The sequence below is a fragment of the Protomyctophum parallelum genome (genome assembly GCF_964188405.1).
Source record: "Protomyctophum parallelum genome assembly, chromosome: 13".
Taxonomy (NCBI): Eukaryota; Metazoa; Chordata; class Actinopteri; order Myctophiformes; family Myctophidae; genus Protomyctophum; species Protomyctophum parallelum.
In genome coordinates, this window is record NC_139708.1 from 25,997,079 (window position 1) to 26,069,167 (window position 72,089).

Genomic DNA, 72,089 nt, shown 5'->3' on the forward strand with positions numbered 1-72,089 from the left:
TTGGTCTACAGATTATCATGTACCATGTTAGCTATACAGGAGTGTGATTGCATCAACTATGTGTAATGTTTTCATGTTTTCTTTTGAGTGTTTTTCTAAAACCCATGTCTTTGTTTGTTTATGTTTTACAGTCTTACAAATATCCAAGGTTGTCAAGTCTGCTTAATATTGATTATTTCTGTTCACTGGAACCGATAAGAACTGTCTTATCCTCATTTAGCTTGAGAAAGTTCTCATTCATCCAACATTTGATGCTAGACAGACAGGTAACCAGCGGGTCTAAAGCACAGGGATCATCTGGAGCCACAGAAAGATATAGTTGGGTATCATCAGCATAGAAATTAAAATAGACTCCGTGATTGGCAATGAGTTCGCCCAATGGCAGTATGTACAAGGAGAAAAGCAGAGGGCCAAGAATCGAGCCCTGTGGAATACCAGAACTGATGTCGTGTTTGTCTGAGTCAAACTCGGCTAGATTGACAAAGTAACTTCTATTTGATAGGTAGGAGGAAAACCAGGACAGGGCCGTACCAGACAGGCCTATCCAGTGCTCCAGACGCTGTATTAAAATTGAATGATCAATCGTGTCAAATGCAGCCGTTAGATCTAGAAGTAAGAGAACGGATACATGTTTCTTGTCAGCAGACACCCTAAGATCATTCATTACTTTTACAAGTGCTGTTTCTGTACTGTGACCTTTCCTAAAGCCAGATTGGAATTTGTTGTGCACATTATTGTTCTGTAGAAACACATCCAATTGATGAAAGATGCATTTTTCTAAAACCTTGCCCAGAAAGGGTAGATTTGAAATGGGTCGATAGTTACCCAAAACAGAGGGATCAAGATTGTGTTTCTTGAGAAGGGGCTTAACTACAGCAGTCTTCAGTGAGTCTGGGAAGACGCCTGATTGTAGCGAGCTGTTTACAATTTTTAGGATATCTCCAATCACACTGTCTAAGACCTCTTTGAGAAAGGTGGTGGGAATTGTATCCAATGAACAGGAGGATGATGTCATTTGTGATATGGTTTTGCGGAGTTCGTCTTCATCAATTGCGCAGAACGATAATAGGCTCCCCCTGGAGAGATCTACCCTGGGACGATTAGCTGCTGTTTGAAGGTTTGCGCTAGCAGCAGCACCATTCATAATATCAGCTCTAATGTTAAAAATGTTGTTGTCAAAAAAGCATGCAAACTCATTACACTTAGCTTTAGAGGCCGGGAATGACTGCTTGTAGGACTGGGGGGGGGTTAAAAGTCGTTCAATGGTAGAGAATAGGACTCTGGCATTTTTCTTGTTCTCATTAATAATGCCAGAGAAATATGCCTGCCTTGCTAGACGCAAGGCTTTGTTATAGGCTGTTGACTTTTTAAGAATCTCTAGGTGGATGGTGAGTTTGTTTTTTCTCCAAGCTCGCTCAGCTCTACGACATTCTTGCTTCAGTGAGCGTGAATGCTCATTTATCCAGGGTGTTACTCTGGTGTTATGTTTCTTTTTCGTTTTCAAAGGAGCCACTATATCAAGAGCTGACTCTAGTTTAAGATTACAAATTTGAACCATATCATTCACTGGGGGGGTATCGGGCAGGGGGGGGGGGGGGGGGGGGGGGGGCAGGTGACGAGAGAACTCGTCGGCTGCAGAAGAGCTAAAAAAACGCTTTTTTATGGTATATTCAGTGATGTTTTTCTCTAGATCAGAGACAGTCATATTAAAACACAGCAGATAGTGGTCTGATAGCTCAGGCCTTTCAATAGTCCTTTCCACAGTGATGTTCAGCCCTCTAGAAATCACCAGGTCCAGAGTGTGCCCATGTTTATGTGTAGGCCCAACAACATGTTGGATAAATTCAAAGGAGTGCAATAACTCTAAGAAACCCATAGCCATAGCATCTGTAGCATCATCCAGGTGAAGATTAAGATCACCTGAGATAAGAGTTCTGTCATAGTTAGTGGAGCAGATAGATAAAAGTTCTGATATTTCTGTTAGAAATATTGCTTTACTGCATTTTGGCGGGCGATAAATGCTAATCATTGGCATAGAGGCTTGACCATGTAGTATAGTGGCCTGCGGGACAGGCTGGCGCTAGGAGAACAGCTCCATCTGAGCCAAGCCATGTCTCTGTTAGAAAGATTATATCTAGCTTCTCTTTACAGATTATATCATTTACAGAGGAGGACTTATCTGTTAGTGACCTGATGTTAAACAAGGCAAAGTTAAGCTTGTTATCACATTTTTGGGGGCTGTGATGCCTGTGAGGTACAGTAACCAAACAGCATTCTCTCTCCAGACCACTCCTTGTGTTGGACACTCTATTTGAAATAACAGTAGAAATGTTGTGGACCTCAACCTGTGCAGTGATTGAAACACCAGGGTTTCTAGTTTGTTGCTGCGCATAATGGACCCTGTTCATATCAGTTATCAAATGTATTTTCTAGGCTATCTGGAGCTGGGCTTAACATATGGGACGCCGTCAGTTGGTGACATCGTCTGGTAAGGGGGGTCGACTTTCTTCCAATGTTTATCAGGTCCAACATGTAGTCAAACATGTAGTTTACCACGTATGATGTTTAGTTAGACAGCCGCGCCTGAATTGACAGGGTGTGCCAGCGCGGGATAGCCGAGCCAAGGGTAAGGGGGCTTATTAGCGGAAACTTTGTTGTACATAAAATGAGCTGACAGTTCTCAGCAATGGCTATTGACCAAGCTCACGAGCAGGCCAACGCTGTCATCAAGGCAGACGGGGGTGCGATTGGCGTGACTGAAGACCCATCAGCACTGAGAAGATGGATGATAGCTGGTCCTGAAGTCAGCCACTTGGTTTCACAGTATGAGGTAACATGTGGGGCCAAAGAGGGTACTAAACACACCAGCCATCATGAGGAGACAGAACGAGTACAAAGAGGGTTCCTTGAGAAAGTAGAAAAGCTCTCACAAGCCATGAAAGATATGGGCAATCCTTTCCAGGAGGACCTGCTTTCACTTGATACAAAGGATATTGCTCACCCCACTGCCGCCGAGCTGATTGGCACACACCTTGAGAAAGGCAAGGTCCGTTTGCAGAAGTTTATGAAGGGACTGGAGGGGAAAGAAGAATCCACCTTCTATGAAACAATCAAGAGGAATAGGGTCGACTTCTTCCGACAGGTACCAGCCACTGTTAACTCTTCAAAGCTAAAAGTCCTGAAGGAAGACTGTCAACTGTTATCCAAGCTGTTCATATCATGCCAGAGCAGAGAGTGTGACTTGAAGGAGTTCTTCCGTCATGAGAACCAGTCACATTCTGCTGCCCTCAGTGATGGTGGAAAACATCATTGATGGTGCAGCGTTGGTGAACAGTCTGCCCCCAAGGAGTTCAAAGACGTTTGAAGAGTAGGCAATGCTTGATGTCCTTCCTACAATAAAAGCATACTCGTCCAAGTACAAGAGAACAGACATTGTGTTTGAAAGTTTACCGGCCATCTAGTCTGAAAGCTGAAACTAGATTGAAGCGTGGACGTGGAGTGAGACGCAGGGCGACAGGTTTGGGCAAATTTCCCTCAAAATGGCAAAACTTTATGAGATAAAATGACAACAAAGCTGAGCTATTCAACTTTCTGGCTGCTAAGATAGCATGTGTGGCCTCACCAAATGTAGCCATTGTGACCAAGGAAGAAGAGGCTATCAGCAACAGCACTATCAATCTGGCTGGGATCATGCAGTCACGAAGAAGCGGACACACAGATCTTTGTGCATGCCAGGCATACCACAGAAGCAGGCAGCAAGGTCATCATGGTCAAAGCCAACGACACAGATGTTGACTTCAGGAGCTCGGTCTGCAGCAGTTGTGGGTTGCCTTTGGCCAAAGACAGAACTTAAAGTGGATTCCTGTTCATGACCTGTGTTGCAATCTTGCAGAAAAGAGCAAAGGGATGCTCTTCTTCCATGCCTTCACTGGCTGCGATGTTGTTTCAGCATTCCGCGAAAAAGGGAAGAAGTCTGCTTGTCAGACCTGGAATGTTTGTGATGAGGCTTCCGGCTTCTTCAACAAACTCAGCCATTACCCACCTGTAGTGGATGATGAAGACCATTGGAGAAGTTCGTGGTCATGATGTACAAACGATCCAGCACAGCTGAAGGTGTCAATGATGAGAGGTTGGACTTTTTTTGCTCAGAAGCAGAGGCCGTACGAAGCCATTCTTCCAACCTGATCAGCACTGAAGCAACATATGAAGTGTGCTTCCTACCAAGCGGCCTTCATCTGGAGTCAGTCAAGAGTATGTCAACCAGAAATGCAGACTACCGCCAACTGGGGCTGGACCAAGAAAGGAGATCTGTGGCAGATTGATTGGACTGAGCTCCCACCCATTGCAGAGAGTTGCCAGCAGCTAACCAAGTGTGGATGCAAGTCGGAATGCTGCCGTCGATGGAAATGCTACTCCTTTGGTCTGACCTGCATGGCACTGTGCAACTGCAGTTGCGAGGTTTAGAAGTAATGTAGTATAGGCCTACTATACTATTGTACTATAAATAACAAGTATAGGCCTACTGCCTACATGTAAAACAACTTAAAAAAAAGAAAATAGAAAAGAAAAGAAAAAAGAAAAAGAAAAAGAAAAAGACAAAAAAAGACTCACTCCTGCTTCGACGGGTGGGGCAGTTTGAGTTTCTCCATGACCCCCAGAGCTATGTCGGCAGGAGTCTTGTACTCCTGGCAGGGTTACCCAAGTCGAAAAGGTAAAAGGGTAGAGACTAGACAAAGAGTGATCCCACGGCGCTATTATGTACCATGCATTTTAGCCGCGTCAGCCACTGTGCATTGACATCCACTCTGTTGAGTTACTACATTACATACCCCCCCCCCCCCCACACACACACACACACACACACACACAAACTATAAACCTCTAACAATACTAAGATATACACTACCATCCATTTTACCCGAGTCAGACATAACACAAACCTCTAATTTAGCAGAATATTAAGATTCCGGGACTGATATATGGAAGCCAGTGAGTAAGTCCATGAGTCCAAATTTGGATTCTACATAGTGAAAAATTTATGATTTGACACCGAGATCATTCAAATAGGACATGTCTATGGGGTTTTATTGTGAAATGCAAGATTACTGTATGGTCAATAAGGAGTAGACGGAGCCGGTGTGTGTTGGGCTTATGTTTGCCAATTTTGGTGCTTGTATCCGCAAGTGAACGGTTATTACTGCTATCTGCCCTGCTACCAAGCAAGTATTTTCCCACAGCTGATAGAAGTTGCGTCGCACATAATGATAATGTTTCAGTTTTGTAAAGAGTAAGAAAGTGCAGACGCTAAGCTTGCAAAGTTGAAAGTTGTTAACGACTTAAAGGCGCAGTGAAACGGAAATGGTGAACAACATGAAAATGGTGTTTCAACAAGAAACACCGGTCTGAAGTTTCTGAACCAATCAGAGCGTCGCATCCCTTCAGGCGATGGGACGGTAGCTAGGGACGGTGGCTATGCTATACGCAACACGCATGGTGTATGTTTGTTTACAAATGAGATAGTCGGCCAGCTAATCCAGTTTACTGTTATGTGGCTTATTTCTACCCTATAATGTTTTCGGATACATATTTTAGCGTGATGATTAAGTTGAAACCGAGTAATACACTGTCTGGATGTTATTTTGAATGGGAATAAAAACGGAGGATTTCTGCAATCAGTATCAGCTGTGATGGACGGAGGCGCAAATATGGGGAATTAAACGGGTGAGCTTCATTTTTATTGGCTTTTATCGATGTGTATCTCTACACGTCATCACGCAGCACGTTTTCGTTTTAATAAATAAATAATACAATCGTTGTTCACCATTTCCGTTTCACTGCGCCTTTAAACACTTAAGGACCTGCACGCCTGCAACAGTGGAACTTGAGGAATATACGTTCAATTTGAATATATGAATATATGAATATTTCATTTTTATTGAAATAAATCCCTTTTCCTACACCAAAGTTCTGGTTGTGTAATTGTAGCCATTGATGTGCGTGCTTCATGGCCTGCCGGGCCTGGTTAATGCAGTACTGATTCTCCTAGACCTATCAGCAGCATTTGACACAGTGAACCACCAGCTGCTCCTAGACACCCTAGCGGAGCTAGGCATCAGTGGAACGGCACTAAAGTGGTTCTCCTCCTACCTCACCGACCGGACCTACCAGGTTTCCTGGAAAGGTCTGTTATCATCCCCCCGAACCCTCCAAACTGGGGTCCCACAGGGATCTGTACTTGGTCCCCTCCTTTTCTCACTGTACACTAAATCCCTTGGCACTATCATCTCTGCCCACAATATATCCTATCACTGCTACGCCGATGACACACAACTGTTCCTATCCTTCCCCCCCTCTACCACTCAGGTGGAAGAGCGCATCACTGCATGCCTGGCTGACATCTCACAGTGGATGTCCTCCAACCATCTCAAGCTGAACCCAGACAAGACTGAGCTTCTCTTCTTCCCAGCTAAGTCCTGCCCTATGCGGGAGCTAACTATTTCCGTAGACAACGCCCTGGTAACGTCTGTCCCAACAGCCAGGAATCTTGGTGTTGTCCTGGACAGTCAGCTCTCGTTCAAACCTCACATCACAGCTGTCACTCGATCCTGTAGGTTCACACTCTATAACATACGACGAATTAGACCGTTCCTCACCCAGGAATCAGCCCAGCTCCTAATCCAGACAACAGTCTTATCAAAACTCGACTACTGTAACTCCCTCCTTACTGGCCTACCAGCATGTGCACTTAAGCCTCTCCAGCTGATCCAAAATGCAGCAGCTCGCTTGGTCTTCAACCAGCCAAAATTCTCACATGTCTCCCCCCTGCTCCGCTCCCTCCACTGGCTCCCGGTCGCTGCCCGCACAGAATACAAAACTCTGATGCTGGCATTCAAAGCAACCAAAGGTATGGCTCCCCCATATCTTACAAGTATGATTGAACCCTACAAACCCTCCCGCGCACTCAGATCAGCCAACGCAGGGAAGCTGGAAGTACCCTCACTAAAAACGCCGGGACAACGCTCCACACGTCCCAAACTCTTCTCCCTTCTGGCTCCAAAACTGTGGAATGCACTTCCCATTGCAGTCAGAACTGCAGCATCACTCCCAATCTTCCGCCGTAGCCTGAAAACCCACCTTTTCAGACTCCATCATGGCCCTTAGCACTTACCCTAAACCCTTAGATAGCATTTCTGTTGGATTATATAGCATTTGATACAGACTTATAGCATGTTATGTAGACAGCACTGTAATTGTATTGTATGTAGTCATAGCACGCCATAGTACACATATATAGCATAGTAGTAAAGATGTATAGTTTATATGTATAGTGTATGTATAGTTTCACTATATAAATATTCCACTGTTACTTTCTTAGCTTACGCATGTTTCATGATAAATGCTTTTTATGTGATGTATTCCCATGCTTTGTTCTTGCTTAAATGTAAGTCGCTCTGGATTAAGAGCGTCTGCTAAATGCCTAAATTGTAAATTGTAAATTGTAATGCTTGTCTGCAGCTCATAGTTTTACATTGCCGTTGTTTTAAGACTGTTTGTTTTTGAGCACAGACCCGGAACAGATTTCGGGGGGCGCACGGCCAAAATCAGGTCCGAAATCGCTCCCCTTCCTTCTAATGACTTCTCGCACGCCTGCACATAATGGTAATGTTTCAGTCTTTGAAAGAGTAAGAAAGTGCAGATGCTAAGCTTGCAAAGTTGAAAGTTGTTAACCACTTAAACACTCTACTTTGACACTCACCAAGTCAAACTGAATTTGCACTATTTATACTACTAGTTACAATACGTTCTAGTTTGCCATTGTTATTGTACAGTGAAATGAAGACATTGTGGCAGCCCTACAGAACAAAAAAAGAAAGGAAGAGCACATGCAACTTACCGAGGTGTGGGTGGTCTTCAGCTTCCTGTTTAATAGAAACGTCTTCAGCTTCCTTTTTAATAGAAACGTCTCCAGCTTCCTGTTTAATAGAAACGTCTTCAGCTTCCTGTTTAATAGAAATGTCTTCAGCTTCCTGTTTAATAGAAACGTCCCTGGCTGCAGAGTCTGCAGAGTTCATCTTCACCCGGGAGTGATGCATCATGAGTATTGTAGTTCTTATGAGTCTGGAGAGTTTGTCTTCATCTGCAGTCTGGACTCTGGTCTGAAATCAAGTGAATAAGGAAGGAATTTAATAACTGGAGACCTGTAGTCCGGCAGCTGGGGAGTAGGAAATTTTATCCCACGATTTTGTAACCCATTTTTCAACCCTGTGTGAATTATCTAATTTGATCCTGGGCTCTATACACACCCTCCGCCTAACTGGGGAGAGCAACGGACTTGAACGCATGCTTCCTTCATGACCGAGTGTCCAAGTTGCTCCTTTACACCTGACAGGGGAGAGATTCCCCAGCCGGACGTAGCGCGTGGAAGGAACACATTATTCCAACCAGTTCCTTTCCCCTCCGTCAGGCACCCCGGCTGGCCAGGGGGAGGTATAGTTTAGAGACGAGGATTACTGCATGTTTTTTGTGAGGGTACCTATACCTAGGGCCTAGGGGACAACAAACTAATGCTGTGTTAAGATTTGTTACAATAGGTGTTTGTTAGGGTTACATTCCAATGGTGTGTGCAGGTGCACAACACAATAGGGCAAAACCACTCTAAAGAGCACCTTCAATTTGAAACTGGCCTGTTGAAATCTCTCTCTCTCTCTCTCTCTCTCTCTCTCTCTCTCTCTCTCTCTCTCTCTCTCTCTCTCCCTCAGCAGAGCAGGCAGGCAACAAAACCACGTAGCCAAGGGAGCTACTAGCTCCCTTGGCTACGTGGTTACTGCTAGTATTACTGCTGTTAGTATTAACTACTGCTTGTTTAGAATCATTTATAACTAACAAGCAGATATGAGAGAAATACTCGTCATGTTGTTCCATGCAGTGGCGGAAGGTTCCTATAACGGCAGTGGGTGCAGCCACGCATATTTGCGCTGCGGCTGGCTGCTATTAGCTCTTAAAAGAGCCGTTGTGTTGTGTTATTATTTTGCCAGTGGGTTCCTCTGCTCCTGTGCACCCCCGGAGTTGTTAAAAGATGAGTCAAGATAAATGTAGTAAGAACAAGCTGTGAATCAGTTCATATCTTACCTGCTGTGTTTCAGTGTTGAGATGCTGTTTTCAAACGTTTTACTTTTATTATTGAAGTGTTTTCAAACGAGTGCAAACAGCTAGCGGTGCGCCTAGCTGATAGCTGTGTGTGTGTGTGTGTGTGTGTGTGTGTGTGTGTGTGTGTGTGTGTGTGTGTGTGCGCGCGCGCGCGCATAAGGGTTGTGCGCATGCGCACTAGCCCTGCTGGAGCGTGCACTGTGCACGTACCATAGACGGTCACTAGGGGGAGCCATGATACATTGTAATACAGTGGGGAGCAGCTATGGAACTGAAAACTCTCCCGTAGAGATTTACTGAAATATTTATTTATATAAATTAGCCTTGAATCAATCCATGCAGGATCCTGGTGAGTCATGACCATAACACCTCTGATTCTGTGAGAAAACAAACATATATTGAATTATTATGATAAATAAATGCTCTTTGTTTAGCGTTTTTCATTTTCATTTATTCACAGAATAAAATGATTTATGGTAATTCCAGGATCCTGGAAGGCTTGATTCTAGGCTTAAAATAATTGGTAACACTTGAAATAATGATTAACTAATGATTAACTAAAGCATTAGTTAGGGTTAGTCTATAGTAGTATACTCTATATAGTCTACTACATAGACTATAGTCTAAAAACTATAGTCTATAGACTATATAGTTGATAGTCTATAGATTATAGTCTACTCTATAGACTATAGTCTACTCTATACTATGACTATAGACTATTAGGGTTAGCGCCCCAGCCTGTGTCCTCCGTGAGGAGGAAGCCCAACAACCCTCAGTGAGGCCTTTGGGAGGGCCATGCAAGCAGCAAGCGGAACCGCAGCACCATTGCCCACCACTCGTGAAAGAACTGTCTGGTGCTGGGACTCTGTTGCAACGCACAGGTCCTCGCTCTACTCCTGGTGAGAGCAGGAGTGGACCTGGTGAGACATAGGAGGGGCCCGGACAGGAGACAACCCAGAGTCTAGTCCCTCTATGTCTATGTGCCAGAAGTGTACCTCCGAGTCCCAGCCCTGGCAGAGTAGTTCTGGAGTAGTTCCAACGGATTGTGTGCCCCTGGTTTTTCCCTAGTGGGACTGATTGAGGGTAGCTACTGGGACGTAAGTCGGGACTTTATCCCTCCCGGCTGGGTCGCCTGAGTGAGGGGTATGATGTTGAGAGACCCGAAACCCCGTTGACCTCAGGATACATCACTGAGGATACGTCCCAGGTGCATCCATGCAATGTTTTTATTTAGTTATAGACTAGACTATAGTCTACTCTATAGACTATATTCTACTCTATTATAGTCTATAGACTAGTCTACTCTATAGACTATAGTCTACTTTATAATGCTATAGTCTATAGACTATAGTCTATAGAGTAGACTATAGTCTATAGAGTCTACTCTGGCGTCTAGAACAATAGAGTGAGTGTTGTTACAGCGGATAGCGTTCCAGTTTCACCGTTACCCTTTCGTCCTCAAATAAGCAGTTTTTGTATTATTGACCTGTGCATTCGTTTGAACCCATTCTACATACTGAGAATACAATGTTCAACAGTTGAAATCTCTCTCTCTCTCTCTTCCAACTCAGCAGAGCAGGCAGGCGACAAAGCCACATAGCCAAGAGAGCTAGCTCCCTTTGGACGAGCGAGTTACAATAATATTACTGCTGTTAGTATTAACTACTGCTTGTTTAGAATAATTTATAACTAACAAGCAGATATGAGAGAAATACTCGTCATGTTGTTCCATGTTAAAAGATGAGTCAAGATAGTCTATATATAGGGTTCAAACGAATGCACTTATGTGAGGACGAAAGGGTAATGGTGAAACTGGAACGCTATCCGCTGTAACAACACTCACTCTATTGTTCTAGACGCCAGAGTAGACTCTATAGACTAGTATATAGAGTAGACTATAGTCTATACACTATAGTATACTATATAGAGTAGACTATAGTATATACTATAGTCTATAGACTATAGTATATATAGTAGACTATAGTCTATAGAGTAGACTATTGTCAAGTCAAACGCTCTTTCCACTCCAAAGGACATTAAAGGAATCAACTCCAAGATTTCCAACTCAATCAACTTTTATTTTCCAAACTTTTTCATGATGTGCAGTTGGCTTCATTTGTTGATTTGGTTGGTTTTTTATGAGTTAGGTTGAAAACCTTTGAAAACAGAGAGACAAAGAATTAACAACAATGTCAAACAACAAATGATAACCATTTTTAAACACTTTTCCAATCAATAAGTTATTTTTAACCAGTTATTTTTAAGCAATAAAGTAATTTAAACAAGCAAAATGTATTTTAAGCAATGCAATGCCTCATTTAAAGGACTTTTAAACTAATTTAGCAAAGTAAATTTAAGAAAACCATTTTAATTAAATATTTCAAATTAAATGGTTAATTTGAAATGGTTAAACACTTGGAATAAAGAAATTAGATAAATAGCTGATCCCAGAGCTTGTAGATCAGCTCTATTCTAAACAGGCATTTTAAACCTTCATCATATGAACCATGAACCGTTCACATTTTAGTTGGTATTTTAAATTCTTAAAGTAAATAATTTCTAACTTTGTCTTATTTTGTAAAGTTATACTTTTGAAAGACAAATGAAAGCTTCCAATCATAACATTAAATACTGCAATCCTTCTCCAATCCAAATTGTAGCAGTTACTAAATACATTTAGCCCATTAAAGCCAGATTTTAAACACATTAAGCAGTATTTACAAATAAGTAAAACAAATAAGACAAAATATTATCACCGATCATTGGCGTCTTTGGACTTGGAACATCCCGAGTAGATCTTGCTTCTTGTTTCTGGTGTATAGTTTGTTTGAATGCTCACTCCACCTTTTCAGGTGTTCCAGCTCGGCCAAACGAGCAGCCATCTTGCTGGTGCACTCTGGGAGATGTAGTTACCAGAGTGTGATGTTGGAAGATGCCTAGCAAACTCTCCATCTATGAGTTTTAACTCAACAACTATAGTATATAGTGTTGAAGACGAACACTTCAATGGGATCTCTTATCTGGTTTCTGTCTCCTCCAAAGCAGTAGATCTTGTGTCCGACCACCACAACAGCAGCCTGGTTCTTCCTATGTTCTACTTCCAGATGTATCGTCCAATGAAACATTTCACACAGCAGCTCCACCGTCAATGAGTGTTGACAACTAGTTTACAGAAGAACTTGTATAGGATGAAGGCAGCTTGGTTTCCTCGTTGCAAGTCACTAACTGATATATATCATTGCATGATTACGTCATATTGTAGAATATCTATAAAAAGGTATCCATGGAGCTGGCTTGTTCTGACATCACAACACTCCATATTTGGGCATGCCTGACACAGAACTCCATATATAGGAATAAAGGACACAACGAGATATACAGAAATGTCCATATATGGGCATAAAAGGGACACAGACAGATGGGTGGAACGGGTACTCTGACACACGGGTACAACGGGTATTGCATAGCCGGGTGGGACATGGATCTCCAACTTCCATCATTACCGACTTGGTGCTCTACAGCCGGGCACCGCTCTATAGCTAATTATAATTCAAAAGATCATACCCGTGTGAAGTGAGGGGCGCTCTTATCATCATACTATAATTCACCGAATGTCTGTGTGTCTGTCTGTCTGTCAGAAACAAACACTTATCTCCTCAATGCCTGCACCAATCGCTTTTCACACAGGCATTGACCATATGAATATGGAGGGCGTAACGGAGCCCTTTTTTCGATTTGACACATTAATGATTATTAATTAATTTATTAGTGAATTGGGCGTACTGAACAACTCATCTCCCCGCAAATCACGTGTCACCAGTGAAATGCATGTTGGGAGGACACAGATTAATACTGGGACAGAGTTTTGAGGAAAACAACTCGGACCCAACAGTAGCCTACGCATCGACACAATTACTACATACAACATGCCACGAAGAACAGCCTCAAGGACCCTAGCGCATTATTCCATGCACCTACCCTTTTGCACACCGCCCCCAGCCAACACGGAGGTTGTGTGTGTGTGTGTGCGTGCGTGCGTGTGTGTGTGCAGACTACTTTCGCTGTGAACGTGTGTGTGTGTGTGAACTACTTAAGCTGTGTGTGCGCACGTGCGTATGTGTGCGCGTGCGTCATCGCGTGGCCGTTTTCAGTTCGCTATAAACACAACACGAGATACAACTGCAGTCTTGAACATAAGCCACACACACACACACACAGCGTGAAGTGGCTACAGCGCATGCTCCGGTGAAAACAGCTAATCTACAAGCTCGCAACATCACAGGTTGCAAAAGCCATGAGTTCTCTCAAGCCAAAGCTCACAATTGAGACCGTTTTGGACACAAATCCACCTGCAAATTGGATCTGTGCGACTGTCCATATATATAGGTGCATGTCAAACTGGGGGTCCTTGATACTTTTCAAATGGGGCTCTGTGGGCTAATAAGTGTAAATGTTGCGGTCCTTGCTCTTGCCATGAAAACGTTTCCCTACCATGCATTTGGAAGAATACTTTAATGTTATACTGCTGTTTTTATTCATAAAAACACACACACACACACACACACACACACACACACACACACACACACACACTCACAAATATATTATACAAGTTGAAATATATCAGAACGGGTAAGGACTAGTCAGTATAAATCATCATACATCATCTCATGAACAACTGAATTTATGTGATTAGTTGGTTAAATTTATCATATTAGGCGGACATTTGACCTAATTTCTCCTTTCATTGTCAATGGCAAATATTGAGACGTGTTGGGAGTCAAATCATCATAAATGTCATTCCGGCCAATCATTTTTGGCACCTCCCCTATACTGCCCTCACTTTTATCTTATTTTTTTAAATACATATTTTATCCCACGATTTTGTAACCCATTTTTCACCCCTGTGTCAATCATCTAATGTGATCCTGGGCTCTACACACCCTCCTCCAACCTAGTCCCCATATATGGGGGACATGGGGTGATTGGGAGAGCAACGGACTTGAACTCATGATGACTCAACCTTCATGCCTGAGTGTCCAAGTTGCTCCTTTACACCTGACAGAGGGGAGTTTCCCTGGTTGGACGTAGCGCGTGGAAGGAACACGTTATTCCAACCAGTTCCTTTCCCCTCCATCAGGCGCCCCGGCTGGCCAGGGGGAGGCAGTTTAGAGACCAGGATTACTGCATGTCTTTTGTGAGGGTACCTACCCTAGGGGACACGGGGAGAACATGCAAACTCCACACAGAAAGGCCCTGCTACACTACAGCCTCACTGTCTGTCCTGCAGGACAGACAGTGAGGGCTGTAGTGTAGCATGCCACTAGGACACAGGACAGACAGTGGGGGCTGTAGTGTAGCATGCCACTAGGACACAGGACAGACAGTGGGGGCTGTAGTGTAGCATGCCACTAGGACACAGGACAGACAGTGGGGGCTGTAGTGTAGCATGCCACTAGGACACAGGGGAGAGACAGTGAGGGCTGTAGTGTAGCATATACCACTGACTAGGACACAGGACAGACAGTGGGGGCTGTAGTGCATGCCACTTGGACACAGGACAGGCAGTGAGGGCTGTAGTGTAGCATGCCACTAGGACACAGGACAGAGAGTGAGGGCTGTAGTACAGTAGTGTAGCATGACACTAGGACACAGGACAGAGACAGTGAGGGCTGTAGTGTAGCATGCTACAAGTAAGACGCGCAAACGCGGGAAGCGAACGCAGCTCGTAAATTGCAATAACAACAATTAGAATAAATTACGTACTTTTCTTTTCTTTTTAGTTAGTAAATTTAAAGTTTTCTACTGTGTGTGTGTGTGTGTGTGTGTGTGTGCTACAGCTGCGCCCTCTGGTGGCGGGCGGGTGGTGTCACAGCGGGACAGACAGACAGACACACAGACAGACACACAGACATGATCTGCAGGGTCTCATAGTTAGTGCTCACTGCGTTCGCAACTAGGACACAGGACAGACAGTGAGGGCTGTAGTGTAGCATGCTACTAGGACACAGGACAGAGACAGTCTCTGTCCTGTGTCCCAGTGGCATGCTACACTACAGCGGCTGTAGTGTAGCATGCCACTAGGACACAGGACATACAGTGAGGGCTGTAGTGTAGCATGCCACTAGGACACAGGACATACAGTGAGGGCTGTAGTGTAGCATGCCACTAGGACACAGGACATACAGTGAGGGCTGTAGTGTAGCATGCCACTATGACACAGGACAGAGACAGTGAGGGCTGTTAGGCTGTAGCATGCCACTTGGACACAGGACAGACACTTATTTCAATACACAGTTACACACCATAGATTAACTTTTTTCTTATATTCTATTTGATCAAAAAATGCAAATGTACTCTAGAATAAATATACAGATTGATTCATTGTCTAATAATAATAATACATTTTGATTTATGAATTGATTTACTAAACAGTGTATAGCAGCACTGCTTTGCCCATTAAGAGTAAGCATGTTTGCATAGGCGACGGGTGGATTTTACCTTTGGGTAGGCTAGAATTGCGTGTGTGTGTGTGTGTGGGGGCTCTTTATTTCCCCCAGATGGTCTAAAAATGAGTTACTTTGACCAATGTATTACCTCGTACACTGACAAAACAGGGGTGTTGCTTTTGTGAGCCAATTATAGCCACTGCATCTAGCTTTTAATTAAAGTTCCCCGGGCATTGTTTTGGGATATCTTGGCCAATATGGGTCTTGGTCTCGGTGTTGCTGCCCCTCCCGGCTCATGGCTCTTCACAGACAGCACAGAGACAGCAGCCACTCCGCTGAACGTGTCAGTGTTGCTGCAGTGGTGTGAACCGTGCGGTTACTGGTGCTGCTGAGTGCTGACAGCCGATTCACAGCTTCATCTTCTGAATTATCTTCTTGAAAACTACTGTTTGTATTGTACAAACTTTTATTTTACAGATCATTTTGACATTGGTTTATATCGGTTATCGGCCATAACAGCAATTAACTATATCGGATATCATATCGATATCGCCAGGCAGGAACCAGGAACGCACAGATGTGGGAAGCTGACGTCCTTGGGCTGGAATGGTTGATCAAGTTGTAGTGGAATGCTAGACGACGACAACGCCACGACCATGTTAGCACTCGTCCCCTGCTGAACACGGCTGCTGGTGCTGCGGACACTTGATTTGGGCTTGGGCCCACCAAAGAAAACACTCAGTCTCTTCTGAACCATGTTTACACTTGACAACAACACACGACACAGACACACTGTCAAGCTGACAGGATAAATTTAAATCCATGCGCCCCGTGCGTAAATGTAACCGGAAATAGCGTCAGCAGGCAGCAGCCAAGCAGAGACGATGATAAATATAAAAACAAACAAACAAAAAAAGTCACACAAGTGTAGTTTAAGATTACAATTTATTTTATTCTCCAAACAGGCAATTTTTATTTATATAAAAAAAGTGACTTTTTTATTGTTGGGGGGAGAGTTGCTCCAGCCCCCCCGGCACCCCTACTTCCCTCAGCCATGCCCGACACAGATGTCTTTTATCGTTACGTATAAAGGTTTTTCCACAAAATGTAAGCAAAGGTCCATTTACCTGCATAAGTGGTCATGTGTGATTTTAAAACAAGAAAAAACATTTTTTTAAGGTCAACCACACCAATGTAAATCATTGCAACTCAATGAGTTGCATTTGGTACAGTAGTGGTTTTATGTGTGTCTGAATGAACAACTGACTACTAGCCTGCCACACATACCCATGTGCCACAGGCTCAATATGTCAGTTTGTCATCTCCCTCTTCACATACAATAGATCCCATGATCTTTTAGCCAGATGCAATTTCCTGGGGTCTGGTAGGACTACAGTAAATAATAATTAAGAAATCGCCGTACGATTTGGTAAAACCTGTACATCAACATAACGTAAAATAGACACTATAACTATTTGCTCAGACACTATGACGTGAAATTATCCATTCATTTTCAATTGGAATTTAATTTTGGTGTAAGATGAAAATCTACACTAATAGCTGAAGGATCAAAAACAGCAACAGAGTACAGTCAAACACTTAAGTCCTTGCGGTATTGTTTCCATTCAGACCCTATGCAATCAATTCATAGACATGAAGAATACAGTAACAACAATTGTGTGAAGTGAGGGGTGCTCCTCTCTCATACATCACATTCCATGCTCAGCCAATCAAATCATTACAAATATCTTTTGGCGTCTTCACTTTTTCTGCCCCCTCTTTTTATCCCTAATATGTACATCAGAAAATCAAATCTTCTCTATGGCATAATGATCAGCCAATCAAATCATCGTGTTTGTGTTCACACAAAGACAAAGCCCAATAGGATGAGCTAGCACCCCTCAACAAAAAATCAATATCATCAGTAACAACAACAAAATATATCATTAGAGGAAAATATAAAACGCTATATGTACAGAGTGGGAGAAAGAGGGGGCGTGGTCACCTGTTTAAAAGAGAAGTGATCATTTCCTCTTCATTGGGCCTGCTGAAAGGTGGACTTGCAGGCCTGTTTTAAAATATGTAAGTGATCTGCATTTTTTGAGGGAAGGGGTCAAAGCATTCCACGCCTGGGTGGCCGTGCTGTAGAAGGAGAATTTACCCATATTTGTTATGAAATATAGGAGCAGTATAATAAATATTGTCCACGTCTATCGACCTCCCTACGATCATACAGCTGTTTAATTTGATCTTCCCTGCGAGCTCATTTATAGTGGAAACGTTATTTTTTTTACCCTGTGGTGTGAATGCAATGGTGTCTTAACAAGTGTCCCGAGTTATTTAAACTTTGGTCACACCGTTTAAAGTGGACACCTTTCTTTTGCCCTGTGAGAACTGTGGACACCAAGGTGTCTATTCAGATGACTTGATGTGTTGAAACTCTTGTCACAATGTTTACATTGGAAAGGTTTTTCTCCAGTGTGGACACGCTGGTGTTGTTTCAAGTAGGATGATACAGTAAAACTCTTGTCACAAAGTTGACATTGGAAAGGTTTTTCTCCAGTGTGGACATGCTGGTGTGACTTTAGGTTACTTAACCGATTGAAACTCTTGTCACAATGTTTACATTGGAAAGGTTTTTCTCCTGTGTGGACAAAAAGGTGTGACTTCAGTTTAGCTGATTTAGTGAAACTCTTGTCACAATGTTTACATTTGAATGGTTTTTCTCCAGTGTGGACACTCTGGTGTGTTTTAAAGTAGGATGATAAGGTAAAACTCTCGTCACAAAGTTGACATTGGAAAGGTTTTTCTCCAGTGTGGACAAAAAAGTGTCTATACAGATCATTTGACCTGCTGAAACTCTTGTCACAATGTTTACATTGGAATGGTTTTTCTCCTATGTGGACATAAAGGTGTATTTTCAGATCATTTGACCGGATGAAACTCTTGTCACAATGTTTACATTTGAATGGTTTTTCTCCAGTGTGGACACGCTGGTGTGTTTTAAAGTAGGATGATACAGTAAAACTCTTGTCACAAAGTTGACATTGGAAAGGTTTTTCTCCAGTGTGGTCAAAAACGTGTCTCTTCAGATAATTTGAACAACTGAAACTCTTGTCACAATGTTTACATTGGAAAGGTTTTTCTCCAGTGTGGACACGCTGGTGTTGTTTCAAGTAGGATGATACAGTAAAACTCTTGTCACAATGTTTACATTGGAAAGGTTTTTCTCCAGTGTGGACATGAACGTGTGACTTCAGAGTATCTCTATACATGAAACTCTTGTCACAATGTTTACATTGGAAAGGTTTTTCTCCAGTGTGGACACGAAGGTGTGAGTTCAGGTTACTTAACTGATAGAAACTCTTGTCACAATGTTTACATTGGAATGGTTTTAAGGGTTTTTCTCCTGTGTGGACACGAAGGTGTGACTTCAGTTTAACTGACCGACTGAAACTCTTGTCACAATGTTTACATTGGAATGGTTTTTCTCCTGTGTGGACAAAAACGTGTCTCTTCAGATCATTTGACCGGCTGAAACTCTTGTCACAATGTTTACATTGGAATGGTTTTAAGGGTTTTTCTCCTGTGTGGACACGAAGGTGTGACTTCAGTTTAACTGACTCAGTGAAACTCTTGTTACAATGTTTACATTGGAAAGGTTTATCTCCAGTGTGGACACGAAGGTGTGACTTCAAGTTACCTAACTGAGTGAAACTCTTGTCACAATGTTTACATTGGAAAGGTTTTTCTCCAGTGTGGACACGAAGGTGTGACTTCAGGTTACTTAACTGAGTAAAACTCTTGTCACAATGTTTACATTGGAAAGGTTTTTCCCCAGTGTGTACATGAACGTGTGACTTCAGAGTAAATGCATGATTGAAACTCTTGTCACAATGTTTACATTGGAAAGGTTTATCTCCAGTGTGGACACGAAGGTGTGACTTCAGTTTAACTGACTCAGTGAAACTCTTGTTACAATGTTTACATTGGAAAGGTTTATCTCCAGTGTGGACACGAAGGTGTGACTTCAAGTTACCTAACTGAGTGAAACTCTTGTCACAATGTTTACATTGGAAAGGTTTTTCTCCAGTGTGGACACGAAGGTGTGACTTCAGGTTACTTAACTGAGTAAAACTCTTGTCACAATGTTTACATTGGAAAGGTTTTTCTCCAGTGTGGACACGAAGGTGTATTTTATAGGAAGATGATGAAGTAAAACTCATGTTACAAAGTTTACATTGGAAAGGTTTTTCTCCAATGTGGACACAAACGTGTCTCTTTAGGTCAGCTGAGTCACTGAAACTCTTGTCATGCTGTTCGTCATCATCGTCTTCATTGGTCTCCTCCCAATCATCACTGACTTCAGTGTCAGATTCAAGTTCAACTTCAATCTCAGAGCAGTGGGAAGATATGTCTTCTTCATCATCCTCATCAGATTCAATTTCAACTTCAATCTCAGAGCAGTGGGAAGATATGTCTTTTTCATCATCCTCATCAACATTTTCTTCTTTACCTTTCACTGCTAGTAATGTCAGCGTTGTCCCAACAGGTTCCTCTGGTCTTTGAAGTAGATCCTCCTGTTCTTCTTTAAGCTCCTCCTGTTGTTCTTTATGCTCCCCCAGTTCCTCTTTAATGTGTGGAGGCTCTGGTTCCTCCTGGAGCAGACTGTGGCTCCTCTCCTCTTCAGGAGAAACCTCCTCTTTACACACAACCATGTGCAGGATGTCTACGAGCCGAAACATAACATGATGGTCAACACTGGATTCCTAAAATGTTAATCTATTCTTCTTCCATGTACACAATAAGCCATTACCTACCAAGATAAGATTGACTAAACCGTTATTAACTACAGGTCATTACTGTTCTGAAAGATTTTAGCAAAAATACTGAAAAAGTAATGTTTAGTAATATATTTAGTAAGTTTAACACCAAAATGAATAATGATGTTACAGCAAATATTTCAACAATTAAAAAACAATATTTCACACCCAACCTCTGATTTGGAAGTAAATTAGTCACGCCACTCAGTGCATGACGTCATGAAACAGAAGCACTTCTGAAAGCTTGAAATGTGGACCGATGGTAGCTTAACAATCTATGTAAAATATTCCTACTGCGTAGCTCTGTATGTCTGGAAATGTGTCTGTGAATCTGTCTGCCTGTGTGTCTGGGGCAAATTTCACAAGCGATCAGTGCCAAAGCGGCCAGTTGGCCATAGCGGGGCAGATAAAGTGCAAATTACAGGAGAATCGTTCACTTGCGGATACAAGCACCAAAATTGGCACACATACTCCTTAACACTACGAAGTCTGAAAAAAATTCACTACTACTCAGTCGGCTGAACGGTCAGGGGGACCGTGTTTTTGGTGCAATTTGATTGGCCACTCTCTCCCCCACTGTCCCTCTCCAGCTGGAGAAGACATTGTTCAAGCCTGCATCCCATTTCCAACGAATTAAATCATAATATGTTTCTTAACACATGTTTTCACTCCTAAAATGTATAAAACTAATAATACATGTGAAAAATATATATTTTGCCGTTGCCCGTTAGTACTATATTGCAACATAGCCATGGAAGAGTGTTGCGTTGCTGCCTTTTGTTGTTTTTTTTCCTTCCAAAAGAGCAAGATCACTTGTCTTTTCTTGTGTGTTATCGATGTAATTAATATATGTGACCCCATGCGATGTACAGACTGCTTGACTAGGCATGTAAACATGACATAATTGTATTCATGTTTAAGTGTAATGATGTTATTGACCGGATTGTCCGTAGTCCTCCAGCCGTTAGCTTACAGTTGCTAATATTATAAGCTAACAACATTACTAAAGCCAATGTATTGCATTAAATGCGGCCTGTCCGCGGTAAATTACTTATATAAGTGAGTCACGTTATATTTACCTAAATTACCAGCCAAAGTACATTCCAAATAAACAATTATTAGCCACGTTATATTGTTATATCAGTTTAATTAATAAAAAACATCGTTCAGAATACGGCCGTTAGCACTGTGAATTCAACATCCGGTGAGGAGAGGATACGGATCGTGTATGTGTTGTGTATGGAAATCAGCGCATAGCCTACAGTGGCTTACCGGATGTAAGCCTTGCACACTAAATAGAAAGCCTGCAGCCTGGTGATACAAAAAATAAACTCCACACGTGAAATGCACTGCATGTTGAGGAGAAACACCAGCTCAGCTGCTGTTTATAACATCGTGCAGTTATTGAATTCATGAACATTTGCATGCTTCCCTGAGAGGGAGAGAGAGAGAGAAAGTTTACAGATAAAGAAGGACGGACAGGCTGAACTCTTTTGACTGACAAAGAGCTGGCGATATTGAGCCTATATGCCAGAACAAATTAATCCACAGCAGCATGCCTACATACGTTCCACGTCGCTTGCAGAAAGAACTGTTCTTTTGACTGACAAAACATTTAGCGGTTCGGGAGGTCTATCTGGTTGGAATTATTCAAACACTTTTTATTTTGTATCGCGCATCGGCAAGCGTTCTCGCTTCATGGAAAGTAAATGTCGGGTCGAGTCTAACCGAGCATTCAATAATAATAATAATAATAATAACAATGATAATAATCATTGTATTCATATTCCTATTATCTTATCAAAATAATAAACAAAAAGTTAATTAACCAGCCAAACGTATATGATTTAATTCGTTGGACATGGAATGCAGGTTGAACAACAACAACAACAATGCCGTCTCCAGCTGTCTGTTTGTGTGTTCTTTTTTTTTCTCCACCCCTACCACCATAACCACCATAACTCGCTCATTTTTTGCTCATTTAAAAAAAATCAAAATACCATGTAAACTATGGAATTGGGGCTTTCATTTGGTATATAAATCGGTTGTGTAGGCGCTCTCTACGAAACGATATCAAGTGAAAAGGAAATGTCGGGGAATCACCATTAACACCATTATCAAGCAGCGCAAACAAAAGACGAGAGGGGGAGAAAGGGTGACGGCGGTCGATTGGGCCGATTATAGTCAGACTGAGTAAGAGATATATGCCTAAAATCATATTTACAAAATGTTTCAAATGGAAAAAAAAAACAGATGATTTCAACCGAATATTTAGACAAAGTCATGCAAACCACCGCCACCGCTACAGCTCTTCTCTCTGTTTTTACTCACCACTCAGCTCCGGTGGTCAGCTCACCACCGGAGCTGAGGTCACCTCACCACCGAAAATCCAGACTATGAATAGGCCTTTAGGCATTGCTCTTTTCATAAAACCATCTGGCCAAAGAATGGCGGCCATCTTTCATGATGGTGACCATTGAATATACAGTAATATTGCATTTTGCAATAAAATCCCATAGACTTGTCCTATTTGAATGATCTTGGTGTCGAATCATACATTTTTCACTATGTAGAATCCAAATTTGGAAATTCCAAATGGACTTACAAATGGACTTACTCACTGGCTTCCTTGTACCATATATAAGTCCCGGAATCCTAATATTCTGCAAAATTAGAGGTTTGTGTTATGTCTGACTCGGGTAAGATGGGTGGTAGTGTATATCTTAGTATTGTTAGAGGTTTATAGTGTGTGCGTGTGTGTGTGGGTGGGGGGGGGGGGGGGTGTAATGTAGTAACTCAACAGAGCGGATGTCAATGCACAGCCAGGGCACACTGGTGGCACCGCTGCTGTGAAACTCAATATCAGCTGAGTAATTAGTTTAGTGTAGTTAAATAATGACTTCAGTGTCCCAAGTGTTGTCTAATAAGCCCCACATCAGTTAGCTAGTGTAGATTACATGTAGTTTACCACGTATGATGTTTAGTTAGACAGCCGCGCCTGAATTGACAGGGTGTGCCAGCGCGGGATAGCCGAGCCAAGGGTAAGGGGGCTTATTCATGACTTATGAATAAGTCATGACTTCGAGAGCGGAAACTTTGTTGTACATAAATTGAGCCGACAGTTCTCAGCAATGGCTATTGACCAAGCTCACGAGCAGGCCAACGCTGTCATCAAGGCACACGGGGGTGCGATTGGGGTGACTGAAGACCCTTTATCACTGAGAAGATGGATGATAGAAGGTCCTGAAGTCAGCCACTTGGTTTCACAGTATGAGGTAACATGTGGGGCCAAAGAGGGTACTAAACACACCAGCCATCATGAGGAGACAGAACGAGTACAAAGAGGGTTCCTTGAGAAAGTAGAAAAGCTCTCAGAAGCCATGAAATATATGGGCAATCCTTTACAGGAGTCAGGACCTGCTTTCACTTGATACAAAGTATCAATTGCTCACCCCACTGCCGCCGAGCTGATTGGCACACACCTTGAGAAAGGCAAGGTCCGTTTGCAGAAGTTTATGAAGGGACTGGAGGGGAAAGAAGAATCCACCTTCTATGAAACAATCAAGAAGAATAGGGTCGACTTCTTCAGACAGGTACCAGCCACTGTTCAAAGCTAAAAGTGCTGAAGGAAGACTGTCAACTGTTATCCAAGCCAGAGCAGAGTGTGACTTGAAGGAGTTCTTCCGTCATGAGAACCAGTCACAACCTGCTGCCCTCAGTGATGGTGGAAAACATCATTGATGGTGCAGCGTTGGTGAACAGTCTGCCCCCAAGGAGTTCAAAGACGTTTGAAGAGTACGCAATGCTTGATGTCCTTCCTACAATAAAAGCATACTCGACCAAGTACAAGAGAACAGACATTGTGTTTGAAAGTTTACCGGCCATCTAGTCTGAAAGCTGAAACTAGATCGAAGCGTGGACGTGGAGTGAGACGCAGGGCGACAGGTTTGGGCAAATTTCCAAATGGCAAAACTTTATGAGGGAAAATGACAACAAAGCTGAGCTATTCAACTTTCTGGCTGATAAGATAGCATGTGTGGCCTCACCAAATGTAGTCATTGTGACCAAGGAAGAAGAGGCTATCAGCAACAGCACTATCAATCTGGCTGGGGTGGCACCATGCAGTCACGAAGAAGCGGACACACAGATCTTTGTGCATGCCAGGCATACCACAGAAGCAGGCAGCAAGGTCATCATGGTCAAAGCCAACGACACAGATGTTGACTTCAGGACTTCAGGAGCTCGGTCTGCAGCAGTTGTGGGTTGCCTTTGGCCAAAGACAGAACTTAAAGTGGATTCCTGTTCCTGTTCAAGGGATGCTCTTCTTCCATGCCTTCACTGGCTGCGATGTTGTTTCAGCATTCCGCGGAAAAGGGAAGAAGTCTGCTTGGCAGACCTGGAATGTTTGTGATGAGGCTTCCGGCTTCTTCAGCAAACTCAGCCATTACCCACCTGTAGTGGATGATGAAGACCTGAACACCTTGGAGAAGTTCGTGGTCATGATGTACAAACGATCCAGCACAGCTGAAGGTGTCAATGATGAGAGGTTGGACTTGTTTGCTCGGAAGCAGAGGCCGTACGAAGCCATTCCTCCAACCTGATCAGCACTGAAGCAACATATGAAGCGTGCTTCCTACCAAGCGGCCTGCATCTGGAGTCAGTCAAGAGTATGTCAACCAGAAATGCAGACTCCCGTCAACTGGGGCTGGACCAAGAAAGGAGATCTGTGGCAGATTGATTGGACTGAGCTCCCACCCATTGCAGAGAGTTGCCAGCAGCTAACCAAGTGTGGATGCAAGTCGGAATGCTGCTGTCGATGCAAATGCTACTCCTTTGGTCTGACCTGCATGGCACTGTGCAACTGCAGGTGCGAGGTTTAGAAGTATTGTAGTATAGGCCTACTATACTATTGTACTATAAATAACAAGTATAGGACTACTGCCTACATGTAAAACAACTTAAAAAAGAAATAAAAAAGAAAAGAAAAAAGAAAAAAAGAAAAAGACAAAAAAAAGACTGCCTCCTTCTTCGACGGGTGGGGTAGTTTGAGTTTCTCCATGACCCCCAGAGCTACGTCGGCAAGAGTCTTGTACTCAGCCACTGTGCATTGACATCCACTCTGTTGAGTTACTACATTACATACCCCCCCCCCCCCCCCCCCACACACACACACACACACACACACACACACTCACACTATTAACCACATAACACAAACCTCTAATTTAGCAGAATATTAAGATTCCGGGACTGATATATGGAAGCCAGGGAGTAAGTCCATGAGTCCAAATTTGGATTCTACATAGTGAAAAATTTATGATTTGACACCAAGATCATTCAAATAGGACATGTCTATGGGGTTTTATTGCGAAATGCAAGATTACTGTATGTTCAATAAGGAGTAGACTAAGGAGTATGTGTGCCAATTTTGGTGCTTGTACCCGCAAGTGAACGATTATTACTGCTATCTGGCCCGCTACCAAGCAAGTATTTTTCCACAGCTGATAGAAGTTGCGTCGCACATAATGATAATGTTTCAGTTTTGTAAAGAGTAAGAAAGTGCAGACGCTAAGCTTGCAAAGTTGAAAGTTGTTAACCACTTAAACACAAGGACCCTGCATGCCTGCAACAGTGGAACTTGAGGAATATACGTTCAATTTGAATATATGAATATTTCAGCCTGTGGCACAAAATATATTTTTATCGAAATAAATCCCTTTTCCTACACCAAAGTCTGGTTGTGTAATTTAGCCATTGATGTGCGTGCTTCACGGCCTGCCGGGCCTGGTTAATGCTTGTCTGCAGCTCATAATTTTACGTTGCCGTTTTTGCGCACAGACCCGGAACAGATTTCGGGCGCACGGCCGAAATCGGGTCCGAAATCCGAGTCCTTCCCAAGACAGCTCCCCTTCCTTCTAATGACTTCTCGCACGCCTGCACATTATGGTAATGTTTCAGTCTTTGAAAGAGTAAGAAAGTGCAGATGCTAAGCTTGCAAAGTTGAAAGTTGTTAACCACTTAAACACTCTATAGGCTACTTAGTGAACGAATCCTCTGTACTTAAACAATCTATACTAGTCTGTACGTAAACACGCTAGAGAACTAACCCTCTGTACTTCTGGAACTAATACTTAGTTGATCAGGGTCAACCATCAGCTATGCAAGCAGGTGTGTAACTGATAATGCTAATTATAATGATAATGGAAACAATGCTCCCAATCTGAAGAGCCGGAAGCAAATCTACTCCCAGACACAAGACACAGACATAGATACCAAGTCAAAATGAATTTGCACTATTTATGCTACTAGTTACAATACGTTCTAGTTTGCCATTGTTATTGTACAGTGAAATTAAGACATTGTGGCAGCCCTACAGAACAAAAAAAGAAAGGAAGAGCTCATGCAACTTACCGAGGTGTGGGTGGTCTTCAGCTTCCTGTTTAATAGAAACGTCTTCAGCTTCCTGTTTAATATTACAAACGTCTTCAGCTTCCTTTTTAATAGAAACGTCTTCAGCTTCCTGTTTAATATTACAAACGTCTTCAGCTTCCTGTTTAATAGAAACGTCTTCAGCTTCCTGTTTAATAGAAACGTCTTCAGCTTCCTGTTTAATAGAAACGTCCCTGGCTGAGTCTGCAGAGTTCATCTTCACCCGGGAGTGATGCATCATGAGTATTGTAGTTCTTATGAGTCTGGAGAGTTTGTCTTCATCTGCAGTCTGGACTCTGGTCTGAAATCAAGTGAATAAGGAAGGAATTTAATAACTGGAGACCTATAGTCCGGCAGCTGGGGAGTAGGACATTTGTTATATATTTTTTTCAATGTTTTTATCCCACGATTTTGTAACCCATTTTTCAACCCTGTGTCAATTATCTAATTTGATCCTGGGCTCTACACACCCTCCGCCTAACTGGGGAGAGCAACGGACTTGAACGCATGCTTCCTTCATGACCGAGTGTCCTCCTTTACACCTGACAGGGGAGAGATTCCCCAGCCGGACGTAGCGCGTGGAAGGAACACATTATTCCAACCAGTTCCTTTCCCCTCCGTTAGGCACCCCGGCTGGCCAGGGGGAGGTAGTTTAGAGACGAGGATTACTGCATGTTTTTTGTGAGGGTACCTATACCCTAGGGGACACGGGGAGAACATGCAAACTCCACACAGAAAGGCCCTTTTGCTGTGGAGGGCAGTAATCCTGGTCTCTAAACTATCTCCCCCTGGAGAAATTCCCATTGACAATGAACAAATAATTCAGCGACATAGTGTCTGAGCAAATAGTATAATCTATTTGGAAACACTTTGGTTTCAAGGAGTCTGGAACAACAAACTAATTCCGTGTTAAGATTTGTTACAATATGTGTTTGTTAGGGTTTGGGTTACATTCCAATGGTGTGTGCAGGTGCACAACACAATAGGTCAAAACCACTCTAAAGAGCACCTTCAATTTGAAAAACGTTTTGTACGTCTTTAAATGTTCTGATGAATTGAAAATGGTGGACCCTGATATAAACAAGTCCTAGTGCTTGTCGTGGTTTCGTCCTCAAATAAGCAGTTTTTGTATTATTGACCTGTGCATTCGTTTGAACCCATTCTACATACTGAGAATACAATGTTCAACAGTCTCTCTCTCTCTCTCTCTCTCTCTCTCTCTCTCTTTGGAGGAGCGAGTTACAGTAATATTACTGCTGTTAGTATTAACTACTGCTTGTTTAGAATCATTTATAACTAACAAGCAGATATGAGAGAAATACTCGTCATGTTGTTCCATGTTAAAAGATGAGTCAAGATAAATGTAGTAAGAACAAGCTGTGAATCAGTTCATATCTTACCTGCTGTGTTTCAGGGTTGAGATGCTTAACGACGACACTGTTTTCAAAGGTTTTACTTTTATTATTGAAGTGTTTTCAAACGAGTGCAAACAGCTAGCGCCTAGCTTAGAGACGGAGTATATACTATAAAGGCGCCTATAGCTGATAGCTGTGTGTGTGTGTGTGTGTGTGTGTGTGTGTGTGTGTGTGTGTGTGTGTGTGTGTGTGTGTGTGTGTGTGTGTGTGTGTGTGTGTGTGTGTGTGTGTGCATAATGCATAAGGGTTGTGCGCATGCGCACTAGCCCTGCTGGAGCGTGCACTGTGCACGTACCATAAACGGTCACTAGGGGGAGCCATGATACATTGTAATACAGTGGGGAGCAGCTATGGAACTGAAAACTCTCCCGTAGAGATTTACTGAAATATGTATTTATATAAATTAGCCTTGAATCAATCCATGCAGGATCCTGGTGAGTCATGACCATAACACCTCTGATTCTGTGAGAAAACAAACATATTATATTGAATTATTATGATAAATAAATGCTCTTTGTTTAGCGTTTTTCATTTTCATTTATTCACAGAATAAAATTATTTATGGTAATTCCAGGATCCTGGAAGGCTTGATTCTAGGCTTAAAATAATTGGTAACACTTGAAATAATGATTAACTAATGATTAACTAATACATTAGTAAAGGATTAGTTAGGGTTAGTCTATAGTAGTATACTCTATATAGTCTACTTGTCACAAACTGTAAAGGGCAAGTTCCCCTCCGCTCCACAAGGAGACCCCACAATGGCCCAGGAAGGACTTGTGGCAGTGCCTCACTGCCTCCCTCACTTCCTCCCAATAAAGCAGGCCTGGATCATGCTCACTTGTCCTTTTGTCTTCAAACACATGCACAGCCCTCAGCCACCCTTGTTTGCTGTGTGCATGAACAGATGATTCCCTATGCGTCTTTGAACTTGTTTCAATGTAAGTCACCATGATGTGGGTTATATTTAAGACTGATGCATTTGATTTAAACTTATATTCTGATTTATATTGTGAACTTATACTAGATATGTGGCTAATTATTATTTGAATATGCAATAGGAAATGTATAAATATGAACTAAAGGCCATACTTTATAATTTAATGTTTATATAGAAATATACTATAACTATTTTATTTCCTGTTTATTTATAGAACCATCATCAAGGCAATCATCTGAATGTCAACCTTTTATCCAGCAAAATAAAACTGGATAATACAAAATCCTGCTTCCTGGTGGTTTGTGGCTCCAGTTGAACTTTATATCCTAACAAAATGGTCCTTCGACCCGGAAACTGAGCCACAACCACACAGTGACCACCTAAAATGGCCGATGCACAGAATGGTGAAGAAGCCCTGTCCACTGAGAGTATACCTGCTACTAGTGTAACATCTTCAACCCAGCTCTTCACAGAAGAAGCCACCCCACAGTCTCAAACTATTACACCTAGTAGTCCAACTATACCTCACCAAACACAAACAGAGCCTCACCTTTCACCAAAGCCATCATTAACTTCCTCTCACAAAGAGGATCAAAACCCTTCACCACCTGATGAAGCCCTTCCAGGTCCTGATGTTAGACCTAAAAGGAATAGACGCCACCCTGATTGGTATGGTATTTCACAGCAAAGGCAACCTGCACCGTCCCTCGGTGCCCTAAGTTCTCACAGCAGGAGGACTCGAAAATCATGCTTTAGTCTCCAGGCTAGGTCCCAATTAAGTAGGCATTCAAGCAGCAGTAGCCATGCTTCACACTTAAGTGATCTCCAAATCAGTGTTCTGGATGAGAAGAAAAGGAGAGATGAACTAGAGGAGCTTAAAAGGCAACGACAGGAGGAAAAGCAGCTTGATGAACAATGTAAGTCAATTGATGAGAGAGCCAGAGCTGCTCAGCACACGCAAGAGGATGCACATAAGGAGAGAGAGAGAATCGTCAGACAGGTCGACATGGACCGACGCATCCGCATGAAAGAGCACCAGCTTCAGTCAGCCCAACTTGTTTCCAGCTTTATTCATCAGAATATAATTTCTGATGAGCACCCTGAGGGAGCTGCTGCACTCATTCCCTCTCCTGATGGAAAAGCCACCTCTTCATTCTATGGCCTGCCTCCCATATTCACTCCTGCCTCCTCAAGAACGATGAATGCTGACTCACATCCCCTAACATCATCAACTGCCCAGCCATCTCCAACATCCTCCATGCTCCAATAAATACAGCAAGATGTAGCTCCTGCCCAAGCCACTATGCAGCCCTTAGGCACTATTCAGGCTCCCAGTGTGCCCTATGTAGCTCCTTCCCAAGCCACTATGCAGCCCTTAGGGCTAGGCCCTATTCAGGCTCCTAGTGTGCCCTATGTAGCTCCTGCCCAAGCCACTATGCAGCCCTTAGTCCCTATTCAGGCTCCTAGTGTGCCCTATGTAGCTCCTTCCCAAGCCACTATGCAGCCCTTAGGGCTAGGCCCTATTCAGGCTCCTAGTGTGCCCTATGTAGCTCCTTCCCAAGCCACTATGCAGCCCTTGGGGCTAGGCCCTATTCAGGCTCCTAGTGTGCCCTATGTAGCTCCTTCCCAAGCCACTATGCAGCCCTTAGTCCCTATTCAGGCTCCTAGTGTGCCCTATGTAGCTCCAGCCCAAGCCACTATGCAGCCCTTAGTCCCTATTCAGGCTCCTAGTGTGCCCTATGTAGCTCCTTCCCAAGCCACTATGCATCCCTTAGTCCCTATTCAGGCTCCTAGTGTGTCCTATGTAGCTCCTTCCCAAGCCACTATGCAGCCCTTAGTCCCTATTCAGGCTCCCAGTGTGCCCTATGTAGCTCCTTCCCAAGCCACTATGCATCCCTTAGTCCCTATTCAGGCTCCCAGTGTGCCCTATGTAGCTCCTTCCCAAGCCACTATGCAGCCCTTAGGGCTAGGCCCTATTCAGGCTCCTAGTGTGCCCTATGTAGCTCATGCCCAAGCTGCATCGCTGTCCATCCCTCTCAGGTCTGCCCAGACAATGCCATCCTCCAGTCACCATGCAGCTGCCAGTGTAACACACTCTGCCCTCTCTACTCACCATGTACTCCCACCTCCATTTACTGTCCATGCCCCAGCCTATACTGCATCCATGCCTGGCCCTGTACAGCCCAATTCCATCAGTAGTAGCCAACCACCAATGCTACAAGCCACATCATACCAGCAGCCACAATCTGCTTATTCACAGGTTCAAACCCCCAACTCCATGGATCTGTTTATAGCCTCTGCATATGGGATACCCAGGCCATCACCTCCTGTGTTCAAGAGTGTCAGAGAGACCGAATTTGCCCTCCAGTATGGCTCCGCCAGTGTCGGCGGTTTTCCAGTCTGGCTCCCGTACAGTGGTCGACCGCCAGAGTGGTCGTGTCGACGGCCGTGGTCCCCTGGATCCTGACCACCTGGTCACCCTCCGTACCTACTTGCCTCGTCCTTCGTTCTTGACTGGGGCGGCCAGTTCCGCTCCTATCCAGCCTCCGGGCCGTCCGCCCGAGGTAACCTCCTGTCACCAGCCTGAAGATCTGGTCAACACGGGGCGGCTGAATGCCTCTCACCAGCCCCAAGTTCGTGTCCCATGGGGCGGCTGAACGTCTCCCTCTTCCCAGACAACATACCCCCCGTTTCCAGACTAATCCCACTCCCTTAAATCCCAGAAGAAACCAACAACAGAAACAGCCATACACACCGTCCTGATTGAAGTGGAAGGTACTCTGAACTCAAAACCCCTTACATACATCTCATCTTTGGAGATTGTCCTAAATACATCTCATCGTTGGAGATTGTCCTAAATACATCTCATCCTTGGAGATTGTCCTAAATACGTACATCTCATCGTTGGAGATTGTCCTAAATACATCTCATCTTTGCTGAAGTGCACCCGATCAAGTAGTTACCCCAAATTCAAGGTACCAAAGCTCTGAACTTCCGTTTGGCTTCTGTGGCCCTAATGCATGGAATGACCTTGCTGACCCTGACCCTGTTACACCAAACGTGTGAAATGTTGTTGATGGGGCGGCCTGACTCCTCTCTTCCCCAGGCAATCTATTGTTCAAGTGATCAAGGAACATATTTGCTGCACAAATCTGGGGGCGGCTGTCACAAACTGTAAAGGGCAAGTTCCCCTCCGCTCCACAAGGAGACCCCACAATGGCCCAGGAAGGACTTGTGGCAGTGCCTCACTGCCTCCCTCACTTCCTCCCAATAAAGCAGGCCTGGATCATGCTCACTTGTCCTTTTGTCTTCAAACACATGCACAGCCCTCAGCCACCCTTGTTTGCTGTGTGCATGAACAGATGATTCCCTATGCGTCTTTGAACTTGTTTCAATGTAAGTCACCATGATGTGGGTTATATTTAAGACTGATGCATTTGATTTAAACTTATATTCTGATTTATATTGTGAACTTATACTAGATATGTGGCTAATTATTATTTGAATATGCAATAGGAAATGTATAAATATGAACTAAAGGCCATACTTTATAATTTAATGTTTATATAGAAATATACTATAACTATTTTATTTCCTGTTTATTTATAGAACCATCATCAAGGCAATCATCTGAATGTCAACCTTTTATCCAGCAAAATAAAACTGGATAATACAAAATCCTGCTTCCTGGTGGTTTGTGGCTCCAGTTGAACTTTATATCCTAACACTACTATATAGACTATAGTCTAAAAACTATAGTCTATAGACTATAGTTGATAGTCTATAGACTATAGTCTACTCTATAGACTATGACTATAGACTATTAGGGTTAGCGCCCCAGCCTGTGTCCTCCGTGAGGAGGAAGCCCAACAACCCTCAGTGAGGCCTTTGGGAGGGCCATGCAAGCAGCAAGCGGAACCGCAGCACCATTGCCCACCACTCGTGAAAGAACTGTCTGGTGCTGGGACTCTGTTGCAACGCACAGGTCCTCGCTCTACTCCTGGTGAGAGCAGGAGTGGACCTGGTGAGACAGGAGGGGCCCGGACAGGAGACAACCCACAGAGCCTAGTCCCTCTATGTGCCAGAAGTGTACCTCCCAGCCCTGGCAGAGTAGTTCTGGAGTAGTTCCAACGGATTGTGTGGCCCTGGTTTTTCCCTAGTGGGACTGATTGAGGGTAGCTACTGGGACGTAAGTCGGGACTTTATCCCTCCCGGCTGGGTCGCCTGAGTGAGGGGTATGATGTTGAGAGACCCGAAACCCCGTTGACCTCAGGATACATCACTGAGGATACGTCCCAGGTGCATCCATGCAATGTTTTTATTTAGTTATAGACTAGACTATAGTCTACTCTATAGACTATATTCTACTCTATATACTATGGTCTATAGACTAGTCTACGCTATAGACTATAGTCTACTTTATAATGCTATAGTCTATATACTATAGTCTACGCTATAGACTATAGTCTACTCTATATACTATAGTCTATAGACTATAGTCTATAGAGTAGACTATAGTCTATAGAGTCTACTCTGGCGTCTAGAACAATAGAGTGAGTGTTGTTACAGCGGATAGCGTTCCAGTTTCACAGTTACCCTTTCGTCCTCAAATAAGCAGTTTTTGTATTATTGACCTGTGCATTCGTTTGAACCCATTCTAATACTGAGAATGTTAAAAGATGAGTCAAGATAGTCTATATATAGGGTTCAAACGAATGCACAGGTCAATAATACAAAAACTGCTTATTTGAGGTGAAACTGGAACGCTATCCGCTGTAACAACACTCACTCTATTGTTCTAGACGACGGATGTTAAGGTAAACCTCTTTAGAGAAGTACAAGAAGGAGAGCTTACGCAAACTGCAAGTAGCCTATAATGACTTCGTATTCTGTTAAAAAAGCCCAGGAGCACTAGAGCCAGTGGGCTTTTCTGTTCATTGGGTCTCACCACATTCATGGCTCTGTTGAGGAACTTGACATTCAAATTCATGAGAAGGCTGGATCGCTCACTGAATAGACTCATTGGCCAGATGACAGACCCTGGCCGTAGTTCTGTAAGGTACACTTCTACCATCAGAGGACACTGGCATGAGTGCCTCGCCTAGAGTAGTAACCTGTGGGGCTGGGAAAATGTACTGTATTTTTTTTTGTATTCTCGTATATGTGATGTACTGTCTTACCTTGTGGGCCACGAGCCTGTAATAAAGTTTATATATATATAGCTAATTATAATTCAAAAGATCATACCCGTGTGAAGTGAGGGGTGCTCTTATCAGTATAAATCATCATACATCTTCTCATGAACAACTGAATTTATGTGATTAGTTGGTTCAATTTGTCATATTTGGAGGACATTTGACCTAATGTCTCCTTTCATTGTCAATGGCAAATATTGAGACGTGTGGGGAGTCTGGGGACAAACGCTGCTAATCCCTAAAAACAATCATACAGTCAATCAAATAATCACAAATGTCATTCCGGCCAATCGCTTTTGGCGCCTCCCCTATACTGCCCTCACTTTTATCTTCAATATGTACTTTGCTCAGCCAATCAAATCATTGCTATAATGGTGATCAGCCAATCCAAAAAATATAAATTAAATTATTAGCAGGTCAGTCACCAGTGGCGGTGATGATGATGATAAAATAAAGCTGAATGTCTGGTCATCAGGATCCACAACATGGAAGCTCTTTGACTGAAGGTCTGGTCATCAGGATCCACAACATGGAAGCTATTTGACTGAATGTCTGGACATCAGGATCCACAATCATTTGACTGAGAGACTGCCATCGCGCACATTCCAGCTTTTCACCAGAGGAGAAAACCTTTTTTCTTTCTTAAAAAAAAATAAAAAATTGTTAATAGCACAGGCAGTCTCTTCACATACTAGAGCATGTCTGAAATAAGTGTCAGAGCTGAAATTGACATGTAAATATGAAATAAATGCTTAAACATGGAGCTAGGTGTAATATTAGAGACCACAGAAGACATGTAAATATGAAATAAATGCTTAAACATGTAGCTAGGTGTAATGTTAGAGACCACAGAAGTGAACCTTTCAAGCCTCTTTTCTCAACTCGCTGTTATAGACATTACTCTATAAGCCATATCTCCAAAACTGTTGGGTCAAACTGAACCAATATGTCAATTTTAAGCTATGATTCCATGCTTTCATATGACATGGAAAAAAAAAAAATGTGATGAGGTCAGCACAAGTTATCGGTCTACAATATTATCCTTTCATCTCGTTTTTAGCACAACACGAGTGTTTTGTGCTAAACTAAAGCTTGCATTGGATTCAGAATCATGAAAACCCCCTAATTAGATGCATCACATGATACATAAAGCATAATAAAACATTAAAAAGTTTGCCTTATACATAGATGTTAATGGTATGGTAACATATAAACCCCTATACAATATATTTCTCAATGCCGACAGCCGTGGATTCATGAATGTATGTATATAGAATATATTTTAGGCCAATAAAAGTAACATCATTGTGATGTCAGAAGAATCATTGTGATGTCAGAACAGGCCAGCTCCATATATGGAGATCTAGGGGTGATCAGGCTAATTTGGGCCCGTCCAGAGCCCAGGCAGGGGCCCCGTCCAGAGCCCAGGCAGGGGCCCCGTCCAGAGCCCAGGGGCCCCGTCCAGAGGTTTATTCCACGATTTTGTAACCCATTTTTCACCCCTGTGTCAATTATCTAATGTGATCCTGGGCTCTGACACACCCTCCGCCAACCTAGTCCCCATATATGGGGGACATGAGAAGGGCAACGGACATGAACTCATGCTTCCTTCATGCCTGAGTGTCCAAGTTGCTCCTTTTACAACTGACAGGGGGGAGTTTCCCTGGTTGGACGTAGCGCGTGGAAGGAAGACGTTATTCCAACCAGTTCCTTTCCCCTCCATCAGGCGCCCCGGCTGGCCAGGGGAGGCAGTTTAGAGACCAGGATTACTGCATGTTTCTTGTGAGGGTACCTACCCTAGGGGACACGGGGAGAACATGCAAACTCCACACAGAAAGGCCCTTTCGCCAACCCCGCCTCGGGTATGGGCACTGATGACACGGAGGAGGAAAACACGCCGCCAGCATCCAGAGCGTCCTGAGCGGGAATCGAACCCAGGACCTTCTAGCTGTGAGGCGACAGCACTACCAACTGTGCTCGTGTTTGAGTGAGCTTCTGACCTCTCATGCTCCTTGAATTCTTCTCCTGATTTGCGCCAATTAGTGAAACCACCTTTTTTTTTTTTTTTTTTTTAAGATATTTTTTTTGCGGCTTACGCCTTTATTGATTTTTTAAGGGACAGACAGTAGGCTGACAGGAAACGGGAGAGAGATGGGGGGATGACATGCGGTAAAGGCCGTGTCGGGTCCGGGAGTCGAACCCGCGGCACACCGCGACTGGATCACCAGTCTGGTGATCCAGTGAAACCACCTTTAACAAATGTGTTGTGTGCCTGATCAGTTTTTTCTCCACTGCAGAAATGCAAGAAAAGCACATAACACAGTCCCTGTCCTTCACATAGTGTAACCATGGCCTGCATTTTCCAAACCAAGTAGACTGGAATGATCTGTGAAATGTTTCCTTTCCAAAACGTCTCCCTGGGAAGCTGACGTCCTTGGGCTGGAATGGTTGATCAAGTTGTAGTGGACACAGACACAGACACACTGTCAAGCTGACAGGATCAATTTAAATCCATGCGCCCCGTGCGTAAAGGTATCCGGAAATAGCGTCAGCAGACAGCAGCCAAGCAGAGACGATGATAAATATAAAAACAAACAAAGAAAAAAGTCACACAAGTATAGTTTAAGAAATAAGAATACAATTTATTTTATTCTCCAACAGTCAATTTATATTTATATAAAAAAAGTGACATTTTTATTATTATTTTTTGGGGGGAGAGGTGCTCCAGCCCCACCGGCACCCCTACTTTCCTCAGCCATGCCCGACACTGATGTCTTTTATCGTTATGTATAAAGGTTTTTCCACAAAATGTAAGCAAAGGTCCATTTACCTGCATAAGTGGTCATGTGTGATTTTAAATCAAGACAAAACGTTTTTTAAGGTCAACCACAACAATGTAAATCATTGCAACTCAATGAGTTGCATTTGGTACAGTAGTGGTTTTCTGTGTGTCTGAATGAACAACTGACTACTAGCCTGCCACACATACCCATGTGCCACAGGCTCAATATGTCAGTTTGTCATCTCCTCACTTACAATAGATCCCATGATCTTTTAGCCAGATGCAATTTCCTGGGGTCTGGTAGGACTACAGTAAATAATAATTAAGAAATCGCCGTACGATTTGGTAAAACCTGTACATCAACATAACGTAAAATAGACACTATAACTATTTGCTCAGACACTATGACGTGAAATTATCCATTCATTTTCAATTGGAATTTAATTTTGGTGTAAGATGAAAATCTACACTAATAGCTGAAGGATCAAAAACAGCAACAGAGTACAGTCAAACACTTAAGTCCTTGCGGTATTGTTTCCATTCAGACCCTATGCAATCAATTCATAGACATGAAGAATACAGTAACAACAATCACAATTGTGTGAAGTGAGGGGTGCTCCTCTCTCATACATCACATTCCATGCTCAGCCAATCAAATCATTACAAATATCTTTTGGCGTCTTCACTTTTTCTGCCCCCTCTTTTTATCCCTAATATGTACATCAGAAAATCAAATCACCTCTATGGCATGATGATCAGCCAATCAAATCATCGTGTTTGTGTTCACACAAAGACAAAGCCCAATAGGATGAGCTAGCACCCCTCAACAAAAAATCAATATCATCAGTAACAACAACAAAATATATCATTAGAGGAAAATATAAAACGCTATATGTACAGAGTGGGAGAAAGAGGGGGCGTGGCCACCTGTTTAAAAGAGAAGTGATCATTTCCTCTTCATTGGGCCTGCTGAAAGGTGGACTTTCAGGCCTGTTTTAAAATATGTAAGTGATCTGCATTTTTTGAGGGAAGGGGTCAGAGCATTCCACGCCTGGGTGGCCGTGCTGTAGAAGGAGAATTTACCCATATTTGTTATGAAATATAGGAGCAGTATAATAAATATTGTCCATGTCTATCGACCTCCCTACGATCATACAGCTGTTTAATTTGATCTTCCCTGCGAGCTCATTTATAGTGGAAACTTTATTTTTTTTACCCTGTGGTGTGAATGCAATGGTGTCTTAACAAGTGTCCCGAGTTATTTAAACTTTGGTCACACCGTTTAAAGTGGACACCTTTCTTTTGCCCTATGAGAACTGTGGACACCAAGGTGTCTATTCAGATTACTTGATTTGTTGAAACTCTTGTCACAATGTTTACATTGGAAAGGTTTTTCTCCAGTGTGGATACGAAGGTGTCTTTTCAAGTAGGATGATACAATAAAACTCGTGTCACAAAGTTGACATTGGAAAGGTTTTTCTCCTGTGTGGACACACTGGTGTGCCTTCAGGTGATCTAACTGATTGAAATTCTTGTCACAATGTTTACATTGGAAAGGTTTTTCTCCGGTGTGGATACAAAGGTGTCTTTTCAAGTAGGATGATACAGTAAAACTCTTGTTACAATGTTTACATTGGAAAGGTTTTTCTCCTGTGTGGACAAAAAGGTGTGACTTCAGTTTAACTGATTCAGTGAAACTCTTGTCGCAAAGGTTTTTCTCCAGTGTGGACAAAAAAGTGTCTATACAGATCATTTGACCTCCTGAAACTCTTGTCACAATGTTTACATTGGAATGGTTTTTCTCCTGTGTGGATATAAAGGTGTATTTTCAGATCATTAAACCGGATGAAACTCTTGTCACAATGTTTACATTTGAATGTTTTTTCTCCAGTGTGGACACGCTGGTGTGTTTTAAAGTAGGATGATACAGTAAAACTCTTGTCACAAAGTTGACATTGGAAAGGTTTTTCTCCAGTGTGGTCAAAAACGTGTCTCTTCAGATCATTTGACCATCTGAAACTCTTGTCACAATGTTTACATTGGAAAGGTTTTTCTCCAGTGTGGACACGCTGGTGTTTTTTCAAGTAGGATGATACAGTAAAACTCTTGTCACAATGTTTACATTGGAAAGGTTTTTCTCCAGTGTGGACACGCTGGTGTTTTTTCAAGTAGGATGATACAGTAAAACTCTTGTCACAATGTTTACATTGGAAAGGTTTTTCTCCAGTGTGGACATGAACGTGTGACTTCAGAGTATCTGCATACATGAAACTCTTGTCACAATGTTTACATTGGAACGGTTTTTCTCCTGTGTGGACAAAAACGTGTCTCTTCAGATCATTTGAACGACAGAAACTCCTGTCACAATGTTTACATTGGAATGGTTTTAAGGGTTTTTCTCCTGTGTGGACACGAAGGTGTGACTTCAGTTTAACTGACTCAGTGAAACTCTCGTCACACTGTTTACATTGGAAAGGTTTTTCTCCAGTGTGGACATGAACGTGTGACTTCAGAGTAACTGCATGCCTGAAACTCTTGTCACAATGTTTACATTGGAATGTTTTTTCTCCTGTGTGGACACGCTGGTGTGACTTCAGATCATTTGACCTCCTGAAACTCTTGTCACAATGTTTACATTGGAATGGTTTTTCTCCTGTGTGGACATAAAGGTGTATTTTCAGATCATTAAACCGGATGAAACTCTTGTCACAATGTTTACATTTGAATGTTTTTTCTCCAGTGTGGACACGCTGGTGTGTTTTAAAGTAGGATGATACAGTAAAACTCTTGTCACAAAGTTGACATTGGAAAGGTTTTTCTCCAGTGTGGTCAAAAACGTGTCTCTTCAGATCATTTGACCATTTGAAACTCTTGTCACAATGTTTACATTGGAAAGGTTTTTCTCCAGTGTGGACACGCTGGTGTTTTTTCAAGTAGGATGATACAGTAAAACTTTTGTCACAATGTTTACATTGGAAAGGTTTTTCTCCAGTGTGGACATGAACGTGTGACTTCAGAGTATTTGCATTCATGAAACTCTTGTCACAATGTTTACATTGGAAAGGTTTTTCTCCAGTGTGGACACGAAGGTGTGAGTTCAGGTTACTTAACTGATAGAAACTCTTGTCACAATGTTTACATTGTAAAGATTTTTCTCCAGTGTGGACACGCTGGTGTTTTTTTAAGTAGGATGATAGAGTAAAACTCATGTCACAATGTTTACATTGGAAAGGTTTTTCTCCTGTGTGGACAAAAACGTGTCTCTTCAGATCATTTGACCGACTGAAACTCCTGTCACAATGTTTACATTGGAATGGTTTTAAGGGTTTTTCTCCTGTGTGGACACGAAGGTGTGACTTCAGTTTAACTGACTCAGTGAAACTCTCGTCACACTGTTTACATTGGAAAGGTTTTTCTCCAGTGTGGACATGAACGTGTGACTTCAGAGTAACTGCATGCCTGAAACTCTTGTCACAATGTTTACATTGGAATGTTTTTTCTCCTGTGTGGACACGCTGGTGTGACTTCAGATCATTCGACCGACTGAAACTCTTGTCACCATGTTTACATTGGAAAAGTTTATCTCCAGTGTGGACACGAAGGTGTGACTTCAAGTTACCTAACTGAGTGAAACTCTTGTCACAATGTTTACATTGGAAAGACTTATCTCCAGTGTGGACACGAAGGTGTGACTTCAAGTTACCTAACTGATTGAAACTCTTGTCACAATGTTTACATTGGAAAGGTTTTTCTCCAGTGTGGATACGAAGGTGTATTTTCAGTTCAATCGACCGATTGAAACTCTTGTCACAAAGTTGACATTGGAAAGGTTTTTCTCCAGTGTGATCAAAAACGTGTCTCTTCAGATCATTAGACTGACTGAAACTCTTGTCACAATGTTTACATTGGAATGTTTTTTCTCCAGTGCGGACAAGCTGGTGCTTCTTCAGAGAACCTGATTCACTGAAACTCTTGTCATGCTGTTCGTCATCATCGTCTTCATTGGTCTCCTCCCAATCATCACTGTCTTCAGTGACTTCAGTGTCAGATTCAAGTTCAACTTCAATCTCAGAGCAGTGGGAAGATATGTCTTCTTCATCATCCTCATCAGATTCAAGTTCAACTTCAATCTCAGAGCAGTGGGAAGATATGTCTTCTTCATCATCCTCATCATCATTTTCTTCTTCACCTTTCACTGCTAGTAATGTCAGCGTTGACCCAACAGGTTCCTCTGGTCTTTGAAGTAGCTCCTCCTGTTCTTCTTTAAGCTCCTCCTGTTGTCCTTTATGCTCCCCCTGTTCCTCTTTAATGTGTGGTGGCTCTGGTTCCTCCTGGAGCAGACTGTGGCTCCTCTCCTCTTCAGGAGAAACCTCTTTACACACAACCATGTGCAGGATGTCTAGGAGCAGAAACATAACATGATGGTCAACACTGGATTCCTAAAATGTAAATCCATTATTCTTCCATGTTCCATGTACACAATAAGCCATTACCTACCAAGATAAGATTGACAAAACCGTTAACTACAGGTTATTACTGTTCTAAAAGATTTTAGCCAAAATACAGAAAAAGTAATGTTTAGTAATATATTTAGTTACTTTAACACCAAAATGAATAATGATGTTACAGCAAATATTTCATTTGAATCATGAAATTCTGAAACAATTAAAAAACGATACTTCACACCCGACCTCTGATTTAGTCATGCCACTCAGTGCATGACGTCATGAAACAGAAGCATTTCTGACAATGAAAGCTTGGAATGTGGACCGATGGTAGCTTAACAATATATGTAAAAGATTTCTACTGCATAGCTCTGTACGTCTGGAAATGTGTCTGTGAATCTGTCTGCCTGTGTGTCTGGGGCAAATTTCACAAGCGATCAGTGCCAAATGTCTTGTTCACGCTGCCAGTAGGCATGCCACGGTATGAGATTTTACAGTACGGTACGGTGCCGGTATTGATAACCTATACCTCGGTATGTGTGTGTGTGACTTGTCATGACTTGTCATGATTATGAATTGATTACCCAGGACCGAATGGAAACAAGACAGCAAGGACTTTTATCAGTGATCCCTTTGGACATGTGTTTGACTGTACCCTATACTGATTACATTTCTGCCAATAAAGTATTAAATTAATGAATCAATAGCTATTCCCCACTGTATTTCACTATACTATACTACTATACCCTAATGGCCGTTTTGTACCCTGTACACTGGAGCAGAGGTGGTGCAATCTGCACATGCTTACAGTCACAACTGTGTGTGCCTCCGTGTTGACTGTTGACAGTTCACAATTAGTTAGTACAACTGGAAATATGGAATATACAATTGGATCTGGGTGTCTTTCAGCAACACTAACTCAAAGGTAGGAAGCAACTTTTCAATCTACTGCAGCTGTGTGGTGAAAATAAATGTTTTGCTTTAGTCTGCGAGTGGAGTTGCTTTGCATATGCGCAGCATGCGCAGCCCACCAATGTTCCCTCTAAATTTTTTTCGGTCTGAGCAAACACTCAAACCTCCTGAGCAGACATCAGCAACTACTGAGCAAACATACGTCACCTTGACACCAACTATCCAAACGTTAGATAATGCGAAGTGAGCGCCCCTCACTTCACACAGGTGTGATTTGTTTTCTTTTTTCAAACTGGATTTTGGTATACGAGTGAATCAATGAATAAGGTTACGCAAGTTACAACATTTTTATTTTATATCAAGGTGGTAGGCTAGCAATTTTAGAAATATTCAGTTATCAGTGGTTCTCAACCTTTTCAGGCTGTGACCCCCCAAAGTAATCATATTTGAACTGGGGATCCCCCACCCAGACAAGCAACAGAATGGTTCCACAGATAAATATTGTGAAAATAGCCAATCTACAAGCTCGTTGTGAACTTGTAGATCGGCTATTTTCACCCGTTTGACCAGTTTTTATAGCATGGTTTGCTGATTACTTTTGATGCAGTAATGGCATTTTTTCTTTTAGAGCCTTTGAGGCATTATAAAAGTCTTAAAAGTCCTTAAATTGTCACTTCACTGTCATCTGGGGTCCCACAGGTTGAGAACGACTGGTATATGAATAGCCTACTCAATTGTGCATTACATGGGGGGCATGAGAAACCGTAAAAACTTTATTGGGACGGACACACACACACACACACACACACACACGCACACACACACACACACACACACACACTAAGACCGAGTTTGTTGGTGTGTCAACTCCTATAGTTTCTCAGATTGTCGAACGTCAGCAGCCCCTACTACGCCAGATATGAGCTATTATTATATGTAGCTCTACATAGCAGAGGGATTGATTGATTGATTGAAGAAAGCTGTATTAACAGATTGGATAATTACAGAGAGAGGTTCCATATGGGACTAGACCGCTAGAGATTAATGTTAACTTCCACATGTTGTTTCATTCACAAGTACACTGGACTGCGGAGGCTTGTTGTGCTGTAGTGATAACAACAACGTTAGCTAACCAGCTAATGTGAAGCTAACATTATTCCCTCTCTCCTTGTTGCGCACAGCACTTCCATCCGTTCGCCTTTTAAATCTGAATGTCCCATCAACGCACGGGTCCAAGGCGCAACGCGATCTTATCTGGTTCTTGGGGTTTCACACACTGACTGCACTGCAGTGCTGCAAATTACAGGAGAATCGTTCACTTGCGGATACAAGCACCAAAATTGGCACACATACTCCTTAGGCATTGCTCTTTTCATAAAACCATCTGGCCAAAGAATGGTGGCCATTTTTCATGATGGCCGCCATTGAATATACAGTAATATTGCATTTTGCAATAAAATCCCAGACTTGTCCTATTTGAATGATCTTGGTTTCGAATCATACATTTTTCACTATGTAGAATCCAAATTTGGACCCATGGACTTACTTACTGGCTTCCTTGTACCGTATATCAGTCCCGGAATCCTAATATTCTGCTAAATTAGAGGTTTGTGTTATGTCTGACTCGGGTAAGATGGGTGGTAGTGTATATCTTAGTATTGTTAGAGGTTTATAGTGTGTGTGTGTGTGTGTGTGTGTGTGTGTGTGTGTGTGTGTGTGTGTGTGGGGGGGGGGGGGGGGGGGGGGGGGGGTGTAATGTAGTAACTCAAAAGAGCGGATGTCAATGCACAGCCAGGGCACACTGGTGGCACGGCTGCTGTGAAACTCAGCATGGGGTTCAGTATCAGCTGAGTAATTAGTTTAGTGTAGCTAAATAATGACTTCAGTGTCCCAAATGTTGTCTAATAAGCCCCACATCAGTTAGCTGGGTCATTCTCACGCAACATTGGTTTTCAAGATTTCAGCGTGCAAATTTTCAGAACACTTTTATCAAGAAATGTATTTTTTTTAGCATTATTAACAAGGTCCTACGTTTTTGGGAATATTAATTTAAAATTATTTAATGACAATTTAACACCTTTTTTAGCATATTTTCCAAAACGTGTCCATAAAAAATCTCATTACCGCAACAGTCTGAAAACGGGAAGAGCAAATGGAAAGATAATCATTTTGAAAAAAGGTTTTATGGATTATTAAGAGTCATGCACAGTTACTTAAACTGTGAAATAATATATATTTGTAAATTGTAATTTTTATCAGAAATTGACTGATTTGTCTCATTACTTTTCATAATTTACAACCCAATCTTTTAGATATTTCATTGAACCCTGATTTGTTTTCAAAATAATATGACAATCCTGAAAGAACATAATATATCTTTCTACACATGTATTTAAAAACAAAGCTCTATGTTTCTATGTATTCAAAAAACCTTTAAATAAACACCTGTTATGGTAATGATATGTATGTTTCGGAAATGAGGTTGATGATTTAGGTAATGATAATAAGTATACTAAGTCTGAGGTATGGCTAAAAACATTATAAAATGTGAATTCTGATTTCTCAATATATTCATTATGAATAATAATAACATGCTAACAATAATTTAAAGGTATATTCAGTGATTTCACTTAATTCAAATATCACTACTTTTTTTGTTTTGTTGTGATAATCCTCCCTACTATAGTGTGCTGACCATATAAAGAGTTCCTCCCTGTCCCCATTTAACACCTGGGGGTCAGAAGAACTGTAGGTTTCGTTTTTGGCAGAGTAATCTAGTAAGAGAGTGGCGACACTAGCGTTGACTCCCATTGTAACAATGGAACGCGGAAGTGCTCATTCTATCTTAATGGATCTGGGTGCAACAGCACTATCAATCTGGCTGGGGTGGCACCATGCAGTCACGAAGAAGCGGACACACGGATCTTTGTGCATGCATGCCAGGCATGCCACAGAAGCAGGCAGCAAGGTCATCATGGTCAAAGCCAACGACACAGATGTTGTTGTCATGACTGCGATGAGGACTCGGTCCTGACGCTTCCCAGCTACGAGAATAGACTTTTACCAAGGTCTAGCAGGCTTTGTTTCGGTGAGCAGTTACGTCTTTTTGTTTATTTGCTGGGATTTGAAAACCTGCGCACGGGAGTGAGAATATCACCAGAGGGCTGTGGAAGGGACTTCCACAGGGCGTCAGAGACTCGCTGTAAGCCCTGAACCAGGGCTAGGTCAACCATCAGCTATGCAAGCAGGTGTGTAACTGATAATGATAATTATAATGATAATGGAAACAGGTCCCAATCTGAAGAGCCGGAAGCAAATCTACTCCCGACACAACACACAGACATAGATACCAAGTCAAACTGAATTTGCACTATTTATACTATTAGTTACAATACGTTCTAGTTTGCCATTGTTATTGTACAGTGAAATTAAGACATTGTGGCAGCCCTACAGAACAAAAAAAGAAAGGAAGAGCTCATGCAACTTACCGAGGTGTGGGTGGTCTTCAGCTTCCTGTTTAATAGAAACGTCTTCAGCTTCCTGTTTAATAGAAACGTCTTCAGCTTCCTGTTTAACAGAAACGTCTTCAGCTTCCTGTTTAACAGAAACGTCTTCAGCTTCCTGTTTAATATTAGAAACGTCTTCAGCTTCCTGTTTAATAGAAACGTCTTCAGCTTCCTGTTTAATAGAAACGTCCCTGGCTGCAGAGTCTGCAGAGTTCATCTTCACCCGGGAGTGATGCATCATGAGTATTGTAGTTCTTATGAGTCTGGAGAGTTTGTCTTCATCTGCAGTCTGGACTCTGGTCTGAAATCAAGTGAATAAGGAAGGACTTTAAATTAATAACTGGAGTCCTATAGTCCAGCAGCTGGGGATGTGGAGTGCTACATTTGTTATATATATTGTTTTATCCCACGATTTTGCAACCCATTTTTCAACCCTGTGTCAATTATCTTTTTTTTTTTTATATATATTTTTTATCCCACAATTTTGTAACCCATTTTTCACCCCTGTGTCAATCATCTAATGTGATCCTGGGCTCTACACACCCTCCGCCAACCTGGGGAGAGCAACGGACTTAACTCATGCTTCCTTCATGCTTGAGTGTCCAAGTTGCTCCTTTACACCTGACAGGGGGGAGTTTCCCTGGTTGGACGTAGCGCATGGAAGGAACACGTTATTCCAACCAGTTCCTTTCCCCTCCATCAGGCGCCCCGGCTGGCCAGGGGGAGGCAGTTTAGAGACCAGGATTACTGCATGTTTTTGTGAGGGTATCTACCCTAGGGGACACGGGGAGAACATGCAAACTCCACACAGAAAGGCCCTTTCGCCAACCCCGCCTTCGGGTATGGGCACTGATGACGCGGAGGAGGAAACACGCCGCCAGCACCCACAGCGCCCCGAGCGGGAATCGAACCCAGGACCTTCTAGCTGTGAGGCGACAGCACTACCAACTGTGCCACCGTGCCCCTCCTGTGTCAATTATCTAATTTGATCCTGGGCTCTACACACCCTCCGCCTAACTGGGGAGAGCAACGGACTGTCCCAGCCGGAAGTAGCGCGTGGAAGGAACCCATTATTCCAACCAGTTCCTTTCCCCTCCGTCAGGCACCCCGGCTGGCCTGCAGGGGGAGGTAGTTTAGAGACGAGGATTACTGCATGTTTTTTGTGAGGGTACCTACCCTAGGGGACACGGGGAGAACATGCAAACTCCACACAGAAAGGCCCGTCATAGTGTCTGAGCAAATAGGCTTAGTATACATTAGTGTATATACGACGATAAGAGCGCCCCTTACTTCACACAGTAAGGGGCGCTCTCTTTTGCCGCTCCCTAAAAGCTCAGTGAGATGTTTATTTCAGATCTAGCCCAAATGAGTAAAAGAAAGACACCCTTTGGTCAACAAGAAAACTACAACCAATTCATCTATTTGGAAACACTTTGGTTTCAACTAAGGAGTCTGGAACAACAAACTAATTCCGTGTTAAGTTACAATAGGTGTTTGTTAGGGTTTGGGTTACATTTCAATGGTGCACAACACAATAGGTCAAAACCACTCTAAAGAGCACCTTCAATTTGAAACTGGCCTGTAAAAATAAAAAACGTTTTTCCCTTTTTTTGATTTTCCTTTTTCTGTACGTCTTTAAATGTTCTGATGAATTGAAAATGGTGGACCCTGATATAAACAAGTCCTAGTGTTTGTCGTGGTTTCGTCCTCAAATAAGCAGTTTTTGTATTACTGACCTGTGCATTCGTTTGAACCCATTCTACATACTGAGAATACAATGTTCAACAGTCAGTCAGTCTCTCTCTCTCTCTCTCTCTCTCTCTCTCTCTCTCTCTCTCTGGAGGAGCGAGTTACAATAATATTACTGCTGTTAGTATTAACTACTGCTTGTTTAGAATCATTTATAACTAACAAGCCGATATGAGAGAAATACTCGTCATGTTGTTCCATGTTAAAAGATGAGTCAAGATAAATGTAGTAAGAACAAGCTGTGAATCAGTCCATATCTTACCAGAGGTTTTGATCTGATTTCATCCAAATCGGATACACCTGACAGACGTGTTTCAGGGTTGAGATGCTTAACGACGACACTGTTTTCAAACGTTTTACTTTTCTTATTGAAGTGTTTTCAAACGAGTGCAAACAGCTAGCGCCTAGCTTAGAGTATATACTCTAAGGCGCCTAGCTGATAGCTGTGCGTGTGTGTGTGTGTGTGTGTGTGTGTGTGTGTGTGTGTGTGCGTCTGTGCGTGTGTGCGTGTGTGTGTGTGTGTGTGAATAAGGGTTGTGCGCATGCGCACTAGCCCTGCTGGAGCGTGCACTGTGCACGTACCATAAACGGTCACTAGGGGGAGCCATGATACTTTGTAATACAGTGGGGAGCAGCTATGGAACTGAAAACTCTCCCGTAGAGATTTCCTGAAATATTTATTTATATAAATTAGCCTTGAATCATTCCATGCAGGATCCTGGTCATGACCATAACACATCTGATTCTGTGAGAAAACAAATATATTATATTGAATTATTTTGATAAATAAATGCTCTTTGTTTAGCGTTTTTCATTTTCATTTATTCACAGAATAAAAGGATTTATGGTCATTCCAGGATCCTGGAAGGCTTGATTCTATAGGCTTAAAATAATTGGTAACACTTGAAATAATGATTAACTAATACATTACCTACTCACTGTATGTCACTAGGACACAGGACATACAGTGAGGGCTGTAGTGTAGCATGCCACTAGGACACAGGACATACAGTGAGGGCTGTAGTGTAGCATGCCACTTGGACACAGGACAGACACTGGTGTCTTATTTCAATACACAGTTACACACCATAGATTTACTTTTTTCTTATATTCTATTTGATCAAAAAATGCAAATGTACTCTAGAATAAATATACAGATTGATTCATTGTCTAATAATAATAATACATTTTGATTTATGAATTGATTTACTAAACAGTGTAGCAGCACTGCTTTGCCCATTAGAGTAGGCATGTTTGCATAGGCGGCGGGTGGATTTTACCTTTGGGTAGGCTAGAATTGCGTGTGTGTGTGTGTGTGTGGGGGGGGGGGCTCTTTATTTCCCCCAGATGGTCTAAAAATGAGTTACTTTGACCAATGTATTACCTCGTACACTCACAAAACAGGGGTGTTGCTTTTGTGAGCCAATTATAGCCACTGCATCTAGCTTTTAATTAAAGTTCCCCGGGCATTGTTTTGGGATATCTTGGCCAATATGGGTCTTGGTCTCGGTGTTGCTGCCCCTCCCGGCTCTTCACAGACAGCACAGAGACAGCAGCCACTCCGCTGAACGTGTCAGTGTTGCTGCAGTGGTGTGAACCGTGCGGTTACTGGTGCTGCTGAGTGCTGACAGCCGATTCACAGCTTCATCTTCTGAATTATCTTCTTGAAAACTACTGTTTGTATTGTACAAACTTTTTTTTTTTTTACAGACAGATCATTTTGACATTGGTTTATATCGGTTATCGGCCATAACAGCAATTAACTATATCGGATATCATATCGATATCGCCAGGCAGGAACCAGGAACGCACAGATGTGGGAAGCTGATGTCCTTGGGCTGGAATGGTTGATCAAGTTGTAGTGGAATGCTAGTCGCCTCCTCCGACGACGACGACAACGCCACGACCATGTTAGCACTCGTCCCCTGCTGAACACTGCTGCTGGTGCTGCGGACACTTGATTTGGGCTTGGGCCCACCAAAGAAAACACTCAGTCTCTTCTGAACCATGCATGTTTACACTTGACAACAACACACGACACAGACACACTGTCAAGCTGACAGGATAAATTTAAATCCATGCGCCCTGTGCGTAAATGTAACCGGAAATAGTGTCAGCAGGCAGCAGCCAAGCAGAGACGATGATAAATATAAAAACAAACAAACGTCACACAAGTGTAGTTTAAGATTACAATTTATTTTATTCTCCAACCAGTCAATTTTTATTTATATAAAAAAAGTGACTTTTTTATTTTTGGGGGGAGTTGCTCCAGCCCCCCCGGCACCCCTACTTCCCTCAGCCATGCCCGACACCAATGTCTTTTATCGTTATGTATAAAGGTTTTTCCACAAAATGTAAGCAAAGGTCCATTTACCTGCATAAGTGGTCATGTGTGAATTTAAATCAAGACAAAACATTTTTTAAGGTCAACCACAACAATGTAAATCATTGCAACTCAATGAGTTGCATTTGGTACAGTAGTGGTTTTCTGTGTGTCTGAATGAACAACTGACTACTAGCCTGCCACACATACCCATGTGCCACAGGCTCAATATGTCAGTTTGTCATCTCCTCCTTACAATAGATCCCATGATCTTTTAGCCAGATGCAATTTCCTGGGGTCTGGTAGGACTACAGTAAATAATAATTAAGAAATCGCCGTACGATTTGGTAAAACCTGTACATCAACATAACGTAAAATAGACACTATAACTATTTGCTCAGACACTATGACGTGAAATTATCCATTCATTTTCAATGGGAATTTAATTTTGGTGTAAGATGAAAATCTACACTAATAGCTGAAGGATCAAAAACAGCAACAGAGTACAGTCAAACACTTAAGTCCTTGCGGTATTGTTTCCATTCAGACCCTATGCAATCAATTCATAGACATGAAGAATACAGTAACAACAATCACAATTGTGTGAAGTGAGGGGTGCTCCTCTCTCATACATCACATTCCATGCTCAGCCAATCAAATCATTACAAATATCTTTTGGCGTCTTCACTTTTTCTGCCCCCTCTTTTTATCCCTAATATGTACATCAGAAAATCAAATCTTCTCTATGGCATAATGATCAGCCAATCAAATCTGTTTCGTGTTTGTGTTCACACAAAGACAAAGCCCAATAGGATGAGCTAGCACCCCTCAACAAAAAATCAATATCATCAGTAACAACAACAAAATATATCATTAGAGGAAAATATAAAACGCTATATGTACAGAGTGGGAGAAAGAGGGGGCGTGGTCACCTGTTTAAAAGAGAAGTGATCATTTCCTCTTCATTGGGCCTGCTGAAAGGTGGACTTGCAGGCCTGTTTTAAAATATGTAAGTGATCTGCATTTTTTGAGGGATGGGGTCAAAGCATTCCACGCCTGGGTGGCCGTGCTGTAGAAGGAGAATTTACCCATCTATCGACCTCCCTACGATCATACAGCTGTTTAATTTGATCTTCCCTGCGTGCTCATTTATAGTGGAAACTTTATTTTTTTTACCCTGTGGTGTGAATGCAATGGTGTCTTAACAAGTGTCTCGAGTTATTTAAACTTTGGTCACACCGTTTAAAGTGGACACCTTTCTTTTGCCCTGTGAGAACTGTGGACACCAAGGTGTCTATTCAGATTACTTGATTTGTTGAAACTCTTGTCACAATGTTTACATTGGAAAGGTTTTTCTCCAGTGTGGACACCAAGGTGTCTATTCAGATTACTTGATTTGTTGAAACTCTTGTCACAATGTTTACATTGGAAAGGTTTTTCTCCAGTGTGGACACGAAGGTGTGACTTCAGGTTACTTGACCAAGTAAAACTCTTGTCACAATGTTTACATTGGAAAGGTTTTTCCCCAGTGTGGACATGAACGTGTGACTTCAGAGTAAATGCATGATTGAAACTCTTGTCACAATGTTTACATTGGAAAGGTTTCTCTCCAGTGTGGACACGAAGGTGTGTCTTCAAGTTACCTAACTGAGTGAAACTCTTGTCACAATGTTTACATTGGAAAGGTTTTTCTCCAGTGTGGACAAGCTGGTGCTTCTTCAGGGAACCTGACTCATTGAAACTCTTGTCACAATGTTTACATTGGAAAGGTTTAGTGTGGACACGAAGGTGTGAGTTCAGGTTACTTAACTGATTGAAACTCTTGTCACAATGTTTAAATTGGAAAAGTTTTTCTCCAGTGTGGATACTCTGGTGTGCCTTCAGGTGATGTAACTGAAAGAAACTCTTGTCACAATGTTTACATTGGAAAGGATTTTCTCCTGTGTGGACACGAAGGTGTGACTTCAGTTTAACTGACTCATTGAAACTCTTGTCACAATGTTTACATTGGAAAGGTTTAGTGTGGACACGAAGGTGTGAGTTCAGGTTACCTAACTGAATGAAACTCTTGTCACAATGTTTACATTGGAAAGGTTTTTCTCCAGTGTGGATACGCTGGTGTGACTTCAGGTGATGTAACTGATTGAAACTCTTGTCACAATGTTTACATTGGAAAGGTTTAGTGTGGACACGAAGGTGTAAGTTCAGGTTACTTAACTGATTGAAACGCTTGTCACAATGTTTACATTGGAAAGGTTTTTCTCCAGTGTGGATACGCTGGTGTATCAAGCAAACGTGTCTCTTCAGGTCAGCTGACCGACTGAAACTCTTGTCACAATGTTTACATTGGAATGTTTTTTCTCCAGTGTGGACAAGCTGGTGCTTCTTCAGGGAACCTGAGTCACTGAAACTCTTGTCATGCTGTTCGTCATCATCGTCTTCATTGGTCTCCTCGCAATCATCACAGTCTTCAGTGACTTCAGTGTCAGATTCAAGTTCAACTTCAATCTCAGAGCAGTGGGAATATATGTCTTCTTCATCATCCTCATCAGATTCAAGTTCAACTTCAATCTCAGAGCAGTGGGAAGATATGTCTTCTTCATCATCCTCATCATCATTTTCTTCTTCACCTTTCACTGCTAGTAATGTCAGCGTTGACCCAACAGGTTCCTCTGGTCTTTGAAGTAGCTCCTCCTGTTCTTCTTTAAGCTCCTCCTGTTGTCCTTTATGCTCCCCCTGTTCCTCTTTAATGTGTGGAGGCTCTGGTTCCTCCTGGAGCAGACTGTGGCTCCTCTCCTCTTCAGGAGAAACCTCCTCTTTACACACAACCATGTGCAGGATGTCTAGGAGCAGAAACATAACATGATGGTCAACACTGGATTCCTAAAATGTAAATCCATTATTCTTCCATGTTCCATGTAAAAAATAAGCCATTACCTACCAAGATAACCGTTATTAACTACAGGTTATTACTGTTCTAAAGGATTTTAGCAAAAATACTGAAAAAGTAATGTTTAGTAATATATTTAGTTACTTTAAAGGCCCGCTGACATGCCCCTCTGGAGATAATAACGGCTATCAAACAATGCTATCATGATTCTGACGTGTGTGACAAGCTTTCCCCATCGACTTCTATGCGGGCTCGCCGGGCTTGGTGGCCGTAGTAGCATAGCAACTTATGCTACTATTTTGGTGTCACATTTAGAGTCATAATTGCTATAAATGTATTTGAAAAAATTATTTTTTCGCTCGAAAATCCTCGTTACAATGACATTAAGTTTTAGGGTAAACTGTTGCATAATGGCACTTTCGCGTGACGAGTTCCATGCTCTCCGTTTGATCATTAAAATTATCTTTGATGAGACCATAGAGACGCGCAAAGTCAAAATAAAGTTTTCTTTTGTCTAAAATATCACGTGCGCAAATGTTTTGGAATGTGTCATCGCGAGGAGACGCACAACCCAACACAACACAGCATGGACCTGTGCACCGTATCTGTCGTCTGCCCGTGCAAAGCACCGCCACAAATAATTCGATTGAATACTATCATTTGCAGACATAATTAAGGAGGTGAAACCGTGCCGGTAGTATCTGTGATTGCGTGGGGGTCTGCGAGTACAGTGACAGAGACTCAAACGTGTTACTGTCTGTTACCCATTAAATCTGCGGGTCTGCTGCTGACGTTACGCCACTTTTTAGCTGCGCTCCACAGTTATGCTCAAATTAGTGCCCCTAAAGAATTACGACTTCTGAGGCAACATGGCTGGAGACGAGGCAGCCAATCAGAACTGCTCGACTAGCCAAGCCATGTAGACGATGGGATGTTCTGGGTTGTTGGCAACTGTCGTGACAGAAATAAGTTAACCAACCTCCAACCTTTTGGTATGCGAGTGATGCAGCACTTTCTTTGATTTGGAGTTGAATTAAAACTCTAAAGTATTCAACCAGTGTGTGGTGGAGTGTGGACATTCTATTCAAAGTTTTCAAATGTTTAGCTGTAGGCATACAGTGTTATGTGTACTTGAACCATTCATTATTTAAAAGATGGTATTTCAGGCAAATATTGAAGTTATTAAAAAAGAAGCCTATCCATCATTGCCGTAGGAAAAAAAATAAAGAAAAATCCTTGCTACCCATCCTTCCCACGAAAAAAATAATTAAATAAAATAAATTCCCTACTTACTCAGCCCAAAATTGACAGCCAATCGGAAACCAAAGTTTTGTTTTTATCAGTGATCCCTTTGGACATGTGTTTGACTGTACCCTATACTGATTACATTTCTGCCAATAAAGTATTCAATCAATGAATCAATAGCTATTCCCCACTGTATTTCACTATACTATGGCTCCCCCTAATGGCCGTTTTGTACCCTGTACGCTGGAGCAGAGGTGGTGCAATCTGCGCATGCTCACAACTGTGTGTGCCTCTGTGTTGACTGTTGACAGTTCACAATCAGTTAGTACATATGGAAATATGGAATATACAATTGGATCTTTCAGCAACACTAACTCAAAGGTAGGAAGCAACTTTTCAATCTGCTGCAGCTGTGTGGTGAAAATAATGTTTTGCTTTAGTCTGCGAGTGGAGTTGCTTTGCATATGCGCAGCATGCTGTTAATGCAATCTGTCGGTGAGCACTTATAACACAGTTGAACAACAATAATGAGACAGACACAATTCAGAGTTTCAGAGTATTGGAATAGAATGTATTTGAATACGGAGTAGCCGTGAAGCGTTACAATGGAACACCACGTACTGACTCCACACATCTCAGTCATACTTCAGCTTAAGTACATTATTACCCCCCCCCCCCAGGGGTAGGTGGGTCCTAACACATGCCAATGAGAGACCCCTCCACACAAGTCACAGGTCACAGAAAACAGCTTCTCACGGTTTGGTTTATGATGTCCTTAAATATACAACTCAGGTCATTCCACATTTCCTTGACAATGCGCCGCCCACCGACGCTGAATTCAAATACCGTAAGCTCGGAAACCTCACGGTATCAACACTGTGGCTGTTCCTGTCGCGGTATTACCGAAATTCGGTAAACCGCGGCATGCCTAGCTGCCAGTTGGCCATAGTGGGGCAGATAAAGTGCAAATTACAGGAGAATCGTTCACTTGCGGATACAAGCACCAAAATTGGCACACATACTCCTTAGGCATTGCTCTTTTCATAAAACCATCTGGCCAAAGAATCGTGGCCATTTTTCATGATGGCCGCCATTGAATATACAGTAATATTGCATTTTGCAATAAAATCCCAGACTTGTCCTATTTGAATGATCTTGGTGTCGAATCATAAATTATCAGTCCCGGAATCCTAATATTCTGCTAAATTAGAGGTTTGTGTTATGTCTGACTCGGGTAAGATGGGTGGTAGTGTATATCTTAGAGGTTAGAGGTTTATAGTGTGTGTGTGTGTGTGTGTGTGTGTGCGTGTGTGTGTGTGTTAGTTCTCCATGGATCGCCACCTTGCCGGGGTGGAGAACCTTGCGTGTTACAATGAACCTGAGTGCGATGCCGTCGGGAGCTTATTTTAGCTCCTGGTAGGGTCTCCTGGTAAGGTCGAGGGGGAGGCTCCAGACAAAGTGCGATCCAAAGAAAGTCCCCAACAGCGGAAGTGGCGGAGGATGACACTGTAAGTCACAACGGCACTGAAGGCGGATGAAGGCTGCAACAGAGGGTGGTCCCCAGTCGTCATGGACTCCATGCCATTGGATTCAGGCCCCTCTCTGTCAAGGACCGTGTGGTGGCTGCAGGCGCATCAGTCTCCCCACGTAAAAAGACATCACGCGCAGGCGTCCTCCTGAAAAGGAACCCCTCCATTCTACATTCTGGACATTAAGAAAGACCTGTGGCGTCCAGGAAGTGGTAACGGGGGCAGGACAGTGAAGTCCGGCAGTCCCTAGCCACAACCTGGCACACAGGCGATGGGTGTTTAGTTCAGTCGCTAAGCTCAAGGACTTGAGGCAGATAGAGCTTTTCGGCAGTGGCACCCATGACTGAGCAGCCCTATTCAGGGTCCACTCTGCTCACCCCAGTAGGGGAAGGGGTTAGAAAAGGTACCCTAAACATAGCCTGCCTCACAAAATCCTGTCTGGAATACCGCATCCAGAGGGACCACCACTATGTGGTCAGAAACAAAAAATTAAAAAATTACGTATTGGAGCCTGGAATGTGCGGACCCTCACGGACAACCAAGCCAGTGATCGACCTGAAAGAAGAACTGCTATCGTCTCCAGAGAGCTAAGGAAGTTCCAGATTGATATTGCAGCACTCTCCGAGACCCGACTGGCTGATGAAGGGCAGCTGAAGGAGGAAAAGGGCGGATATACTTTCTTTTGGAAAGGAAAGCCTGCAAATGAGCCATGAATCCATGGTGTGGGTTTTGCTATTAAGAACTGCCTCATTAACCACCTCCATGAACTCCCTGTGGGCATCAACGAGCGCCTAATGACCATACGTCTGATGCTTGCCAGTAGTCAGATGGCCACTGTTATTAGTGCCTACGCACCAACGCTTGATGCACAGGATGAAGTAAAGGAGGCCTTCTATGCTGACCTGGACAAAATTTTATCTGAAGTTCCCAAGGAGGACAAGTTAATCCTTCTTGGAGATTTCAATGCCAGAGTGGGACGAAACCACCACCTATGGAGGGGCACGTTGGGGAGAGAAGGAGTTGGAAACACAAACTCCAATGGCATACTACTGCTAACCAAGTGCTCAGAGCACAACCTGGTCATCACCAACACACTTTTCCGTCAGAAAACCAAGTTCAAAACATCATGGATGCATCCTCGCTCCAAACTATGGCTTCTCATCGACTATGTCATTGTCCGCTCCAAAGACCACCGCGATGTCCTTAACACCAGAGCAATGACCAGCGCAGACGACTGCTGGACTGACCATCGCCTCATTCGCTCCATCATGTCTATTCGCTTAATGCGGAAAAGAAGGGTGCAGAAAGGACAGTGCCGGCCAAAGCTTAACATCAACTTGTTGGGTGACACCACCTACCAACAACAGCTGCAGGATGCTCTTAGCACAGCTTTGCCCAAACAGTACCCGGTGGATACTGAGACACACTGGGGCATACTGTCCACTGCCATCATGGACTCCTGCAAAAACATCCTTGGTCACAAAAAGCGGAGACATCAAGACTGGTATGATGAGAATGACACAGAGATTCAGCAACTCATTGACTTCAAGCGGCAAACTTTTATCACCTGGCAAAATAACATCCACTGCAAGGTGAAAAGAGAAGCCCATGCCAAAGCGAAGGCAGCCGTCCAAACGCAAGTTAGGAAACTGAAGAACCAGTGGTGGACAAATAAGGCTCTGGAAATCCAGCAGCTTGCCGACTCTGGGGATACAAGAGGATTCTTTGATGCCACAAGAGCAGTAAACGGTCCCAGACAGCGCTGCCTAACCCCCCTTCGCTCAAAAGATGGGCTCTTGCTTCTGAAGGACAATGAGGCAATAGCAAACAGGTGGAAAGAGCACTATAAGGACCTCTTAAACAGGGATACTATTCCTGAGATGGAGGCTCTTGAGCGACTCCCCCAAAAGCCCATTGTTGAAAGCATGGGAGAACCACCCAGCCTGGATGAGGTGATGGATGCGATTAAGAACATGAAAAACAACAAGGCTGCTGGGCCTGACGGCATTCCAGCAGAAGTCCTAAAGAAAGGAGGACCCGACCTTCTTACGCACATCCATGCCCTGCTTCATAAAATCTGGGAAGAAGAAGAAATCCCTGTACAACTTAGGGATGCCTTAATTGTCTCCATCTTTAAGAAGGGAGACAAGGCAGACTGCGGAAACTACCGTGGCATTTCTCTCCTGTCCACCATGTCCAACATGTCAGCCACAGTACTTAGCGGCAGTGGAGACGAAACTGAACACTTTCGGGTCGACACAGGAGTCAAACAGGGATGTGTCATCGCTCCAACACTATTCTCCATCTTTATTGCTGCTATCCTCCATCTCACAAGCATGCATCTGCCCCAGGGAGTCGACATCATGTACAGGACTGAAGGTCAACTCCTCAACATCAACCGTTTCAGGGCTAAAGGTCAAACCACCACCGTTTCAATCATGGAGCTGCAGTATGCGGACGACAATGCCCTTGTAGCCCTCTCAGAAGAGGACCTACAGTCCATCTTATCCGCATTTGCGAAAGCATACCAACAGCTTGGTCTGGCCATTAACATAAAAAAGACCCAAATACTCCACCAACCACCACCAAACAGCAGTACACCAGTCCTACCCCCCAACATCTCCATCGACAACATCACACTGGAAAATGTGGACCACTTCCCATACCTCGGCAGCCTCCTATCCTCAAATGCTGTCATCGATGATGAAATACACCATCGCCTCAGTTGTGCCAGTGGCTCCTTCTCAAGGCTAAGAAAGAGTCTTTGAGAACCGCGACCTCCAACCAAAGACCAAAATCTTGGTATACAAAGCTGTGGTTCTCCCCACCCTTCTGTATGGGTCAGAAGCCTGGACCACATACAGCAGGCACATAAAGGCACTTGAGACTTACCATCAGAGGTGTCTCCGAAAAATCCTCAGGATTAGCTGGGAGGATCGGCGCACCAACACCAGCGTCCTGGAGGAGGCAAACACTCTCACCATCACTGCCACCATTGCCCAAAACCAGCTCAGATGGACTGGCCATATTGTCCGCATGCCCGACTCTCGCCTCCCAAAACAAGTCCTTTACTCCCAGCTTGTTAAAGGGAAAAGGGTCCCGGGAGGTCAAAAGAAGAGGTTTAAGGACAATATTAAAATAAACCTCAAGAACTTCCACATAGACCTCAAAGCTTGGGAAGACAACGCAACAGACAGGACGACCTGGAGAAACCTTGTCCGTGAGGGTGCTGCAAGATATGATGACGACCTCCGTCATGCTGCACAGGACAAGCGCAGACTCAGGAAGGAGAGAGCATCCAATAAACCATCCAATAAACCGGTCCAACCCAAACCCACCACTACATTCACCTGTCCACACTGCACCAGAGTAATCGGGTCCAGAATCGGCCTCCATCGCCACCTGACGACCCACAAGGACCAATAAGGAGGACAGTCATACTCGGATACGAGTGACCGATGATGATGGTGTGTGGAACACTTATCAAGAAATGTGTTTTTTAAGCATTATTAACAAGGTCCTAAGTATTTGGGAATATTCATTTAAAATTATTTAATGACAATTTAACACCTTTTTTAGCATATTTTCCAAAACGTGTCCATAGAAAATCTCATTACCGCAACAGTCTGAAAACGGCAAGAGCAAATGGAAAGATAATCATTTAAAAAAAAAAAAAAAAGATTATTAAGAGTCATGCACAGTTACTTAAACTGTGAAATAATATATATTTGTAAATTGTAATTTTTATCAGAAATTGACTGATTTGTCAACCCAATTTACAACCCAATCTTTTAGATATTTCATTCAAAATGATATGACAAGCCTGAAAGAACATAATATATCTTTCTACACATGTATTTAAAAACAAAGCTCTATGTTTCCATATTTCCGTATTCAAATAACGTTAAATAAACACCTGTTGTGGTAATGATATGTATGTTTCGGAAATGAGGTTGATGATTTCGGTAATGATAATAAGTATACCAAGTCTGAGGTATGGTAAAAACATTATAAAATGTGAATTCTGATTTCTCAATATATTCATTATGAATAATAACAATAATTTAAAGGTATATTCAGTGATAACACTTAATTCAAATATCACTACTTTTTTTGTTTTGTTGTGATAATCCTCCCTACTATAGAGTGTGCTGACCATATAAAGAGTTCCTCCCTGTCCCCAGTTAACACCTGGGGGTCAAAAAAACTGTAGGTTTCGTTTTTGGCAGAGTAATCTAGTAAGAGAGTGGCGACACTAGCGTTGACTCCCATTGTAACAATGGAACGCGGAAGTGCTCATTCTATCTTAATGGATCTGGGTCCAACAGCACTATCAATCTGGCTGGGGTGGCACCATGCAGTCACGAAGAAGCGGACACACAGATCTTTGTGCATGCATGCCAGGCATGCCACAGAAGCAGGCAGCAAGGTCATCATGGTCAAAGCCAACGACACAGATGTTGTCATGACTGCGATGAGGACTTCAGGAGCTCGGTCTGAAGTCCTGACGCTTCCCAGCTACGAGAATAGACTTTTACCAAGGTCTAGCAGGCTTTGTTTCGGTGAGTAGTTATGTCGTTTTGTTTATTTGCTGGGATTTGAAAACCCGCGCACGGGAGTGAGAATATCACCAGAGGGCTGTGGAAGGGACTTCCACAGGGCGTCAGAGACTCGCTGTAAGCCCTGGACCAGGGCTAGGTCAACCATCAGCTATGCAAGCATGTGTGTAACTGATAATGATAATTATAATGATATTGGCAACAGGTGCTCCCATTCTGAAGAGCCGGAAGCAAACTCCCAGACACAACACAGACATAGATACCAAGTCAAACTGAATTTGCACTATTTATGCTACTAGTTACAATACGTTCTAGTTTGCCAATGTTATTGTACAGTGAAATTAAGACATTGTGGCAGCCCTACAGAACAAAAAAAGAAAGGAAGAGCTCATGCAACTTACCGAGGTGTGGGTGGTCTTCAGCTTCCTGTTTAATAGAAACGTCTTCAGCTTCCTGTTTAATAGAAACGTCTTCAGCTTCCTGTTTAATATTAGAAACGTCTTCAGCTTCCTGTTTAATAGAAACGTCTTCAGCTTCCTGTTTAATAGAAACGTCTTCAGCTTCCTGTTTAACAGAAACGTCCCTGGCTGAGTCTGGAGAGTTCATCTTCACCCGGGAGTGATGCATCATGAGTATTGTAGTTCTTATGAGTCTGGAGAGTTTGTCTTCATCTGCAGTCTGGACTCTGGTCTGAAATCAAGTGAATAAGGAAGGACTTTAATAACTGGAGTCCTATAGTCCGGCAGCTGGGGATGTGGAGTGGTACATTTGTTATATATTTTTTTATCCCACGATTTTGTAACCCATTTTTCAACCCTGTGTCAATTATCTAATTTGATCCTGGGCTCTACACACCCTCCGCCTAACTGGGGAGAGCAACGGACTTGAATTCATGCTTCCTTCATGACCGAGTGTCCAAGTTGCTCCTTTACACCTGACAGGGGAGAGATTCCCCAGCCGGACGTAGCGCGTCCGGCCAGTTCCTTTCCCCTCCGTCAGGCACCCCGGCTGGCCAGGGGGAGGTAGTTTAGAGACCAGGATTACTGCATGTTTTTTGTGAGGGTACCTACCCTAGGGGACACGGGGAGAACATGCAAACTCCACACAGAAAGGCCCGTCATAGTGTCTGAGCAAATAGGCTTAGTATACATTAGTGTATATACGACGATAAGAGCGCCCCTTACTTCACACAGTAAGGGGCGCTCTCTTTTGCCGCTCCCTAAAAGCTCAGTGAGATGTTTATTTCAGATCTAGCCCAGATGAGTGAAAGAAAGAGACCCTTTGGTCAACAAGAAAACTACAACCAATTCATCTATTTGGAAACACTTTGGTTTCAAGGAGTCTGGAACAACAAACTAATTCCGTGTTAAGATTTGTTACAATAGGTGTTTGTTAGGGTTTGGGTTAGGCTACATTTCAATGGTGTGTGCAGGTGCACAACACAATAGTTCAAAACCACTCTAAAGGGCACCTTCAATTTGAAACTGGCCTGTAAAAATAAAAATAAAAAACGTTTTTCCCTTTTTTTTGTTTTTCCTTTTTCTGTACGTCTTTAAATGTTCTGATGAATTGAAAATGGTGGACCCTGATATAAACAAGTCCTAGTGCTTGTTGTGGTTTCGTCCTCAAATAAGCAGTTTTTGTATTATTGACCTGTGCTCGCTCGCGCGCGCTCTCTCTCTCTCTCTCTCTCTCTCTCTCTCTCTCTCTCTCTCTCTCTCAGACAGAGAGACTTTACCTCCATTTCTCTCTCTCTCTCTCTCTCTCTCTCTCTCTCTCTCTCTCTCTACACAAGCAGATATGAGTCGTGTCATGTCTCGTCATGTTGTTCCATGTTAAAAGATGAGTCAATAATATAAAAGATAAATGTAGTAAGAACAAGCTGTGAATCAGTTCATATCTTACCTGCTGTGTTTCAGGGTTGAGATGCTTAACGACGACACTGTTTTAAAACGTTTTACTTTTTATTATTAAAGTGTTTTCAAACGAGGCAAACTGCTAGCTGTGTTGCTAGCTGTGTGTGTGTGTGTGTGTGTGTGTGTGTGCGTGCATAAGGGTTGTGCGCATGCGCACTAGCCCTGCTAGAGCGTGCACTGTGCACGTACCATAAATGGTCACTAGGGGGAGCCATGATACATTGTAATAGAGTGGGGAGCAGCTATGGAACTGAAAACTCTCCCGTAGAGATTTACTGAAATATTTATTTATATAAATTATTCAGGCCGCAGGCGTGATACATACTCTTATTTTAGAGACTGTAGTATATAGACTATAGTATATACTCTATAGACTTTAGTTTACTCTATAGACTATAGTCTACTCTATATACTATAGACCATAGTCTATAGACTATAGTCTACTGTTGGCAGAGCTACCATTTCAGCGATAGGAAGAGTAGATAGAATGGAGACTGGTCGGAATATAAGGAGGAAATAAATAAACACACACGAGTAGGCAGCAGCGTCAGTTCACATCATCCACTCGTCACAGTCGTCAGCAATGTTGACACACAACAGAACTGACGAGAGTCTATAGAATATAGTCTACTCTATATAGGCCTACTATAGTCTATAGAGTAGACTATAGTCACACACGCACACACACACCTCTCTGTGTGAAAGGCATCTTATATCATCTTATCCTTTATTCCAAGTGGTGGCATTTTTAATTTAGTGCAGTATCACGGGTTAACGGGCAATTATGGGCACTAGATTTGCCCGTAAACCTCAAGTTTAGCAGCATATACAGTTAATATACGGTAATATACAGGTGTGATGGTACAATTCGGGAGTTTACCAGACTTTGTTGGAAAGTTTAACTGGAGTTTCCTATACACATCCATATTCCATGCTTTTTGTGCAGTGGCCTATTCTAGTGATCTATAAGCTCACGACACGTCACGTGTTTGACTTGGGGGTTTCCAGGGCGTGGCTTGGTAGTACTCTCCGGGTGATTCGAACTGAGGTGTGAGCTTGAGGTAGTAGTGCTTTGAGGTCCACTGGACAGTTGTGAGTGTGCATCTTGTAGAGAACAGTTGTTGCTGCTGCAACTGTTCTGCGATGACTCAGCTTGCCGATGGCGTACTGCTGTAGGATAAGGTCCTCATCTACCCCGATGATTTTTAAGGCCTTTTTTTGGATGAGGTCTAACTGCCTGAGAGTGGTCACAGAGGCGTTCATCCAGGCTAGGCAGGAGTACTCCATGATGCTCCTGACCTGGGTTTTGTAGATATTGGCCCTGCCTTTAGCATCAAGCTTGTTGGCCAGCTTGCGCAGTGCTCCAAGACGTTGTCCAGCGCGTCTGCAGATGTTGGACAGATGGCTGGTCCACGTAAGTTTGCTTTCTATGCAGAGACCCAAAACCTCCATCTGCTCGCTGAGTGTGATTGATCTTGGTGGTCCCAAAGAAGAGATCCGGTCGAGATGGATTCCTCTTTCTGGACAGAATTAGAGCCTTGCACCTGCTGGGCTCAAAAGTGACCTTCCAGGCGTCAGCCCACTTCCGAATGTTCTCCAGATCAATGTGTTCCAATCCAACTGCCTTGGGAAACCTTGTGACAGCTGCTGTAAGTTGGAGTACCATTAACAACCCATACAAATTTTAATTATGCTTTAAGTAGCATGTGACTTGTCAAACTAGGGTTTTTTCATGATTCTGAATCCATTGTTTTGCACGAGAAACATTCCTTGGCCTTAAAACAGCCATATAGCCACTTGCCCAAATGTGCCCAAAATGTGCTGATCTCTTCACATTTTGTGCTGATCTCATCACATCGGTGATGACGGCTATGGCCGGCTTAGATATAGACTATAGTCTACTCTATAGACTATAGTCTGTAGAGTCCGCGGGACACGTGCCACTGGTACGCGAGAGGGGAATTCCAAGTTTTCACTACGTATAAAAATCCATTTGAAAACATTGAGAAAAGAGAGAGGACAAACACCAGACCTGATGGCCGTTGCGCAATGCGCATAGAGCAAATGCTTGCCTTTCAGGCTTCCTTGGTATCCTACTCATCTCTTTGAAAACGCTTCTGATTGTGCGGCGGGGGGCAGACGGACAACGGGGACGACGACACAACAAACGGCGGTGAAAAGTAGACTCGTCTGTTCACTGACTGTGATTTATAAACGGCTTCGAGTCAGTGTTACTTACTTACTTCCATGTTGCGTAGCACTGTCCAATCCTTGGACCTTGGACCACATCCACTAGACCTACCACTTGTCCTCTCAACCCCGTCCCGTCTCCAATCTTCCAGACCATCGCACCTGACCTGCTCCCCTTCATCACCTCCATCATCAACACCTCAGTAACCTCAGGCTGAGTCCCATCTGCCTTCAAGTCAGCCAGGGTATCACCACTCCTCAAAAAACCAACTCTTGACCCCTCAGATGTCAAGAACTACAGACCAGTATCACTCCTTTCCTTTCTTTCCAAAACCCTTGAACGTGTTGTCTCTAACCAGCTTTCTCTCCATCTCTCACAGAACAACCTGCTGGATCCCAACCAGTCAGGATTCAAGAAGGCACACAGAAGGAAACTGCACTCCTCGCAGTCACAGTAGCACTACATGCTGCCCAGGCTGCTTCCCACTCTGCAGTCCTGATTATCCTAGACCTATCGGCGGCATTTGACAAAGTGAACCACCAGCTGCTCCTAGACACCCTAGCTGACCTAGGCATCGGTGGGACGGCGCTGAAGTGGTTCTCCTCCTACCTCTCTGACCGGACCTACCAGGTTTCTTGGAAAGGTTTGCTATCATCCCCCTGCACCCTCCAAACTGGGGTCCCACAGGGATCTGTAGTTTGTCCCCTCCTCTTCTCACTGTACACTAAATCCCTTGGCACTATCATCTCAGCTCACAATATATCCTATGCCGATGACACACAACTGTTTCTATCCTTCCCCCCCTCTGCCACCCAGGTGGAAGACTGCATCACTGCATGCCTGGCTGACATCTCACAGTGGATGTCTTCCAACCACCTCAAGCTGAACCCAGACAAGACTGAGCTTCTGTTCTTCCCTGCCCTATGCAGGGGCACGGTGGCACAGTTGGTAGTGCTGTCGCCTCACAGCTAGAAGGTCCTGGGTTCGATTCCCGCTGGGCACACTGTGGGCACTGGCGGCGTGTTCCCTCCTCCGCGTCATCAGTGCCCATACCCGAGGCGGGGGTTGGCGATAGGGCCTTTCTGTGGATTTTGCATGTTCTCCCCGTGTCCCCTAGGGTAGATACCCTCACAAAAACATGCCGTAATCCTGGTCTCTAAAACTACCTCCCCCTGGCCAGCCGGGGCGCCTGATGGAGGGGAAAGGAACTGGTCGGAATAACGTGTCCCTTCCACGCGTTATGTCCGGCTGGAGAAATTCCCCTCTGTCAGGTGAAAAGAAGCAGCTTGGACTCCTCATGCATAGAAGGAGGCATGAGGTCAGTCCGCTGCCCCCCCAGGTTGGCAGAGGAAGTGTAGCGCCCAGGATTACATTAGATAATTGGCACTGGGTGAAAAGAAAACTGGGTTACAAAATCGTGGGATAAAAATTAAAAGTAAAAAAAAGTCCTGCCCTATGCGGGAGATAACTATCTCCTTAGACAACGCCCTGGTAAAGTCTGTCCCGACAGCCAGGAACCTTGGTGTTGTCCTGGACAGTCAGCTCTCGTTCAAAACACGCATCACAGCTGTCACTCGATCCTGTAGGTTTACACTCTATAACATACGACTATAACATCCTCACCCAGGAGTCAGCCTAGCTCCTAATCCAGACAACAGTCTTGTCAAAACTTGACTATTGTAACTCCCAGACCTTACTGGCGTACCTGCATGTGCACTTAAGCCCCACCAACTGATCCAAAATGCCGCAGCTCGCTTGGTCTTCAACCAGCCAAAATTCTCCCACGTCTTCCCCCTTCTCTGCTCCCTCCATTGGCTCCCGGTCGCTGCCCGCACAGAATACAAAACCCTGATGCTGGCATTCAAAGCAACCAAATCTCACAAGTATGATCGTACCCTACAAACCCTCCCACGCACTCAGATCAGCCAACGCAGGGACCTTCACTAAAAACTGCACTGCACGTCCCATCACAGTCAGAACTGCAGCCTCACTCCCAATCTTCCGCCGTAGTCTGAAAACCCACCTCTTTAGACTCCACGATGGCCTGTAGCACTTGCCCTAGCCTAGCCCCTTAGATAGCATTTTATGTCGACTTAGATAGTATTTTAGACAGACTTATAGCTCGTTACGTAGACAGCACTAGAATTGCATTTTATGTACTATAGTCATAGCACTTTATAGTACACATGTATATTGTATAATATAGCATAGTATGTATAGTTGACATAGATACTCCACTATTACGTTACGTTAGTTTATACATAATTCATGATAACTACTTTTTATATATGTGATTTATGACATGCTTTTGTTTTTGCTTTAATGTAAGTCGCTCTGGATCAAGAGCGTCTGCTAAATGCCTAAATTGTAAATTGTAAATTGGTATCTCTACCGTTCATGTATGCTCTGCGGGCAGCAGGAGGTGTAGGCTATTTTGTCACGATCGCGCTAATGAAACCAAACGCTACACGGTGATGGTACACCAGGTACAGGATTATTATTTCATTTCAATTTCATGCAATTCATGAAAAAGACCTAAGCCTAACCTTTTTTTAATAATCATTGTTGATAATGATATAACGCCATTTAGGTCAATGATATGTAACAATAATAGGCCTATAGCAGCGGGTAGCCTATTTAAGGGCCAGTCAACTGTCTTCCATGAGAACGTTTTGGTACGATGATGCACTATAAAAGGTATCCATATATGGAGCTGGCCTGTTCTGACATCACAACACTCCATATTTGGGCATGCCTGACACAGAACTCCATATAGGACTCCATATATGGGCATAAAAGGGACACAGACAGATGGGTGGAACCTTAGAGTATATATGAATAGAGAAGGCACCCAGAGGAAACCCTGAGGCGAAATGGACACAGTGGCCGAATGTGTCATTGCAGCTCCAGCCAGCGCTGGTCTGTTGACTATCATTGCGCACGTTCATGTGTTTGAGGCCATGACACGTGAACGAATGTTTCATATACGTGAACGCGCACAAACGTCACAATGATAGTCAACGGCAGCGCGTTCATGTGTTTGGGGGCAATCCATCCCAGAATGCACTCTGTTCCTACACGGAAGGAGGAGTGAAATCACCTCATGCGCTTTTGAGCAACTTAGTGCAAGTGGATGGGAGGAGAACTCGGGTGTCTTCTCTATTCATATTATACTCTAAGGGTGGAACGGGTACTCTGACACGGGTACAACGGGTATTGCATAGCCAGGTGGGACTTGGATCTCCAACTTCCATCGTTACCGACTTGGTGCTCTACAGCCGGGCACCGCTCTAGTGGCTAATACTAACAAAATGTGTTGTTCTTGCTTACTGTAAATCGCTCTGGATTAAGAGGGTCTGATAAATGCCTACATTGTAAATTGTATATAAAAAGAAGGGAGGAGCTTATATTCGTGGACAATCAAAATGTGTTTCTTTTCATATTTTTATCCCACGATTTTGTAACCCATTTTTCACCCCTGTGTCAATTATCTAATGTGATCCTGGGCTCTACACACCCTCCGCCAACCTGGGGAGAGCAACGGACTTGAACTCATGCTTCCTTCATGCATGAGTGTCCAAGTCGCTCCTTTACACCTGACAGGGGGGAGTTTCCCTGGTTGGCCGTAGCGCGTGGAAGGAACACGTTATTCCAACCAGCTCCTTTCCCCTCCATCAGGCGCCCCCCGGCTAGCAAGGGGGAGGAAGTTTAGAGACCAGGATTACTGCATGTTTTCTGTGAGGGTACCTACCCTCGGGGACACGGGGAGAACATGTGAGGGTACCTACCCTATAGGGGACACGGGGAGAACATGTGAGGGTACCTACCCTAGGGGACAATGGGAGAACATGTGAGGGTACCTACCCTAGGGGACACAGGGAGAACATGTGAGGGTACCTACCCTATAGGGGACACGGGGAGAACATGCAAACTCCACACAGAAAGGCCCTTTCACCAACCCCGCCCTTGGGTATGGGCACTGATGGTGTGTGTGTGTGTGTGTGTGTGTGTGTGTGTGTGTGTGTGTGTGTGTGTGTGTGTGTGTGTGTGTGTGTGTGTGTGCACGACTGCACGCGTGTGTGTGTGTGTGTGTGTGTGTGTGTGTGTGTGTGTGTGTGTGTGTGTGTGTGTGTGTGTGTGTGTGTGTGTGTGTGCGCATGTGTTTTGAAGAAGAGACCCCCACACAGCTGCCACACACACTCACACACACACCCTGAGGGCTTCTGGATACGACCCCCCCTTCCTACCCATCCCGCTGCTGTTAAGTAAGACTGATGGGGGTCGTCATGTCACACTGTCTCTCACACACACACACACACACACACACACACACACACACACACACACACACACACACACACACACACACACACACACACACATTTAGGAAGGGACTAGTGGACCAGAGATCCAGTATAAGTCATTTTACACTTGGTTGCTTGTAGATCTGCTATTTTCAGCAAGTGTAAAATCAGTCATTTCGACAGTATCAAGGCCCGCCAAAATAAGTTTTATAGTCGACTAAATCAACTGTAGATGTAGTCAACTAAAATCTTATGATATGTAGTTGACTAAAACATTCCAGGTGACTAAAATTAAATAAACTATGATCAACCGCAAATACAAATTTGCTGTAAAAAACTACATTACCATAATCATGACAGTTTGACACAAACTATACGTGATCGCTGCATTTACACTGAAAACTACGTGATCGCTGCATTTACACTGAAAACTACGTGATCACTGCATTTACACTGAAAACTACGTGATCGCTGCATTTACACTGAAAACTACGTGATCGTTGCATTTACACTGAAAACTACGTGATCGCTGCATTTACACTGAAAACTACGTGATCGTTGCATTTACACTGAAAACTACGTGATCGCTGCATTTACACTGAAAACTACGTGATCGCTGCATTTACACTGAAAACTACGTGATCGCTGCATTTACACTGAAAACTACGTGATCGCTGCATTTACACTGAAGATATAAAGTAGTAACACGGGTGTTACTAATTAAATATAAAGTATATGTACCGCGGGTGTTACTAATTCAATATAAAGTATATGTACCACGGGTGTTAGTAATTTGCTGGGACATCGATTAGCGCATTGCTGCATTCTGCGTTGTTTAATAAGTAGCATTTTAACACTTTAATCGTGCAGGGTTATTTAATCCATTACATTATAGCGCCCATTCGATTTATAAACATGGACCCCTCTTCCGGACGGACCGGATGTTGTTGTGAATGTGTGTGTAGCAGCTAACAATAGCCACACCACTCTAGAGTCGATCGACAACAACAGGAGCTAAGAATAAATCTACCGCGACTAGCGACTGGACCGCGGAGCACCGTCTAACACAGGATCTATTTTCATAATTAGACGGGATGATTTAGATTGCAAGTTATTAATGTTTTAAGATTTTAATTCATCAGCTAAACAGGGGAGGGAGTTTTTCAATGACGAGCCACGTGAGGCACCGCCCAGCGAGTCGCCGTGCCGAGCCTTGCGACGGCCACCAGACCCGACTCAGCGCCGTCCTTGTTACGTCCCGATAGGCAGAGAATAGTAAATATTAGTAGCCCCTAGTTTCCATGCGCCGACAATATTGGAAATGACACGTTCAGCCAGGGGTGAGTATGCCAGTATGGCCATATTGGCCGTATTCGAAGGTGCTGATAACGGTTGATTTTGTGTATTTAATACAGTGATAACGGGTGGGTGTGGAACACGTGTGTCGAATGTGAGGTCAGCGGGTCGAACGGTTCCCGAGTTACGTGCATAACAACCGTACACGTACGTACGCACACACGTACGCACACACGTACGCAGAGACGTGGCACATTTATAGTAGGACAGTCAACTCACAACCTCTGCCTGATGTGACCTAAAAGTCTAATATCTCCCCAGACTCAACGGGACGTCCTGTTGAGTGTCCAGTTCCACGCAGGACACCAGAATACTACATTAACTATACTGAAGATACTACATATGTGACTACATTTGACTGAGGGACTGCCATTGGATTTTTTTTTAATATTCGTCTTTTCAAGTCATATGAAAGCAGGGAATCATAGCTTCAAATTGACATATTGGTTGTTCAGTTTGACCCACCAGTTGTGGAGATATGGTTTTTAGAGTGTTATATGATTAAATTCTAAGTACTGGACCCTCGTCTGGTTCTGACAGACCGGTCTTGTGTGTGTAGGCTGAGGTTGGTGGTGTGACGACCCGGTTGAATATTTCCTTGGTTCGGCGGCGGACAGACAGACAGACGGCCCGGGAGAACAATAACATGACACCAGACAGTATCACGTATAGCCGTTCACAAAGTTTATTACATTAATACAGCACATATATAGCTTGGATCCTCATGTCCTAATGACGTCACTGACATCACAATCACTGCCGCAGCACGCTTTGACCTTGCTGCTTGCTCTACTCCAGGAGCTGACTAAAGTATGCCACAGTTCAGGCAGTACACAATACATATAAGTACATTGTATAGTTACGTAAAACTACATTGTACAAGTACACAGCATGTTGTATATTACAACATAGAGTAGCCTAATGTCTTGCAGAAAAAACAGCGAGTTGAGAAAACAGGCTTGAAAGGTTCACTTCTGTGGTCTCTAACATTACACCTATAGCAACATGTTTAAAGGACAACTTTAGTTTTTTTCAACCAAGGTTCATGTTTTATGATTTTTTATGATTTTATTTATTATTTACTATAGTCCTACTAGACCCCAAGAAATTACATCTGGTCACAAAAGATCAGAGGATGTACTGAATGTGTCAAACTGACATATTGAGCCTATATATGACACAGTGTGGCTTCCCGCCAGTAGATCCTCACATTCAGTAGATCCTGTGAACTTGTGTGGCCAGATGTAATTTCTTGGGTTCTAGTAGGACTTAGTAAACGATAAAAAAAAAATCGCTATGAAATTATGTAAAGAAATACATATTTAGCCCCATGCTCGAATGCCCCCGCCCCTGTCAAAAACAGCAAAATCCCTAAAACGAAAGAAAGCAGCATTACATTTTTTTTTAACACTTATATCTTTTACTTTCTCTAATAACAACCTAAAACATGAACCTTGGTTGAAAAAAACTAAAGTCCTTTAAGCATTTATTTCATATTTACATGTCTTCTGTGGCCTCTAACATTACACCTATAGCTACATGTTTAAGTATTTATTTCATATTAACATGTCTGCTGTGGACTCTAACATTACACCTAGCTACATGTTTGGACATTTATTTCATATTTACATGTCGATTTCAGCTCTGAAACTTATTTCAGACATGCTCTAGTATGTGAAGAGTCTGCCTGTGCTATTCACTTGTAAAGATAAAGCTGTAATTTGCACGATGGCAGGCTCTCATTCAAATCTGGTCACATACTAGTATATATACATACTATATACTACATATATAATAAAATATTACTACTACTATACATAGTACTATATAATACACCAGAATACTCTGATAGCGTTTGGAATTCATCAACATTACGTCAGTTCAACCACTGATGCTTTAGTAAAACCAACGCAAGTTAAAACCAGGCATATACTTTGTTACGCGTCCTTTTTCCTTCTACTCGACAGAAATAGACAATGTACTT